General features: G+C 32.3%; 3 protein-coding genes across 3 annotated transcripts in view; 1 reads left to right on the top strand and 2 right to left on the bottom strand.

The window, feature by feature from the left end:
- LOC132757549 (uncharacterized) overlaps positions 1 to 511 on the bottom strand; it is a 1,450-nt gene extending 939 nt beyond the window's left edge. The window contains exons 1-2 of the mRNA XM_060748862.1: positions 493 to 511; positions 1 to 211 (exon numbers count right to left, since the gene is read on the bottom strand). The exon at positions 1 to 211 is cut by the window's left edge and continues 427 nt beyond it. Coding sequence (XP_060604845.1) covers positions 1 to 211; positions 493 to 511 — 230 coding nt within the window. The remainder of the gene's footprint in view (positions 212 to 492) is intronic.
- Positions 512 to 23,390: 22,879 nt separating this feature from the next.
- On the bottom strand, positions 23,391 to 46,783 carry LOC132757560 (uncharacterized). Its single transcript, XM_060748875.1, is given in 25 exon segments — positions 23,391 to 23,708; positions 24,248 to 25,189; positions 25,466 to 25,993; positions 26,053 to 26,167; positions 26,316 to 26,798; positions 26,801 to 27,092; positions 27,538 to 27,721; positions 29,962 to 30,118; positions 30,859 to 30,972; positions 31,213 to 31,434; positions 31,437 to 31,518; positions 31,652 to 31,769; positions 31,962 to 32,478; positions 32,914 to 33,102; positions 33,391 to 34,775; positions 35,614 to 36,594; positions 36,879 to 37,113; positions 37,398 to 38,544; positions 39,773 to 39,896; positions 39,994 to 40,260; positions 40,503 to 40,625; positions 40,790 to 40,912; positions 41,167 to 41,295; positions 45,256 to 45,474; positions 46,681 to 46,783. Coding segments are annotated over 24 exon segments (8,466 nt in total). The 5' UTR covers positions 46,730 to 46,783; the 3' UTR covers positions 23,391 to 23,708; positions 24,248 to 24,506.
- A 23,236-nt stretch (positions 46,784 to 70,019) lies between these two features.
- LOC132757559 (C-type lectin domain family 4 member M-like) lies at positions 70,020 to 71,864 on the top strand. Its single transcript, XM_060748874.1, has 3 exons — positions 70,020 to 70,300; positions 71,142 to 71,318; positions 71,596 to 71,864. Exons 1-3 carry the CDS (start codon positions 70,219 to 70,221, stop codon positions 71,820 to 71,822), a joined length of 486 nt encoding a protein of 161 aa, XP_060604857.1. The 5' UTR covers positions 70,020 to 70,218; the 3' UTR covers positions 71,823 to 71,864.
- Positions 71,865 to 72,089: the final 225 nt, after the last annotated feature.

The raw sequence follows: 72,089 nt of genomic DNA, 5'->3' as shown, positions 1-72,089 counted from the left end.
TCCTTTTCATTAATTACTTTATCATTGCGTAACTTTATTAACTTTTGTTTTGTTTCGTTTGATTTCAAAAAGTCAACAAGTGACATGTTGATTTCATCATGTTTCAGTAGGTACAAAAACAGCTCTAAAAGCACTTTTGTACCCAATCCAACGAACATATATACTATTTGTAGGTATAGTTTTGCTTCATAAGGGGTATCCGTATTTGTACCTGAAATGAAACAGAAATATATATAATTACTCAAGAGATTTTTCTATAATGAGTTTCAATTTATAATTTTATACGTTTATAAAATGTTTCATGTCCATTTATTTAAGGTTTTGACAATTTTACGGGAACAATGTTAAAGAAGTACTTTTGTTTTCCGTTCATAACGTTTTCACCTGATGTAAATTGTCATCACCCGACCGAAAGTGTGTTTAAGTATTGGTTCGTCAATGTTTGAATTAGATGAAATTCGGGGAAAACAAGTTCAGACTAATGATAGATACACTCGTTAAATGCAGCCATACTGATAACAATGGCGTTGTTTGGGTAGAACATTATATACGCAAAAAACTTTGCATGTTGTATGTTTTCGAAATAGATATATGTTGGTCATAATCATTTAAAATTCAAACCATTAATGTTAATCATTATCTGTACATTCCGTCGTTGCTTAAACATTATCAGGAACGTATACATTGTATATGCAGGGACATATTACACAGTCTATAGTAGTCGTAAATATTTTTTTTATTGGCCATAAATAAATTCAAGCTGGCCGGCAATTTACTATCAGTAAGAGTAGATATACACCTGTCTTATAATAAGAGACATAACCTAATGTTTCTTTTAAAAAGTAATAATTCACATGCACCCGGGTTATAAATGATGTGCGAAACAAATTAAGTTTCATTTCAGAATAAATCCAAATATGATGCATTAACTTACGAAATATTTCCCTGCCCCTGAGCTAGATAACAGTTATATTAACATATGGTAACAAAAACTTCAATAAGACTCTGTCGCACATTTCCTGATGTCAGGGCGGAGGTAGTGATTATTCAATAATTACATAACAAAGATACAATGATTTATATATTGTGTAATACCTAAACTATATGAAAAAAATAGTAAGCGGAAAAAGGAAATAAGCACTATTTGCTTATTAACAGTAGTAAAAAATACTTGAACAGTGGTACAGCAGTTAGTGCATTTTGAATTAGGCTTATTCTTAACTCTGCTTTTTATGATCAATTCAGAACAAGATGGCGTTGCTCTGAGGAATTTAAAATGTGTAGTAACGGGGTAGGCGGGAACTGTCAAAGTAATGCTGATTTATATACATTTATTCACAGACATTAGGTCATATGCGAAGAAATTAGAGACAGCTATTGAGTCTACTGTTTAGAACTCGTAAACAGCAGTCATAATTTGATCAACTACATGATTTTAAAAACAAATTCTGAAATGCGTAAAGAACTGACATATCTTCAATCTCAGAGCATCCGCGACCTGTTTATAGGGATTGAGGAATCTTAGAACGAATTGCCGCAGGATACTGAGGCTATAATTGTAACTTTGATGTTTCAGAAGCTGAAGTGGAACTGGACCCGGTGAATTCAATTGTAACAGAACATGCGCGTCGTATGGCGTACGGAGGGCACCCAACAGGCTTTGAAAAAAGGGACATTATATGTAAAAAAAATTGTTTCAAGGATCGGGAGGCCGTTTGTAAACTAGGCCGAGTACTTAAAAAGACTTTCGTACGTACTATTGAAACTCAATATCCGAGAGAAATAGCTTAGGAATGATCCAAAGTGGTTTGGTGCGGCTAGGGACGCAGGTAAGCGTGTGTAACTGTCCTATGACACCTTGTATATCAACGGGCTGGAGGATGTGCTAAATGAATTGTAACGGATTAATGGAAGAAAAAAACCACCAGCCAGCACATTTTAAACTAAGACTAATAGTGACTCTGACATAGATATTGATGGATATACTAGCTTTAATTATATAGAAAATTTCCTGACAAGAGATCAAAAAGAGATAGCGGTGGTATTATAATTTATATAAGCGGCGACTTGAGTAGAAAAGAGATAATTATTGTAAAATCAATAACTTTGACACTTGTTGTTAAAGTTGAATGATGTTTTTTTTTGGTTTGATACTGATGTTTATTTGTGTGCTTTACACTTATGGCCGAATGAGTCACTTTTTTCTCAAGTATATTAGGTCAAATTGTTTGATATTTTACTAAATGATGTTGCTTACCTCAAAGACTTTATATGGATATGTTACTAGGTGACTGATACAGTAGGGTACGATCACATATTTTTGTGTTTATAACGGTCCAAACTATGCTAATTAAACCCATGATGTTTCGTTTGAATGTTTTTTCTTTTTTCAAAGTATGTAATTTAGGTGGTATGCAAATGATTTTAGTTTTGTAAAGCAACTGCATTGCGGATTGCTTACGGTAGAATCGGTAACAATAATAATGTAGGCGAGTGACCTTACTATAATAGAAATCTTGCATTCCTATTTACACGGGATTTTTCAATGTTTTATTAAAGAGCACTTATAGATATGTTGTAACACTTGAAATTGCGTTACAACGTTTTGACTCTTTTTCGGTTAATTTCTAAGTTAATCAAGTCCTGTTGGGGATTGTTCCGAAAATATCCTCATGCAGTTAGTCATTTTCATATTCACAATCTTTTTTCAATATCACTGTTTACATGTATGCCTGTTGTTACAATCTTATCTAGATATTTTGATTTACAAGTCATTTACAAAGTCAATTACACAAAATAAAATGGTGGGGTGATTTTACATATGCCATGAACAGCTATTGTGTGAACTCTCCATTACCAAATTTCATTGTGTCAGTGTTTTACCAGTGAGCTAGTATTGCCCAGTTTGATACAAAGTACTAAAAAAGGCTCCAATCAATGTTCATTCCAATTATTCGCAAAACGATTTCGTCGCACATGTATTTAATTGCCGGAGGAACAATGTCATTAATTCAGCAAACTAGGGTAATTTGTGATCGTATGAGAACTGGTAGGCTTTGTGTAACTAATGTCATTTAGACAGACAGACAGACAGACAGACAGACATATACACACATTCTGTTATTTCCTTCATTTTTGGAGAGCAAAACGTATTTACAATAATATATATATTTAGCTATGTGCAACAACAAACATTTAACTTCTATATAAATTAAACAAATCTTTAAAGTGGGCATGTATGAATATCTTATAATGTGAGTCAATATTGACATTATTATGCTGGATTTTTCAATATATACAGTTGAGAGACATGATGTTATTCCATTTATGTAATTTCACAACAAACACTAATTTAACACGTATGCCCAATAAATGTGACTACGCGTAAAAAGTAAATGTCACAAAATCATTACATCTGCGGTGTCTTTTCGAAGTCAATGAATGCTTATGTGGACTTTGATAACAGCATGGCAGTTTGATTTATCGTTCAACATTAAAGTTTGGGGTAGATTTTAGTCTTAAGAAAGTTTGGTTCGATGTTTCTGTTGCACTCCACAGGGATAAGCAGAAAAATTGTTGACAATTAGATTGTGTTCATTAACGGTTATCTCAGTGTCTATCATACGATTTGTTTAATAAATGTCTAAAGAACAGTGTATGATTGCAGTTTCTACAGCGCGCCTTTTATGAATTAATCGCGTTTTTATGATGACGTCATTTTTCCGTTAGGAATGAAGTTGTATGTTCATCCGCTACTATAAGAAAAAAGTGCGTAATGAGAATATCAGTTTTCATTATTTCTGTTCCGAAAATAATTGGCATGTAATATGCAAGAAAAAGAATCAAACACCGGCTGTTGGTACAGACGGGAATATCTAGCTCTCGGGTAACTGTTTAGCGGAAACTCGGTAGAGCCTCGTTACCGCTGTAAACAGTTACCGTCGAGCTAGATATTCCGGTCTGTCCCGGCAGCCGGTGTAAGATTCTTATAATATCTATCATCTGTATTCGTTGGTAATAAAGTTGACACATGTATGAGACTAATAAGCATGCACACTTCTCAGATTTGTTTAGTGTGATACATAAACAACCATTATTGTAAAATGTTTGATTATTAAGCGTTAAGTAAGAATTTAAGCATGTAAATAAGTTAAACCAAATTGAGAGTAAGTAAAATAATGACCATTGGTACAGACTGCTCTCCATTGGAATGATCTTGTCGAAATTAAATTAAGATAAAGTATAGGATTCAATAGTCTGCAAATTAGCCTACATATAATTAATTTACTTTCCCCCTGTATCAGTAATCTTATATATAGCTAAGTATAGGATATCGACCGAGAATGAGGTCTTTCTGTTTAGGAAAGACATGGTCACGAATTCCATATGACACCGAGCTACGTGCACTCGGTGTCACAGAATTCAACTTACACATCGTCGCGAAATGGCTGATCCGAAGCAACAACGATTTTTTTGGCTTCGGTTTCAAATGCATAGCGCACGTGAAACGGACGTTATGTGAATCACAAATGCGTTTTAAACGGACATAATTTTGTTATTTTTTTTTCAATTTGTATTTTTGGTATAGTTTTATGTACTGTAAAGTTTCTAGGGCGTTTAAGAAGTGATGAATTTTGTGATTTAAAATAACGTAATGGGCATGATATTATAACTGATATAGTTTCATTGAAATGAACTTGAAGCGTCCACTTTTGTCATATTGTGAACTTAATTAATGCCAGAAGAACCGCTAAGATGATAATTACTTTGAAAAATGATAAAATGTGTCTAACTTTGATATGCTGTCCATTATTTTTTTTAAATTTGATATAGAGATGTTGAAATAATTGCAAAGTACATCCAATTAACATGATATTGTCCATAAACTTGTCTGACATGACTTATCTAAAAATCGTTTAAATTTCTTTTAATTTTTTATTTCTGTCAATATCCTCTTTGTCTCCTCATAAAAAGGCCTATTTTACGTGGTTAAATGACAGGGTCAATCTGATAAGATATACCTCATCACGAATTTTCTTTGTTTTAACAGGTCTTTTCAAAAGATATAGACCTGTTGCGAACAATAGACGATAGGCAAGGTGCGTTATGACAAATAAAGCATGATAAGAAACAATTAAGAAGGCTTTTGTTAAAATTACTTTCAACAATATATTTATTCAGGTCAATAATTCAATTCAATTCACTAAATTTCACGCTCCATAATGCATGTAAGTTTCTCTATTAAAGTTAAAACAACGCAAAGTCTATCTTCAGGAGTTTAGAATATTTAAAAGTTCAAAAGTTAAGCCATGTAAAGGTCTTAATTTAGTTTAAAGAGTAATCCTCAAAGTGACTCCGCTGAAATTGTTTGACATGTCAAGAAATCCATTGACGTCTAGACCAATAATTTATGTACAAAAATTCAGATCATACGCTCACCTCCTTTTTCCAAAATTTTTATTTTAATTGTAAAAAAATGACCCCAACTTTAAAAGCGTTGCAACGCTTGTCACTTAAATCGGTCTAGGAGATTGACAAAAATGATTTTCAATTCATTTCTGTGTATATGTTTTCATTACTTTTTGCATATCTTTCTGTTTGAAGTGCTGTGGATCCATGTAAGAAATTTAAATTTTATTCTACAGGTTTTTGGACCTCAGTGGAGTTCTAAATCTACACCCCATGCACTGTTTCTTTTGGGTTTGGGTTTATAAATCTATCTTTATGGTATTCATTTAACACTTCTAAATTGAAAATAATCCAGTGAGAAAAAAAACAAACAAAAACAATTACCATTTATGCATTTATCAGTTACAACACCGGAACGATTTGCGCAGGTTTGCTCCACATTCTTCTCATCACCTTGTCGTATTTTCTTTACCTCAACATCGACGTGGTCTGATCCTTTTTGTTCATAATGGCGTTTTGTTGAAGCCATGATGTGATAATATCTTTCTGTTTATCAACAAATCCAATCAGGTATATATATATAAAAAATAATTATGATTACCGTAATTGTTATACTCATTATTGTTCTCTAGACACACATGTATATGAATATGCTTTACATATGTTTAGCATTGACAACGAATTATAATTTGTATTTAGTTCCAGGTATCGTATAAGCGACGAATCTATCTAAATCAAAATATGTGCAAGTTGTGTATATCATTTTTTCTTGATTTTTTATGCAATAATAATACTGTTAATTGTCAAGTTAATGCGATTAAAGTTTGAATAAAATGCGAAAGATTCAAGCAATTGAGTTGATAATAGAATTTGATGATATTCTTATTCTAGTTAATGATATGTTACGTTTGAAATGCAATGATTAGCCTGGTTATTAATATTACATATCCATTACATGATGTGATTAATTAATATAATAATGATATGAGTATCTAAAAAAGGTGATGCTTCGGAAGCATTAAAATCAGTGAAATTACATTTTAATTGCAGACTCGGTTTGATTAAGTATGTACATAAAAATAATGAAAGAAATTATAGAGTTGTTGATACGATGTAATAAAGTTGGCAAAATATAGCCATAATCATAATATCAAGTCAGTGATACGATAAAGCAGAACAAATGCATTGATAAAATCATGATTACGGTAATAATATGATCAAAGCTATGCAATAAAAATGGTTCTTATACTGCTGCAGTTTAATTGTATGATATGATCAAGCTAAAACGATCTAAAGTATGATATAAACATATTGATGATCAGGATAAAAGCAGTGTAGACATAATCTAGATTATGATATCTTGAAAGTTAATGTTATGACCAAGTTGATACGATTTAAATTATGCAATGATACAGATGATAATGCCACATTGGCAAAAATTATATTATAAAATCAATTTTATGATCATGATAAGGTCAAAATTATGATCAAGTTGGTATTATCATGTTGTTGATACAACTACTTTCTTTAGTAAAGACTAATTCGGATCGATACAAATTAAAGAATCTAAAGTTTTCTTTTGTTTAAGATTTAATTAAATATATAGCAAAAATATCAAATCTAAAACACAAAGTCTTTAGGAAAATCTATATCAATTTTCATTTTGTCACTAGAATGAAAAATAAAGAAAATACGAAATTGGGTTCAATCTCACCAAAACGTGACAATATTCCGTTATGTTTGCCAAATTATTGACACGAACATTGCGTCTCTAAATTCAATTTTGGAGTAAGATAAATCATTGTGTACTGTTATATACAGCTAATGCTTTCGACAAAATAGTTAAAGCGGAACTGCAGAAAAAATAAGTATCAAAAAAGAAAAACGAAAAAAAATTCAATGGAAGCCCACTAATCAAGGCATGAGGCGTGTAAGCAATAACAATACTTGTTTTCCGCATTGTTATTGCGAAGTCGAATATTAAAAGTATGTTTGAAATGAATTGGATTTATTTTCAGTGAGTGTTTGAGGTTTTTGATTATTTGGTTGCGACATGATCTGTCGTTTTGTTAGAATCATTGAAATTTGTACTTCCTCTAAAATCTAAAATGAAGTAATGTTGTTTCATTTACTTTTATTTTTGCTGAAATGTGTGGCGAATGTGCAATCATCGACTCAAAACATTGTAATTGTTATGATATATTGCTATATCACCTAACATAAATAAAAAAGCTGACTTCTAACAATTTTCATTACATTTAACAAGAAATATTGTGATTAAAACAATTTAATTCCAAAGTTTAACCATATAATAAAAGATAGCACACAGTACTTCGGACCTCATAGCATTATAGGGACCTCCAGGTCAGTCAAACCATTGAAAGGACTTCAACCTTCGGCTTCGGTTCGGGGTGTCAGATTGGTCACTCTAAATTTTGAGGCCCTTGGTTCTGTGCACTTAACAATGAATGTTTAACCGTAAATATCATAACTGTCGGTTTGCAAATTCTCCTTTGTGATTAAGGAACCAGATTAAAGACATAAAATAATGTTATAAACCAAAATCGACTGCTGTAATTTTTAAGCAAAATATCATGACAGTTAACTAGTTTTTCAATCTTTTTCACGTGTTTTTTTTTTCGAATAAATTCGAAACTGCTGTACTCTTCTTAAAGTAATTTGATGTGTACAATTATTGCGTACGTGAGTATTTTTTTTAGCCCTGTTTATTTATTAACGATATTTCTGTTTTGAATAAATGATAAATGAAAAAGATAGATAAATTAGGAACACTACTCTAGGCAAAAAAATATATATTACGCACACTCACGACGGGGGTTTAGAGGGCCGCTATAGGTCGCCTTCCATGTATGTCCAGGGCAGATCCCTGGTAGGTGCCTAGAGGGCAAAGCCCTCGGAAGCTCCTCGATTTTCAACATTTAAGGTTAATTAAATTATGCTGTTCCATGTCTCTTTGAGGTCAATAAAATAAGAAGTTTATGTTAGTAGGATTAATATTGTTATAAATTAGTATGACATGCGATGTGGTTGACATCTTAAATATAATTGTTAGATTGTATAACAATTTTTCAAGCTCTTTGACCAACGTTATATAACTTAGGATATACTGTGCATAACAAGACGCAAACAAATGACGTTGTCAGCAAATGAAAGTTTCAAACGGCAATTTTTTCGTTGTACAAATGTATCTATAATGACGTCAGTCTGGACCTCAATGTCTCTGTGGATGTGAAGCAAATGCAGGCCCCTGTTTACATTTAGATAACGCTCTGTCGGTATATCCTGCAGCATAAATTGTATAGTGGACGAAGCCTGCAGCAGAAAGGTTTTGCATAGTGTCTTCCAGCGTCAACACTCGCGTATAAAAGTTTTTTTATCGTTAATTAATCCTCTTAATGTTTACAGTCGAAAGTTTCACGTGTTTCTGTTTCTCATGCTTCAATGAAAACAGTCGAACGTGGCTTCATTGACTTATAAGGCATTATAAAGAAAACTTATTTGTTTTGTGCGGATATGCATATATCACACTGAGAAGTGTGCTTCGAATTTGTTAAGATATTGCAATTTTCTTATTTCTCAGTGTGATATATAGCATATTCAATCACAAAGGCATGCATACATCATCTACACATTTTTGGTTCCACTGTGTATAAGCAGTAATTTTTTTTTAATTGATAAGAGAGATGCCTATACAAAAGGCCGATATTTCCGAAAATTATGGTTTTATCTCAGTTACTAGAGTATATACTCGTGAAGAAGCTCAAATAAGTTATCATATGAAATAAATTTTGCAAAAAGAGTTAAATATATATTATAAAGCGAACTTATTACGAGTTTAAGTTGTTTTAAGTAATGACAACAAATGTCAGTCTCTTTTTTTCACAAAACTAATCGCTTTCAAATTAGTGAGTAAAGTTCAATAAAGTTATATAGTGAGCACAGTATTATTTTATTTAACGAGTTCAATCAAATTTAATAATGATCCCACACGAATATATCTTATGTACTTTAATAACATTAAAAACTTTTTTTTCATTGACTTTAACATTTAGCGCATTTTTTCGCTTAATTTGAATAACGCATGCAACTTGGTTACGTAATGAAAATATGTTATGGTTATAATGTTACTGTACGTGGGGAAAAAGCGACGTCATGTGATTTAATCATAATATGTTATTTTGTATGTTTATAATGGCGTTGGCCATGTTTAAAATATATTTACTTCAGGTCTATAAAATGTGTTAAAACTTGAAGAGATATACAAATGCATATGCTTGAAAAACGAACACATAACAGTGGAACTCAATAAAATGTTTATCTGTAACTAAGGACAATAACCGTTGCTCCATGGTTGCCGCATCCATGGTTTCGTAAAGAATGGGGCGTCGTTGCATGCCTCAACAATTGTTTTGCTGATAATTTCGCAAATTATTTCGTTCTTGATCTCGGATGAAGTGTAATGTAATTCTTGCGGGGACTACCGTGGTCAAGGCTTAACATTGCGGCAAAGTTACTCCTGTCGTCTTGGCGACCCTTAACGCAAGAGTGTGCCTTCCGCACAATATCTGTTTACAATAGCCAACTTATATTTTTCGGTTTTTGCCAAGGGCCGATATGAAGGAATAGATTCTACTTTAAATTAAAAAAACACATTTAACACAATTTATGAAATAATCTAAAATACAATTATGTTAAGGGAACTATAGGCCTTGTGATATTTTTTGGAACTTACAAATCAATCAGTATAGATCTAAAACGAAGTACTTAAATGTAGATTTAGTACACATACAACTAGCTCTAATCCAATCTAATTAACGCTACATGCAAGAAATAATTAAGACGCGACATGCAAGAAACAATTAAGTAGATCTAAACATAAGTGCTCGTTTAATAATCACAAAAGGTTAAATAGAACCTCCTATCTTGCTCCAAAATGCCTAATGATGACAGAGTGCCACTTGGCGTTTAAAACTTGAGTGATTGCTTCATAAAACATCTCCGAAAGGAGGCTACAGCATTTATCGCTCGCCATTTTGAAAAAAAAAAAAACGCACTGTAGTTCCCATTAGTATAGAAAGTTATACCGCTATGCTCGGGTTCAAAACATTTATAGTATAAAATTATGAATATTATTCACTCTTTATAGTCATTATAGTTTTAAAGCTTTGAAACTTACTACACCTGTTAAATACTTCGAAGATCTATATTTATGAATATTAGAATCAATTATATAATTAGAGATAAATAAATTTTGGAATCATGGCTCTAAACCCTCAAACATTACCCTTGCCCATACCCTTTAGTTTTCTCACCGTTTTTAATATATTTGAATTTTCATTTTTCTTGATCAATATCACGCATGTGCGTAAGTGCGTAACGCTAGCTACGCCCCTGATATAGTGGTAATAAATGGTTGTATCATAGTTTGGGGACCTTTCTGTTGAAAAAGTGTCAGAGTTAAATCGTATACATATACATGCATACATGCACAGTGCGGTAACTGGAGTGCAGGTATCAGTTACCCGCACTCCAGACAATGCCCGTTGATTGGTTCATTTTTGCTGGGGTTTACTTATTGTGACGGCAGAGAAAGGGAAAGGGGCAGAAATATCATATTCAAATACTCGTTCATTGGTTCATTTTTTCTGGGGTTTCATATGATGACAACAGGGAAGGTGCTGTCATGTTTGACTATGATACAAAAGAGAAAGAACACCAAAACACTCGGCAATCTGATTTATACTCGGGGGCTACGCCCCCTCGTACAAATCAGATAGCCTCGTGTTTTGGTGCTCTTTCTATTACATATAACTTGATACGCTAAGGAAAAACTTCATTCGAGTTGCTAAAGTATGCAAACGGGCAATAAAAGCGGCGATTAAGTAAAAGTAAGTTAATACAATACCAATGCCTTAAAAGATAAACTAGTAGCATAACACGTAATACTATAGCGTCGTTGAAATTTGTTTAGCTATTAAATTTCAAAATTTGTTATTCTCTTGTCTGATCGATCAGGTGATTAAAATCGTGCGCATATCTTTATTGTCAATATTATTTGAAGGATGAAAAAGCAAAGTTTGATGATATGTTATACCTATATTATGTGACAATCCTACATGAATAGATATGCTTAAAATAGAACTCACCACTTTTAAGCAAATTACAATTTGACATTGTCTTTATAATTGAAATATAAATGTAACCTCGCGATTTCAAGGTATTTATGCAGTACTCTATTACTTTTGTAATTTTATCTAGTATGACGTGTTTTATATTGAGCCAAAACAATGGTTTTAAAGATTAAAATGATAGAAATTGAAATATTTCAAATAATCCAAACAATGGGTATTGTTATATTGAGCTGCCTGTCATAAGTATATTTTATATTGGGTTATCTGTCATAAGTATATTTTATAAGGTGATCTGTATGGTGGCATACTTCTGCCACCAGATAACCATATAACTAACTAGTTAATTAAGAGGTTAACTAGGTACGTAACTAGTTTACCTCTTAATTAACTAGTTAGGTCTGTGGTTACCTAGTTACATAACTAGTTAATTTTTTCAATAAATAAAAGATCATAACGGGAAATAAATGGATGTTAGTGCCTACAACTGCCATCCTTTATCATTTTACCAGCTTAATATTAAGAGGTTAACAAGTTACGTTAATACGTAACTTGTTATTCTCTTAACTAACTAGTTAATTAAGGGGTTAACTAGTTTTGTAACTAGTTAACCTCTTAATTAACTAGTTAATTAAGAGGTTAACTAGAAACATAACTGGTTAATCACTTTACTAACTAGATAAATAAGGGGTAACTAGTTACGTAAAATTCGTAACTAGTTAAACTCTCATGTAATTAGTTATTTAAGAGGTTAACTAGAAACGTAACTGGTTAATCACTTTACTTACTAGATAATTAGGGGTTACTAGTTTCGTAAAATACGTAACTAGTTAAACTCTTACCTGACTAGTTAATTAAGAGGTAAACTAGTAACGTAACTAGTTAATCACTTAACTAACTAGATAATTAAGAGGTTAACTAGTTACGTTACTAGTTAACCTCTTAATTAACTAGTTAGTTAAGAGGTTAACTAGTAACGTAATTAGTTAACCTCTTAATTAACTAGTTAGTTAAGCGGTTGACTAGTAACGTAAATACGTAACTGGTTAAACTCTTAATATTAAGCTGATAAAATAATAAAAGGATGGCAGTTGTATGCACTTACATGCATTTATTTCCCGTTATGATTTTTTATTTATTGAAAAAATAACTAGTTACGTAACTAGCTAACCACATAACTAACTAGTTAATTAAGAGGTTAACTGGTTACGTACCTAGTTAACCTCTTAATTAACTAGTTAGTTATATGCCGCCATAAATCTGTCATAAGTAAATTTCCTTTAAGGTTTTCTGTCATTTATATATTTTATATTGCAATGTCAGACATAAGTATGTTTTGTATTGGGTTTTATGACATAAGTATATTTTATACTAGGATCTCTGTCATAAGTATATTTTATACTAGGATCTCTGTCATAAGTATATTTCATATTGGGATGCCTTTCAGTGATATATATTTTATATTGGAATGTCTTTGATAAGTATATTTAATATTGGAATGACCATAAAGTATTTTTCATATTGGAATGTCCGTCATAAGTATATTTCATATTGAAATGTCCGTCATAAGTATATTTCATATGGAATGTCCGTCATAAGAATATTTCCTATAGGAATGTCCGTCATAAGTATTTTCCAAATAGGAATGTCCGTCATAAGTATATTTCATATTGAAATGTCTGTCATAAGTATATTTCATATTGCAATGTCCGTCATAAGTATATTTCATATAGGAATGTCTGTCATAAGTATATTTCATATTGCAATGTCCGTCATAAGTATATATCATATAGGAATGTCCGTCATAAGTATATTTCATATTGGAATGCCTGTCATAAGTATATTTCATATGGAATGTCCGTCATAAGTATATTTCATATAGGAATGTCTGTCATAAGTATATTTTATATTGCAATGTCCGTCATATGTATATATCATATTAGAATGTCCGTCATAAGTATATTTCATATTGGAATGTCCGTCATAAGTATATTTCATATTGAAATGTCCGTCATAAGTATATTTCATATTGCAATGTCCGTCATAAGTATATATCATATAGGAATGTCCGTCAAAAGTATATTTTATATTGAAATGTTTTCCATAAATTTATTTTATATTGAGATGTCTGTCATAAGTCTATCTTATATTAAGATGTCTGTCATAGTTATTTTTTACATTGAGTTTCTTGTATTCAATTCACTTCAGAGTATCTATATTACCCTTTGCATTTTTCATTTTTTTGCCCAAGCTGATCCATGTAAGAATTGCAATTTTGTTACTCAGTGGAGCTCCTGTTAGATAAATAAGAATTAGGAAATACATTATAACAGGCAATGCCAACTTAAGTAAGAAATAAATGAAATATGCTCTAAAAGAAAATCAATACCGAAATTCAGTTCTAATCACTTAATAATATGATATCTTGTACAGATATAATTATGACTTATTTTATTCCTTTCAATGGATTACTGATTTATCCTTGGAAATAATATTACATAATCACATAGTGAAAATTATCAAATTATTATTTTACACTTCTCTAGGAAGACACTACTTTTACAAATTTTCTACATGTGGTACCTCACTATCAGTTTAGCTTATAATAGCGACATTTTCAGGGCCGTTTAGGGCAAATGTAAATTACAAACGTATATATAATAAGATAGAAATTACTAAAACGATTGCAAAAATGTTGACTCTTAACTTTTGGTTACATTTACAACGATAATTACACTTCTTCAACATGCAAAACTGTTCTTGATGACAATTTGGGCATTTGTAAGTATCCTACGAGCAATATGATGCAATCTGTAGAAGCAATGTGACTTTCTAGCATTACTGGTGTAGAAAGACCTCAGGTTACTTTAAACACGAACGGGTATCTGCGTAGAACCACCGATGTTCCGTAAGCTAGCTAGATAACTTCCTCACATAAAAAGGTCCAAAGTCGTCCATAGCGGGAGGGTAGTTAAGGGCGAGGGGTTTGAAATCAAAGACCTAAACAACTGGACAATGTAAGCCTCTATAAAGGATACATTGTATTTAACATAACCTAAACGACTCACTTCAATTAGGAATTAGGCTGTTCAAATTATGCCCTGCTGCAATAATGAATAATACTTCTTAGAAAGAAATATGCATGTACGAGGGACGGTCAGAAAATATCCGGACTTTTCATGCTCCTCTCTTTCCACGTGCAGCTGTATACACACATTATATATTGGTGAAAACTACAGCCATTCGCCAATAACGTGGTCAGTTTATTTTCAATGATAGGTGTATATACACAGTATTTTGCCCTCTTATATATGATAGGTGTTTCGTCTATCATGGAATCTTTGTTAGAGGAACAACGCTCTGTAATAAATTTTCTGGTTGCAGAACGTGAAAAGCCCTGCCACATCTTTCAGAGGCTTAAAAAAAGATTTTCTGATAAATTTGTATCACGTTCAACCTTCTACAACTGGGTTTCTCAGTTTTATGAAGGCAGAACAAGTGTTTGTGACAGGACTAGGACTGGGCGGCCAGCTGAGGCGGTGACCCCAACAATAGTAGCAAATGTTAAAAATCGTCGAGTAATTTTGGAGGAGGTAGCCAACAAGTTTAGCATCGGTAAGGCATCGGCACACAAGATTTTACACAAACACCTAGGCATGAGCAAGGTAAATGCCAGGTGGGTGCCTAGACAGCTCTCCGCAGATCAAAAGGCAACCAGAGTAACCAATGCAAAAGAACATTTAAGTCGTTTTAATCGTGAAGGAGATAAGTTTTTGAACCAAATTATCACTGGAGAGGAGATTTGGGTTCATTATTCCGAACCTGAGACAAAAGCTCAGTCAAAGTAACGAGCTGGTTCCCTACCTCCTAAAACGTTTAAGCTGTCTCCTTCGGCCGGCAAAGTCATGCTTGTTGCCTTTTGGGATTCACGAGGAATGATACTTACTCATTTCATGCCAAAAAGTCAAACTGTCACCGCCAAGTACTATTCTGAAGTAATTCTGAAAAATCTCAGAGAAAAGCTAAAGCAAATGCGCCCCAGATTAGCACAGAAAAATTTCCTCCTTTTTCACGATAACGCCCCCTCCTATACCGTCGCAGCTACAGTGGAGGTTATCAACTCTTACAAATGGCAATTGTTGTCTCACCCTCCTTATAGTCCAGACCACGCCCCCTGTGACTTTTATTTGTTTCTAGAACTGAAAAAATGCTTGCTGGAAAGAAATATAAGACCAGGGCGGCTTTGATATCCGCTGTTACACAGTACCTAAAACATAGGTTTACGTCAGGGTTCACAGCGGGAATACAAAAGCTCCCACGAAGATGGCAAAAGTGCGTAGACGTTGGTGGAGAATAATTTGAAAAAGAGTAGATTTTTTTTTTAATGTTGAATGGTTTTCGAGAACGAGTCAAAAGTCCGGATATTTTCTGACTTTGCCTCGTATATAATTGAAGTTTGTGTCTGTCAAAGTACTTGTTTGCACAAGCTCCTGCATGCAAATTTTTAATAAGTGGTTAATGTGCCTGCATCTCAACCCAGGGGTCGTAAGTTTAAGCCCTGCTGGGGGCACGAACATATGCCATCATATGACACGAATAATTATGAGTAAAAGCCCTGCTGGGGTTACGACCATCTGCCGTCTTGTGAAACGAGCGTAATTGTGATGACATGAAATTTGATAAGACGAGCGTAATTGTGTTTATGAAATACGATGACTTCAAGATATTGCACTCAAATATTTAATGTTCTTGCCTTGTCATGTATATGATCTTAATTTGTTCATTTTAACTAACGTTCTTGGTTATGAAATTAGAACATGAACAATTCAATTATAACACGTTTTAAAAAAGGCAATTTGCACCTATCATTTACACATTTGCATTTGCACCAGCTCCTTCTTACTCACCTTTTTAATCGCTTGCTACTTGTACGTCTTTCACAACGTTAAAAAGACGGCTCAAGCATTATCAAATTTTTGATATTTCAATAAATAACCAAAAAGAACAAGATCTAAATGTTATAGAAAAATTGTTTATGACGATACACTATACATTTACATGTAGTGTTTTGAAAGATTACGCAATTTACAAAAGTCACACAGTGATTTCCAGAATTATTTCTAGTGACAACAGGGAAGCAAGGTGCCCGTTTTGAAAGTTTTAGCCCTATAACTTTATCGTAATTCTGGAAAAATTCACGGGCATACAACTCGTACATCTGACAAGCTTTTCTTAGTTTAACTAGTGTTAATGTCTTTCATTATATCCTTGATTACAATTTTAAATTACAAAGGATTCAATTTAACATATATATACGTAATCTTTTAACTAATTCAGTAATTAAGCTCGTTTTAATTTATTGAACACACATTAAAAATAGTGTATAATCAATATGGATATTCTAGTAAATTTCTCCAATTTGATAAATATGCCCATAGCTATATGGCATGATAGAAGCTAAGCACCTGGGTAGATGGTTACATTGCTTAAGGGAAAATCAACTTTAGTAAAGCATATAACGTAATTAAAGGTATCTAAGAATAATGTTGTCATAAAATATTTACACTATTTAAAACAAAAATGTCAAAACAGAACAATTATACCAAAAGGTCAAGGTATGTCATACATGAAATTAAAGATACAATTTGTTTTCAGATCGCTACCCCGCTCTGTAAATTCTACACAAACCAATTACTCGTATAGAAACACAAGAATAATAAAACTTCAATTATCATTAACTACATGAGATGAGAAGAAAATTATAACATATAGCAGTGAAGAAACGGTACAACGGAGGGAGAACTGAAATAAAGCATGCATATGCCTTTAAGTGGGGAAAATATCCTTATAAAAGCATCAATGCCGCAGTTCTCGTTTTCGAAGTTTAGTTATTCAAATTTATTGCAATTTTAGGTCCTTATATGTTTGATCACAATACTATTTTACAGAGCATTCTATTAAGGAAATTCATCATATACCCGTGCCGACCTTGCGACTCCGAAACAATTGTTTTTCACGGCCGAACATATATTTTGGTGTGACGTCATTTGCGTTGCACAAACGTGAAGACGCGCTAAATGTTAGCATTATACTATAGATGCGTCAATGCAAAATGGGGAATAAAATAGTATTATGTTCGCCAAAGCCTCACAGAAAATAATTTTATTGCACTTGTTCAATAAATTCAGTATTAAACTTAAACTCATTCAATATATTCTATGTGGTCCTTTTTTACGTTTAAAGATATAGTATACTTAACTATAGGTAAAATACTTTTATTTCAGAAATTTATTTTTAATCTAGAATATTCTTACTCGATATGTCTTATTTGGACAAGAACAATAGATAATTCCGCCGTTTAACAATGAAACTTGTATAGTTCAAGTTTTTCTTTTACATATATCGACAGCAAATATAATTGTTGTTAAAAGGTGATGCATACTGTCTATTACAATAGTATACAAATGACATAGCTTTGGTTTTAAAACTTTTATGGGGTAATTTTGTTCTATATAAGAAACAAATTAATTTTTTGTTTAGCAAATACTATCCAAATATTTGTCTTAGGGGCATAACTAGAGATTTGCTAGATAATCTTACTGTAAGTTTTATAGGATCCGAAAATCGGGTATTTTTTCTCAGTGGAATGTTTCGATATTACTTGTAGAACATTAAAACAATTCTTCATGTTAAAATTGATATTTTAGCTATAATTTCGGAAAATGAGTAATACTTTTTGATCTAGTATAAGTGATGACTTTTGTGTTTATTTTTATTTTTCAAGAAAGATTACTCTGTCGTCGTTTGATTTAAGTCCCAACATTAGTATATTTATGTCCCTTTAAACAATCAGCTTCAAAGTTAGGGTCATTCTTGGGTCATATCTTTGTGTATAAAGTAGATGTATTTCAACTAGCAAAGAATGATTGATGAATAAGTATTGGTATGTTTTATTCATTTGTTCTAAAAAGTAACAATTTCGACTAAATTAGGCCATAATTATTATAATAAAAAACATTTACGGATTATTTAAGGTTATTAAGTTAATTTTGTATCATTCTTGAGTGTTAGAAACAAGATTGCAGCATACTTTCTTATCCTACACGAATTCCTAGAAATCACTGTTTCTATTTGTTATGCAATGATCTTTTTATTTTACAGACAATTAACATCACAGAGTTACAGAAAATCAGTTCCACAATCGGTTTAATTGTTACATATGTTTATAAGTCATTGTTTTTAAATAGCCCAAGTTACACAGACGATCGGTCCCCAATCGGTCATTTAATTTTAAATTTACTTGCTGATCGGTTGTCATGCGTTATTTTATTTCTGGTTTTCTGTGTCAACGGCATCGGTGACAGAAAGCAAACTCATACGGGGTTGGATCGGTGATAAAAATGCTGAAATACTATCGGTTGTTATCGTTTGTAAATCGGAGCTAAATCGGGCGTAACGCTGATAAATCAGTGTTTGATAGCTAGTCATTAGTGGTTAAACACTTTCCGTCTGATATGGCCGGTGATTCATATTTGGTTATCTTTGTCCGATCGGCGATATCGGTGATTAAGAGCTTGCATATCTCGTGATATAGGTTGCTGTCGGTTATTTGTAAACTATTTTCACCGATCGAGAATTTTATACATGTTTAAAAATCCCAATCGGTAATTTTTCACCGATGAAACTTATCTTTCCCCAATAGCAGTTGATAGGTGGAAAACAGGTGACCAATAGGTGATATCGGTGTTAAATACGTTGTCATCGGTTCACTCCATAATTTGTCTAAAAAACTATCGATCAATCACCGATGGCTCTGTGTAACTGGGGTGTTATGTTTTGGAGCTACATTTTATTTAAAGTTAACCATTTACAATGTATTGTATATTGATTTAATAGTAAATACTTAAGTGGTATTTAGATGCAATTACAATATGTTTTTAATACATTTAAATATGTATTTCATTTGCATATAATTTGTTTAGGAAAGATATAGTTCATGGAATATTTCCATAGACATATCTATTGATAGATTGGATTAACGTTATTTTGGAGATTGTAATGTATGTACTACACCGTATATTCCAATTTATGAAATAGTATGAAATATGTAATAATTATACTGTTAGGGCTTGTTGTGTGTTACTGCTGTTTTGCAATGTAATGTATGGTTACATTGTGTTGGAATTGCATTACATAATATTGTTCTGATAAAAGAAAAAGCAATGTAAAACATATAGTCCAGATAACTTCAATATTTAATAATCCAATTAAATGATAATTTCCTCTTCCCTTTTGTTATCAAGAATTAGGGAAATTTTTGTAGCAATTTGAATGGAAATTTGATACCCGTATAATCCTGTATCTGCACAATACACTTCACATCAAAACTGTTCTGATAATGGATGGAAAAAACTCTTAATACACGTTTCTATCCTAAACGGACTTTGTAATACGGAATAAATTTGGGCTTTTTCTCAAACATAATTGTGCGAAAAAAATAAGTTAAAAAGGTAATTACGCTAAAACTGAAATACACCGTAAACTGGAATGAGAAACAGTTCATTTTCATAGAATGCAAAGTAGATTTTCAATTGCTATGGTATTATATAAATAACTGTCTCTTGCACAAAAAACGAGAATAAAGATCAACAAGCCAAAGGCAATGTTCACCGGACGCAGCCCCCGAATCACCTAAGCCACCACAGCAGGGCAACCAGAAAGCACAAAACCGTGAGTGGACACAAGAGCGAAAAAAACACAAAGTTTACCAATCGCCTGTTTTAGAGTTATTTATCAATTGTTTCTAGAACAGTTTATATAAAATAATATCATGTTTTAGATGTGACTTTATTCAAATGAATTAAAATGGACATGCATGAGTATCTTATTTAATAGTTTTTTTAAAGTGTGTTATTGTTACTGATACTGAGTTTCTGATACTGATACTGAGTTACAACTCTCTTATACCTTTTTGGCCGTATATGTACATACGATAAATGTCGTATAGCAATCAAACTATGTACAGGAATAAAATGAAAACAACATAATGGCCATAGAAACACACGCCTTCGTCTAAGACTTACACTTACAAATTCAGGGTCTCTTAAGTGTGACCGAGTGGGTAGAAACGGCTCAGAATAATGGAGGTAAAAAAAGTAAAAACGAAACTGTTTTAAATTGCTCTCTGATTATATTTACATTAATAATACAAATATACAAATTCCTTTTGCACATTATATATACTATGCATGTACACACAGCATTAAAACAGGTAGGCTCTAGCACTCCTTGACCATTTTAATACATAACTGGAAGGTATATATCACGAAACATCACGAATGTTAAAAAAAATGTCCTTTGAAATACCTATCAAAAGGCATATACATATACAGTAGATATTACAGTAAAACAAACTATTGTTGTAAGTGTTTTCGATATGTGACACACACGCAATAAAAATGAAAATATATATGTGGACGGATTGAATCGAACAGAACACCAATTGAGATAAGAATGAAAACAAAGAAGAAGAAAACAACTATTAAGAGTCAAATAATACAGTATCCGATTGATTGTCTACAATTATTATTGTAAGTGGCTTAAATAATCATAAAAGCAAACACTGGGAAATTAAGAAATTACTGTTATTGGACGGAAAAGAAAACTTTTATATAGATGAGCTATATGCAGATTGACATTCATGTAAGAAACACCACTCATCCTTTATGAGTCATTATCACTATTAAAATTACACGCCTCGGTCATGTTTAACGAACATTTTTTTTAAAGAAGACATACTTTAATAAAATGCAAACGCATTCAAATGTTCACGACACTATGTCTGAATATATTACAATATTTCTATTCGTTTTCAAAGAATACAAGAACTATGTTTGCATATTTTTTAAGTTTTTGATGACTGTTTTTTTCGGCATGAATTTCTTAAAAAAACTGTTTGAATTAAATTGTTTAAAATACTGTATAAATTGGATTTTTAGCGTCACAAAATTTTGCAAATTTTAAAAAAGGGGCTTTTTGCTGGGGAAAATTTGCGAAAATAGGGATTTCTTAAATTTTATTCAGTTTTTGAGTATCATTAATAAAGCAATACATGAAAAATATGCCGTTATCGTCTATTCACTTTTTTAAAATCCCTTTTTTATTTATTTTTTTGTTTAAATATACATTATTTTTTGATAAAGGACCTGTTAAATGTTTTCACCATTTCTTTGTCGATTTTGAATTTTTTTGTTTATGAATAACTTTTTGTATATTAAACACATATATTGTTTCTTTAAAAACATTTGGAATATAAATCCCAAAACTTAAGTTTTTTATTTACCATTAAAAATATTTCCAAAGTTATGTTGAAAAATTATAGCCCTTAAATGTGACATGAATTCTTACCCGAAGTAAGGTTTGTGAGAATGGAAAGGACAATTAAGAACTGTACAGTATCTTATAGACCATACATACATAAATTCAAACGTGTTCATAATGTAAACATTTGATTAAAATATTATTAATGCATGGATTGAACGGTCTTCGTTTCTAATCGTGTCCATATAACTTACAGTTTATAATTATATTGGTAAAAGGTAAATAACCCTGTCGAATATAAGCATCGGACGGAGATGAAAAGTTCCCGGATGTCAGGAGCAATAATTGTTGATTGCGGAACAATGGCTTTATATTTATTCAGTTTGGTACTCTTCAATTCAAGAATGTCTGAATAGCCAGATTTTGTTCCCACAGTGACATCGTATGTTACTGAGATTTCGTCAACTAATCTAAACACGTCATTCCAGTCGAAAAGAACAAATTGGTTTCTTCTGGTAACTGACAAAGGTTTACCTGGAAATAAACAGTTTGTGTATTTCAAATACGGATTTAGTTTTTAGCGTTTTAAGTTTTCGACTTTACAAGCGAGAAAATTAAAGTATACATGTTTGAACTATTGTAGTATATATTTTGTTATAATCACCAGTTCCGTATATGAGTTCTAGAACATACCTGTAAGCTTAGGTTCTTCGTTATGAACAACCACATGTGAGATGACAGGGTTACTTGCATGTAGGCCATAATTGATAGCCCTTACTTCGGCTGTGTACATCATTCCAGAATGTAAATCAACACCGTTTAATTCTGCAACTGTATGTTTCCCATTACGTTTCCAGTCAAGAATAGTATCATTCTGACATACAAGTCGATATTCATAATAATCGATGCCTGTCATGTCCTCAAATCCTATCCATTCGAATTTAAGACGGGAACGGTCAGTCTGTATGAATGGTATGTTGCCGGAAATAGCCGTCGTGTTGTTGTTTCTACGATATCCATCGTGAAAGCTTTTGTCCGCAGAAATAAAATTAACAGCAGCAAGACTGCTGTCAGGAGCATCAATTGACACCGGTATTGTTTTGGAAACCTTTTCAGTAGCCAGTTCAACGTTGTTAATACATTTTATATGCACAAAGATAAGGTCGCCATGTTGTAAGTTTAACCCATTGAATAGACAAGTTTCGCTTGTATCAGATAATCTGTATCCTTCAACATATTCCATGTCGAGGTGTTTCCCTGAATAAAAATTGATAAAATCTAAGTGACAGAAACAACTTTTATCAAAACCAATTTCAATAGATTCATTTCATCTAAGAATCCTTAATCTACAAATACATCATAGATACAAAATTAACTTGCCCATAAACAATTCATTATAGAATTTAAAATTAGGTCGAAGCGATGCATTTTAGTTCATTAAATCCTTTTTGAATCTATCTGCCACTGGTTAAATAAGCTGTTAACTAAAACATTACCTATACGACAAAGGCAGTATTTCACACCACTTTCTTTGTCTGTGACATCCCATTTTACTTGAAGTCGAAACGTTGTATTTGATTGACTGACTTTAAGAGAATTAGCTGTCAATTTATGTTGGATTTGTGATATCAAAGGCGGTGTTTTATCCATTGTTATCGGTGCTGACTTAAAAACTGATTTTAATCCAGCATGGTTTTCTGCCAGTACAGTACCATATATGTTAGCGCCATTTTGAACGTCCACGTCAATATATCTGCTTGAATCCACATGTACCACTGTTAATGGTTTTATCTGAAATCCACCTGGAGAGGTTCCGAGTCCTAACTGAACCTTAAAATAGTAGGTATGATTTTATAATAACAAACCGTACACCATAATAATATCTAAAATGCTGCAATCGCTATTATTAATATGATCGTAATATTTAGAAAATGAATGATAAATGCATACGGGGGGGGGGTTGTTATAGTCGTTGTATTGTAATCCCTAACCGCATTGGGTTCGAAACCTGCAAGCGACTGTGGATTCTTTTATTTGAAAAAAAAAATATCCTGTTACCTTAAAGAACGTTGGTGATTCTACCCAGATACGAGATCTTCCTCCACAAATAAATCTAGAAAGTTGTCATATGGCCATTATAGTATTGGTGAGACTTAAGAAAAGCTATATACTAGTAAATGAATTGAATCTTTTCTTTCCTTTTTTTTAGATCTATTATAATTCTTACAAAACTACAGTTTGCAATCCTCGCATGAATACAAACTAAAAATCTTACTCTTTTGTATATAAATGTCGCCTTATATGATAACCTTTTCATCAAAGAATCGACTTTTGTCATATTGTTGAATATTAAACATATTAACAGATACCTTGTAAAGTGAACTGTCTTCATCTACAATCTTTATGTCCACCAATAATTTTGATGAACCAATTTGCCTGACTGTTAAGCCTTTACCGTTCCCCCTTTTATCTAAGATACACTTGGACAATTTAATATCAATCGAGAAGTTGGTTTCCGATGACAAGGCTTCAAGTCCAGATATTTCAAATAGAACAATCCCAAAATAATTTGATATAAAGTCATGTTGGAATTCAACCGTGTTATTGTTATTTATAGTTACTGGCAACTTAATGAGAGTTTCTACCAAATGATAATATTGGTTTAATTGATCTTGAAGAACCTGTGAGAATTCCTTTCAAAATGTAATTTCTATTGCTGCTCATATTTCTGCTGAACGATATTGTACCGTTTGTAGATGGTATTTTCTCATGTAGTAAAATTCTTTGGTTTTGATATTGGTCACATTCGAATGATCTTGGCGCCGTTTCATCAATTAATTTTGGTTTTGAAGATACCGCATCTGTTGAATGTCCTGCCTTATCTACAGCCTTTACAAGGCCCTTATATAACTTTCCGTGTTGAAGATCAATATCGTGAAAGACATGCTTATTTTTCAGTTTAACATCTAAAAATGTTACATTTGTGTAATTAGTAACAGAATTGTCAACAACTGCAACAAAATAGGACTGAACGCCAGACTGACGATCAACAAAGCCGTGCCAAGATATACCAAATGATGTTTTTGATGATTGGAAAACAGAATCTAAATGATTGTCTGTGTTGAAGACTACACCTGTAACTGGTGTATCCATATCTATGAGGAATCCATCCGAACATAATGTTGTATGCAAACCAACGCTATTGTAAGCTGTGACGGTAAAGTAGTAATGGGTTCCATGAGAAAGCTTTAGATTCGATACTGTAATATTGGTTGCAAGTCCAACATTTTTCACTTCGTATATGTCGCTCCCTAAAACATTTCCAAAATATTTCAAAATTATAGTTAAAGTATGTACGCTGAATTAAACAATGGGAAATTACTTGAGACGCGTTATGTTGATAAACTTACCGAAGTGACATGGTTCGAACGTTCTCGTATATATTTTATTCATTACATTTTTTTTTAAAGATTACTGTATAACATTTGCTTAATGATGAAGTATTTGTCATCAAAAATATCACTTTTACTATAATGTTGGATAGCACATCAAAAATATTTAAACAAATAATTATTATTTATACAAACCGTTTATTGTGGTTCCCAATGAAACTGTATAATAGATTATTTTTCCCCCTGTGAATCGGCAAAAAACTTTATCCCAACAAGCAGTCATTGAATCCATCCAGTCAATTACATCAAAATCAAATAAACATGTTCCATCTGAATCTTTGATATTCTTCCCTTTTGCATGGTGGGGCGGTGTGTGGTCAATGCGGATCGGTGGAGAAACAAAAACCGCAAATGTATTCCAAGTATACCAAGCCCTGACATAAACTTGGTAGTCAATGTCATGCTGAAGACCCGAGCTTGTGGATACACAGTAAACTGTTTCTACCTGTTTTCCAACATCTTTCCACGGTGTCTCAGATTTTAAGTCTAATATTCCTACACCAACAGGTTCATTCATGATACCCATGCTCCACTCGTATCTTTGAATCATACTATCGTCACCCTGTGGTATCCAATGAGCAGACAGGCAAGCTGATGACTCCGTAATGTCCCGACGGTTACTGTTAAGTCCACCAAAGACATCTATCTCTGGATAATTAAAAACTTATCACGTCAGTTTTGTTCAGATTTGTACATTTTTTGATTAATTTGAACATCTACGCACGGGCTGCCAAGAACTGCGCATGTGCAATCTTTGTTACAGTAGTGTATGTCGCACGAATGTTTTTGAATTTCTAAACACACCGGACATGTTTTTAGAAATTCCTTTGTTTGACACTAGTACACTAACAGTAATTCTTTCAACAGAGAACTATTCAGACCAGCTTTATTCCTCGCCCATATAGTAATTATCAAGGACTCGTCTTCTCTAAGCGAATCGCTGAGAACGATTGTAGTATTCTTTTCATCTAAAGCATTTTTTTGCAAGTCTAGCTATAGTTCCACCGGAAAGCTCATCCCCACTATAACTTCGACTAACCGTTAAGAAATACGTATCTATAGCTGATTCTGCATCAACAAAGCCATACCATGTTATCATAATTTTAGATCTGGCATGACTTGATGCATCAATAAAATGACGCCATGTCATTGGTGGCTTGAAACCTCCTTGGTGAGGTGGAGAAGAATCTATAAGTAGATTTTCTGATTGGCTTGCCGTGCAAAGTTCAGCAGAGTTACAGCTTGTAATGAGAACGAAATACTTATCTCCGTTATGAAGCCAATTGGTCTCATTAAGACCTATTGTCAATGAATCAACATTACCTAAATGCATATGCTCTACAGGTGTATGTCCTTCGTGATGAGTTTTCAATGTGATTATGTGAAAGGCAATTTTACTTTCATCATCAATAAATTTCCAGGTAATTTTTAACACAGATCTATCCCATTGGGCCTCTAATCCTGCCATGCCATCGGTATTAAATGTCGGTTTTCTATTATCACAGGCGGTGTATTATCAATTGTAAAGGAATCTGAGACGGTTGTAACGCTCAATCCAACTCTGTTAAAAGCTTTCACAGATGCATAATATGAGTCGCCATGTGTTAGATTTAATCCAGTCTTAATAATGCTAGACTCGAGTAAGCAAGGTTGAAATGATAACGCATCGCATAATAAAGGCTTAGTTCCTAGGCAATACTCATAATGATCTATACCTGACTGTGGGTCTTCATAACCAACCCATCGGATATGCACGGATTCTCTGCAAAAGAGTTCTAAATAGATTTTAAAAAATTATGACAATTTACTAAAAGTATTATGTACCTTCTAAAACTTGTAATGCAGAGGTCTAAGCTTTTCTAAAAAAAAAAACAACCGATCGTCCAGATCGCCAAACAGGGAAGAATATTTATAATGTTTCATGTTTTATTTGTGTGAACCTGTACCAAGGAGACAGTGTTTTATGCATGCTCATATTTAGGCCCTTATGCATCCTTTAATCAGACTTCAACAGTAATGCATAGTAGCTACATGTAATCATAGTTTATTTGTTGTTAGACATTCCTAGAAAACTAGGATTTCATTTAAAATGTCATTCATATTCGTATAATACTTTAAAATCAGTATATGTTTTACAGAAACAATTAAAATTACGTAATTCATAAGAAGCGTTATTGTTTCATTTAAAATATTTTTAGGATCGTTACCCTGTCGGAACGTATTTTTGATGCTGTACCCCGGTGCCAACTTTGACAATACCATGTATAGGAGGTGAGTTATCCAGTAAAATACCATCTGACGAGACTGACAGACACAGTTTTGCACCATTGCATGCTTCTACCGTAAGAAAATACTTTTTCCCAACTTCGTATGTACCATTCCATATAATATCTAACAAATAAAATGCATTTTAACAATTTAAAAAAATCACCGAAAAAAATATTTGGAAGAAAAAATATTAATATTTCTTCATTATTATAGTTAAAAATATTCATGAAAACGTCAAACACGGAATTAAAAAATAGATGTAGGCTAGACTCGTTTGATCCCGGTCAATATTCTAAAGAAAAAGTGACACATTTTCTATTACATACACCCTCTGAAGAAAAAAAGAAAACCTGACCAAAACAGACTCTATCTAACCGATCTCAAAGTGATTAGTAACTTCTAGAAACTGGAAGCCGCTCTTGTCCTAAAATTAGTCGTGTATTTTCTTTTATTTTTTGTGGCAATGACCTTTCCATCGACCTGCGTCCTAGTCTTATAAGTATTTTTTTTCTTCAAAAATATATGCAAACTTAAACATCCACTGCTTCTCTAGAAATATTTTTATGGATTCAGATATAAGGCCCCTCTTCTCATGTGTATTATTAAACCCTTATTTTATAAATTTTATCATACAAAATATATGACCTGTTTTGTTGCACAGGTTGAATGAGAAGTTGTACAAATTAACGACAAGAAGTCAATTTGTTTTCCTTCTTTTCTAGTAATTTAAACAAACAACTTTTATAGAGGTCTACTAGAAAATGCTATATGCAGCCAAATAAAAGAGCATAGTATTTATCAATCAAAATATAGATGTGTTTTCCAATATCTTAGTCTACTTAAGGCAAGTGACATCCGACGCCGGACCAATTTTGACCTGAGGGTCATGATAAATACAACGTTTGTAAAAATTTACACATTTATGCTATATGCCAAATATCTAATTTCAGGGCTATGTAGATTCACACAATAAGACTTAAGTTGTTTTGCTATTTAAGTTTAAATAAACAAAGTTACCCTTGGCGGACCAATATTTAACCTTATTGGCATGATTAATATCAGTTTCTGCAGAATTTCACAAAATTTTTAAAACCCAAAAAAGTTATTCCTTTTGTATGGGCCCCCAAACACTACTTGGCAATGTTTTATGTCAATTATAAACCCCTTGGCATTCCCAATTTAACCAAAAAAAGACTTAAATGGTTTTTTCTATGCAAAAAAAATTTTAAACCAAAAAGTGATTTAAATTTTGCCCCCGGGGTTTTTATCATTTTGTGGTCCAAAATTTTATTTAAACTTTGCCAAATATCAAAGGGTTCAGGGTTCAAAATTTTTCCCCCATAATAATTTACCAGATATTTTTTTTTTTCAATAAAAATCTATATAAATTTAAATCATATAAATAAAATTTGACCCCTGCAAAAAAAACCCAAAGGGAACGCATGATTTTTTATTTTTTGAAAAGGGTAAAAAACAGAAATTTCCCTACATCCCAAAAATTAAGCTCTAGACATTGTTGTTTCCTATATGTAAATAAAAAACCAAATGTAAATGAAGTAGGAGGTCCAAACCTGTGTTTTGCAAATCGTCTCATTATTACTTATATATCTGCTTCAAAATTATTTCTTTTGGTTCTATTCCTACATAATGACTAAGTCTAACATTGACCTTGACATTATGAAGGTCATGCTTGCGCTTTTCACATCGTCACGATGAGATTAAACATGCAACATATGGACGGACGACCAGGTGCGTAACATTATACCGTTTAATATGTGCGTATAAAAATGTTTGTTCATTGATCGATCCACTTACAGCTGCTGCACGTTAAATACATTTAAAATGAATTCATAATTTTTCTCGTAAATGTGGAAAGATTTTACCTTTCTTTATGGAAATGATTACAAATGACAGAGGTTTGCCAGTTATGTGGACCGCAATACTTCGCGAGGGTCATTGTCTTCATGTGGGGAAGTCATAATACTTTGACCATGAGTGGAAGTTACAATCTTATCAACTGGAAGTCAATCATCTTCTTTCAAAGATATAGACCGGGGATCATAATTATTTGGGGGGTACTTTACTTTGTTACAAAGACTCTGACATAATCCAGGCATGAAAGCATTCAAAGTCTCAAATGGAGATTTAAAACCTCTGCGACGAGGGGCATGTGATTTGAAGTTAGCAATCTAAAATTGGTCACCGACGTCCATTTAAGTTCAACAAATGACTGTTACGTAAAACTAAATACCCTTCATAAGACGTCACCTGGAATAAACAGCTTACTCTAACATATACCACCCATGTTTTTGTTGCAAAGGTTTCTACAGTCAGGAACAGACTGAAACACAACTATTTCAAACCTGTGTGAAGACCGACGTCCATCATTCCTTCAACATCATCATGGTATCGTTTGGTACCAAGACCAACTCTATAAAAGTTAACACCACTATGTGGGTCGTTGAAACCTTTCCAGTGACCTTGAATATATCCTAGTTCCTTTTGAAAATCTTGGTCTTTCTAAAACATAATATTTCTACAGGCATAATAGCCAGCTTGTTCATCATAAAAGTTGTTTTATTACCAATAGTATGGTTCATTGTATTCGTGAAGTCAAACATTTTAAACAATATCTGAAAATTTCATATTTATTTTTTAAACGAGTTTGATTAACGTGATCATATATAAGGCTATACCGAGTACTTTATCATTTGATAAATTCAGAATAAAAAGTCACGACTGACTCATTAATCAAACAAACAAAAAAGCCTTGAAAATACGTGCACAATAATAATCTTAAAGGTCAGTGACGCTTAAGAAATGTAAAACGATTTACAAAATGTACATTTTATCTTTGTTTATACATGTTTTATATGTCTTCATTTTTTGAAAGAAGGTATGATGGTTTAAACTAGTTATTTGGAATTGATCGCATGCTCAGCGAAAAACTATTCCCTACTCGGGATTCAAGTAAATATTTAGCAAGATAATTAGTGTTTACTTGCTATCACAAGAAAGTACAATGGCCTCCAATTTTTTTCTAAATGTAAGGATAATACAATAAAAATGACATTTTTTACTGTAAACCGTTCATATTTTGGATATGTGGTAACTAGAATATTACATTCGTGTAGATTCAATATTATGATTTTATTCAGCTCGTTCAATAAATTCACTATTACATCTACACTCATTTAATATCCTTTATATTTCACAAATTAGAAAAAGTAAATAAAAAATTGAATAGAAGAAAGACTTACGTAGAACAGCCTGTCTCCGTCTCCGTCAATAACGATTCCCCCTGTAGGAGCGGATCGATCAGGAATTATCACCATTGACACGGATGTTGACGATAACCCTGCTCTATTCGTGGCCTGTATTATAAAATAAATGCATGCAATTACTATATATGAATTTTTATGTGAGTGCTATTTTGAAACATTCACAAAATCATATTGAAATATTGAAATAAGCCATTTTTTTTCTTCAAATAAATGTAAAAACAAATACTTTACAAAGATAATATAAGGGAAGTATTTGAAAGTTAAGCTATCATTTTACGTATGTAAAAATAATTATTTTCATTATTATTTTTGTATTCAAGTACAGATTACCTTTGCTGTAATGAAATACTTATGTCCGTCATGCATGTTTTCCGGTAAGTCTACTTCGATATTGTCTGATAAATACTTTGATCCCGTTTGAACATCTTCTAAGTATTCATCTGACCCAAATGCGACTTCAAAATATTCTATACCGCTTTGATCGTCAGAGAAACCAATGAGACTTATTTCAATCAATTTTGAACTGATGTACTCAGAGTCTGCATTTATACTGATTTTTGCCCGACACAGGTGGCGAACTGTCGACAGTCATCTCGTTTGAATATACGACACGTGAAAGTCCAGCATGGTCCGTTGCTATAAATTAACAAGTGTTTTGAGTTACTATTTTGTATATGGGAAAATATATGAAATTATTAAATTTAAGAAAATATAAAACACATTGCGGTAGTAGAATGTTGATATTATCATGACTGAGATATTAGATTACCTTTGACTGAAGCATATATAACATTTCCATCTACAACAGTAAAAATTTCTTATAACCGCATGTTGTGTGTTTCCAACATCGATGTACTGTACAATGTCTTCGCTACCGGGTCTTGTTCCTGTGAGATAATAACATTACCATACAATTATACAAAACTCAGTGCTATTTATTCGATTTTGCAAATTATCAAACTATTAGACTTGAATAAAGAAGTGATCAATTTATGAGATTTTTATGTGTAATTCCACTACAAATGTTGTTTTTTGTCAAAGCTTAAGAAAAGTAATGCAAAGTAAAATGAATATCCTACCGACTGCACAAGAATAGAATTTTATTCTATCCACATAACCAAGTTGGGCTGTATCTACGTTATCATCGAAACCACTCCAGTAGATGTTCAGTTCCCCGCGTCTGGTTATAAACCCGCCAGAGTGTAATACAGTTACATGTCCACCAAACGGTGGAGTGTCATCAATAATGAAGCCATTACTACAAACACGAATCTCGGAGAACATTTCTGTGAATAATTCACGCGAAACAGAGCTTGCATTTGAATACGCGCATGTGTAATAAAACGAATTTTTCTCAATTACTTTATTGTCAAACAAGACAAATCCGTTTTGTGTTTGTGTTGTAAAGACACAATCAGAATCCTTTTCGCACTGATTAAAATCCGGCACGTGTTTGTGTTTCATCAGAAACCAGTTTACTTTCCTTTCTGTTGCATACATAATTATCCCTACAACTGATGTATTCGTATTCCCAAAGTCCATTTCTGAATTGTGCAATACTGCATAATTGCTTCCTATGTTTGAACTATGTATCATCTAAGTGAAATAAAAATAAATTGCTTAAGCATTTTTATACAGATACTGCTTATCTTATAATTTGTAAATTTAAAGTCAATTTTTATTTGCGGGGGTGTAAGGTGGTGTCGGGAGAATATACCAAATTGCTTTATTTTTTTTATGTAAATGTGGTAAAAATATGATAGACAAGATTAACAAGGAAAGGCACCGTTTAACAAACATCTGATCAATCGCATGATAGGGGTAAATCTCAAAGAATTATATCTCGAAACACACGTGTATGAGATTAGAAAAATAATGAATAAATGATTGGAAAGTATCATGCAATCATCTTAAAAATATTAAAGAATGAATTGAGATGTATTGAAAAAAATATTGTAAGGACGATAATATTTTCAAAATGAACTCGATTATTCAAAACAGATAACTCTATTGTACAAATTAAAGAGTTACCTCTTTGATTATTTTCCATGACGGCAATGATGAATCTATGTCATATAAAGTATTTGTATCGAATTCAGCTTCCACAACAACTGAAGCTGTCTGACAGATTGTTTTGGTGTTCCCAGCTGTAGAAAATGCTCTTACACATAGGTATAATGTAGAATGCCTGAGAACGGGTACTTCTATACACATAGATACCTAAATATTAGGGGAAAAATCAATTATGCAGTTGAAATGTTTAACTTTCAAACTAAAATTGAAGACAGATAATTGTACAAAAATGAAAAGGAATAATATATGATTATATATATATATAGGTTTGTGAAAAATATTTACATCTACAAAATACCTTTCAAAAACACTGGATCCAAAGAAGGATACAAGAACGTGGAAAATTTTTTTTAAATATATATATCATTATTTAAGTCATGTATCAGAAATTATATAAACCAAATTAACCCAAGAGTTTCTGGTAACAATTCTTACCTTGTAAACCGAATCTTCGTTGTTAGATACAGTTCTCCATATCGCCAGAACATCATTTGCTTCTTTATCTTTGCTAATTGACCACTGATACACTGAAATATTACTCTTTGCTCGGAACATTTCCCACTCAAGATTAATACCAATACACGATTTTTTATTGCTCAGCTCCAGGTTAAATGACCTTATTCGTCCGGCTTCTATTGACTGTTCTATTTTAAATGTCTTGGAAACAATTTGGCCGATACATCTATTTGAGGTACATATCTTTATAAGTATGGCGTATTCACTACTCTGGGAAAGTGAATGAGTATGAATGACATGAGATGAGTTTCTATCTGCATTTGTCCAATCCGTAATAACTTTGTATGTTTGTGTGTTCTGCAAAGCGTCACTTAGTTTGCTTAAAGCTATTTTATATCTTAAATGGCGGAGAATAGAATTGTTTTCGTGGGAGTTCCATGAAACGGGAAATGTATTTGTTCCTTTAATAAACCTTTTCCAATCAGCGGAATTGTGATACGTTTCGACAGATATATTTCGAAACATCTCATTATAAATTGTTATGCATGGCTTCTCTTCGACTGATACAATAATAGTGTCCACTTTCATGCTGCTATTGAAATATTCAATGCCGTCTATATACAGATATTGATTCTCTTTTACGGAAGTATTTCTATTCACGCCATTTATAATAAGAGTGGATCTTTGGCCAAGCTCGAGATTTCTGGAAGCACAGAAGTTTACTTGCGATGAATTTTGTGGTAATTGTTTAATCCATTCCGTATTGAATGAATCTGCCCAAATGCAAATTTTAAAATTTTCCGTTAAATTTGTTTCATTTAAAATGGTGACTCCATTTGAGCTAGAAATAGTTTCTCCGCCAGAGCAAGTAGCTCTCAATAGAATAAAGTACTTTATATTGAAGACAATTGCCCTAGATTGAATGCATGCAACATTTGAACCATTTGTGGCCTGATATGGGATAACATTTGCAGTCACGTTATTTGTTCCTACACCGATTTCTATGGCAACATGTTCGTGGTGTGCAAAGCCACTCCATTCAGTACAAAGTTTATTTGCAGTAAAATGAACATCCACATCCATTATATGCGTTTTCGTATGACCAAAAGGGTCAACATCTTTAACTATCGCGTGGCCGGGTGGATATTGTGAAGGAATCTTAAATGGTTCTGTTATTTCTGTTGCAAAGTGCCCAGCGTCGTTATATGCAAAAACCTTAATTGAAAAATTTGATCCTTGGTCTGTGTCAATCTGTTGCAGCCTTTTTAATGGATAAGTGATACACCCTCCGGTAAAATTTGAACAGGAATTCTTCTCATCAAACCGCCATTCCATAATAGGAGATTCAACATAAGCGTCGTGAACTAAAGGTAAATTAATTTTGACAATTAGCCTACTTTGTCTGACAAAATAAATATCAACGAAAATATACTAGTACTTTCAGTGTAATGTAAATTCTTTTAATGCAAATTCTTTCTTCAAGTTGCATTGATTAGATCTTACAAAAGTGGAAACAACTCACACAAAAAGCACGCTACTTAGATATCAACACTAAATACATTACAATAATAACTTTGAATTGAATGTGTCACGGTTCTGAACTGTTCACACTATTTAGGGGAGAAGATGTGTAAGCGGCCGGATAGCTAAATCGTAAGAGCCGCGATACATATTCCAAGGGTTTCGGGTTCGAGTCCCGGTCAGGCTGCATATTTTCTCACCCTGTGAAATTTGGCGCCCAACGTGGGACCGTGACTGTATGTAGCTCAGAGTTTAATCTACATTGCTTTGTAACTCTGTGAAATTCGAGGACGAATTTTAATATAGCAGGGGAGTATGTGTTTCAGAATTATTCACTATTTAGGGGAGAAAATGTGCAAGCGGCCGGATAGCTCAGTCGGTAGAGCCGCGGTACGGTATTCCAAAGGTCCCGGGCTCGAGTTCCGGTCAGGCTGCACATTTTCTCACCCTGTGACAAATGAAACAAGATTCAGAAAATATATCAAAACAGTGATTAATTAAATGTTTAAAAGACATTTTATTTAACATTTATAAGTAAACGAAGTGCCGCCTTTGAAATTATTGAGCAAACTAACTTTACAATTTTATGATTTTCAAATATCAATTCTTATATTAAGTCTAGCCATATACTAAAACGTTGGATTAACAGGATTTTAAAAAATATATTCAAATAATAAATACCTATTTGAAAAAACATCTGATTGATTGGACTGCTTTGCTCAAGATCGTAAACAGTATTTCTGTCCCAACCAATCGTTACCGCATCAGTACCAATGCGAATGGTTGGCTTTTTACTAAAAATTGGAGGTGTTTCATCAATAAGTATAGGACCTATTTCTGTGATTTGTTCAATCTTTGCTTTGTTCACAGTTTTGATATATACGTAAAATAAAATACCAGTTCCGACACCGATGTGTCTCATTTTAAAATAACTCCTTCCGTTGGTGGATTTATAATCCATAATAGATGCTAAAGTTATGTTGCCGTTTGCAAGGCCAAAACCGACATAATAATCTTCAATTTGACTACCAGTCTCATTTACATCCCAAGAAATGTAAAGATGGTCATCAGGGAGAAAGATCACGTTGTTGGCATCGTACATTGGAAGCCTTTTGCACATAAATTCAGCGACACTCTTGTCATTGTTGTATGTTTCACTTATAGGAAGCGCATTGAATATATCTAACCCTATATGATCTTTCTTACATCGCAGGTTGCATAAAGTGGTATTTGGTAAACTCATTTTCGTCAGATCTGATTTAAAGAGCCAGGCATTGCCCATTGTACAAAATAAAGACTCTGACCATTTGCCATATTTAAGCCGTACATTTTGCAATTCTGGTGACGTGTTATCTCTTGTTATACCATCTGAACAAGCAACACCTGACGCTTCCATGGCGTTATTAATCGCAATGATATTTACATATTTCTTCCCAGTGAAATTGGCCTTTAATCTTATAGAAGCCTCAGTGAAAGGAATAATATTGTACTGTGTGATATTTGATCTCAAATCAAAATTTTCAAGTTCGTCCTTTTCTACGCATGCATCCGAAAGACCAACTCTGTATTCTTTGATGCCACTCTCATGATCAATAAAGCCGTGCCATCGCACAATAAAACTCGTATCACTTGTATAATCTATATCAGGATTGCCAGCTGCACCTGATTATAAACAAGCAATAAAAGTATGCTCGATAAATTCCATTCATTGTTTTAAAGATACAAATGACATAGATAAATACATTTACAAAAAAAGGGTAATTCCAAGCGCTAGTTATATTGCTTATAAGTTAGAGAGAAGACATCGGTCATGATAACTGTTTGTTTGTTTTGTTATGGGATTTAATATTTAAATGAACGCCAGAAACGGCTTAATGTAAAATATTTAAGGTTCGGTTTGATAGATGATAAATCATGTAAATTATTTCAATCTTTAAGTAACTCACCTTCATATATAACTCCTTTCTCGGGAGCAGAATCATCAACAAGTATATCTAAATGTTCTATGTTGGAAAGACCGGCGTTGTTTGTAACTTTCACGGTAAAAAAGTAGTTCCGGTTATGATTGCCAACGTTTGTGCTGCTGTTTATAAGCGTGTTCATGGAAAAGGTGTAATTGTACATCTCACATTCTCCAACATCCGGACAATAGCATTCTCGCAATCGCAACGGACAACCATCCTTTAATCATATCATTGCGTTATATTTGAAAGCTAGTTATGAGCATGTCACGACATGACATTCTCTTACTTAAATGTGTATTATCTCCTTTAACAGGTTATTAATAATCATTATCCTTTCTGTGAATTATCGTATCTTAGCACAACGATGTTTCTTTTTATAGTTTAAATAAATACATTTAGATGTTTTATGGATTATGAAATGTTAACCAATATTTGTTTTTCAGTTGAAATAAAATAGAAAATGACAGCTAATCTTATTCTCAATGAACATTTAATACATACCTTCTTGTTTGGTTTTAAGGTACCGTGACCTAAATGTGCGCCAAAATCAGACACGCCAAACCACCATTCAATGTTCAACAGTCCACTGTGAGGATCTAATGCTGCAAAGGCTAGTTTCATATATGACAAATCAGTTTGATCATGGACAAACAGGCGCAAATTTCCATTTTTCAGAAGACCAATATCATGAATATGGGGTGGTGTTCTGTCAATATGAACAATTCTGCTATCACTGAAGGTATTGTTAAGTATATCAACCGCTCTTATTCTCAGAGCGTATGTCTGTCCATCTTTCAAGTTAAAACTCTGACAAAATGTTTGATTAGTAAAGTTCGGTACCAAAATTTCTTCTGATTGCGTTCCGTTATCTAAATTCGATGAAAACCAGTATTTAACAATGCCAAATACATTTTGTGTTCCTGATATTGGCAACTGGCCAGTCGTTTGATCGTAATGATTTGAAATAAGGCTATCTCGTTTAATTGGTCCTAACACACTCTTATTGTATTCAGTATTAACAAAATACGAATTCCAGTTCAGACATATTTTTTCGTGGTTTGTTTGCCATGCACGTTTATTTTTCTCAATTGCTGAATTTACTTTGAAGGAACCAGTAACTGAATTCACAGATATAGTTGAATTATTATCATAAAGAACAAATCGCCTTGCTTGTTGAATATTTTCAGCTACATCTTTTACTTCTAATTTGATACAATAAAGCCTTGGAGAATTTGATGGCAGTGTAAGTAACGTTCCCGTTTGAGAAACATTCAACATCTTGCGCATTATATGAGAGCGATCGGGTAACCCGTCTACAACTTCATGAACCGTTATAAGATATGATTCAACTCCTGATGCATGATCGGGTTTCCCATGTAGAGGTATTGGATCTATCCATCCTAGGAAGTCAACAGTTATATTTCTAGACCGTGTAATGATGTTTGAAATTTCAAGTGGTTTAATGTGCATGGCAGAACAATTTCCTGTAAGTGAACAATGCCGAGGACTCGAATCATCATACCTATAACATACCGTTTGACTACTTTTTGTTTTTCTGTACGAATAAGGACCTTTTACTATGTGAACACTCCGGATGTCAACTGTTTTAAGGTATCCACCACCATTGGCCTCATACTTCGTACATAATCTAGTATTTATAGAAATGATAAAATGATATTATTATATAATTGTATGATCATTTCATTTGATTATTCAATTCTATAACAAGAATGGCTGAACAAAGCTTTGAGTTTTATTTCAAAACTACAAAAATAAACAAGAGCGATCAGTGATCACAAGTGCTGCCCAATTAAAGCCTTTTGTATGTTGAAGCTACTGGGTAGCAGGAGACATATAAATCATTAACATGACAAACCTTTTTTTCAGAGGCTATAACTCAGCCAAAAACTATTCAACCGGAGCACCGTTAATTTATATGCAAATACTTGAGGTACTTATCCATCCTTTAAAGTTTCATGTAAATAGCATTTGTTGTATAAGAGAAGTAAAAGACTTAGTACTGATCATTCCTGTACGGTTTTAATGGGATTGCACCAGTAGTGCCTGGCGAGTAGTCCATGTAATATTCAGTTTAGCTGGCAACACAAAAACACATTTTTATTCAAGGACCATAACTCAGCCAAAAATAATTCAAGCGCAAAACTAGTCTAGTGCAATATGCCCAAGTACTTGAGCTTTCAATCATTCCTGTAAAGTTTCATTGAAATTACATTCGTGGTATAAGAGGAGTAGTCCGTACAAACTTTAAAAATAAAAATCATTTAAGGGCTATTACTCACTAAATTATTGAAACTTAAAATACCGGCTAGGTACTGATCGTTCCTGTAAAGTTTGGATGAATTTGCACCGGTAGTTTCTAAGAAGTAGTCAGAACGAGTTTCTGTGTAGCATGCAACACACAAAAACACCGTTTTTATTCAAGCTCAAAACCAGTGCAATATGCGCAAGAACTTGAGCTATTGATTAATCCTGTTAAGTTTCATTGAAATTGCATAACTGGTTTAAGTGGAGTAGTCCGGAAAAAAAACTTCAGAAATAAAAATGATTTAAGGGACATAAATCATTGAACCGGAAAAAAACGATTAGCACAATTTGACTTGGTACTGATCATTCCTTAGATGAAAATGCACCAGTAGTTTCTGAGGAGTAGTCCGGACAAGTTTTGTGACGGATTGACAGACAGACGGACAGACGAAGAAGTGATCAATATATATTTCGCTGCTACTCTGTAGAGGCGACCCGAAAAACAGAAAATATTGAGAATTAATAAGCTAAACTTATTTAGATTATTGATTAAATTTAAACATACATTATAGAATTATTGTATCAATTTACATAGCAAACTAATAATTTACCTTTCGCCATCTTGTAATATAACGTTAAAACTCAATGTGTCATTCTGGAAGAACGTATCAATAGCGTCCATACCAAATGATTTGTCAGTCAAAATTTCCTTTCCGACCACTTTCTGTCTTGTACCTTAAAAAATGATAACATCATGTACATGTCAATAAAAGAAAAAGAAAGTATTGTAAAGTATCGGTTCACTGCAAACCAATAATAATACTATTCTTACCTGTGATTTGTTCTTTTAAAACTGATATTGTGACATCAGTGACGCCAAATTTAGTCTGCTTGATGAACGGTTTAGTTATAGTTGTTATATTTTTTAAGTCGATTCGAAAGTGTGCAGTCAAATCATAACGGAGTTGTTGTGGCTGAAAATTTCCATAAAAATCTTTGACATCTGCACATTTGGACTCATGCGTTTGTTTTCCTTTGCCACCAGTTTTAAATATAGTTGTGAAACACTTGGTTATTGAAGGCGTATTCGTCTCATCAACTACGGTAAGATAAAACAATACAAGTATTTAAGCTTATTGTTAAAGTAATAACGGTTATAAAATGTATCCCAAGTTTTGAAAATGGATCGTTTAAAAAATGCCTTAAATACATGTACATGATCTATCTTAATATCAATTACTAAATTTGTATAGAGACATGTATGTTCATATGTATTCATTGGGATTTTATAATGTAATTGAAAGTATATAAATGATAAGGAATACTTATAAGATCACGTACGCTGACATGATGTTTCTCCAGGGCCAGAATACTTATGAAAGCCCTGAGCACAGATGCAATTTCGAGTTAGTCCATCGCCACATTCACCGGGCCAGCAATTTTGCTTGTCCCATGCGCACACCCCTTCAAATAAGAAAGTTTAACAGAAAAATGTGTTTCTGCTTGAACCGAAATTAAATCAAATTTAATGTGCTTGCTTATCTTATCAAAATTTATTTTCTTCAACCAGGTTTTAAATAATCGGCAGGAACTTACTTATGATGTACAAATTACTTGAAACGACATACTTTCACATCCAGTCTTGTCAGGCGTAGGTTTGAAGAGAATACCGTTGTAAGTACACGATTCACACCGGGTATTATCTCTGTTTGTGCAATGCCGGTCTGTACACTGTGCTATTGTGGGACATACTTAAATGGAATGAAACGATAAGAGTTATCATATTAATGCTAAGGATTTTTTTACATTTACCTATCACTTATCTAAAGACAAAAAACCAAAATGAATTTTGCATAGATCACAACCATTATCGAACAATGAACATTTCATTAGTTATTAGTCTTTTTATTCGTATAATGAAAAGAAAAGAGTGGGCTAAGCAAATGAATTATTGTAAAAGGTTGCCAAAATGAACAAGTAATTGGAGTTTTATCGCATCTCATACCAAGGCAACCATTCCCCCATCCAGCAGCATAATAAGGTTTATCACACTCGCTGCACTTCACATTATCAGGGTATCCCCCACACTCCTGTCGTCCACTTTTGCAATGTGGTAAATCAATTTTCTTACAATCTGAAAAGATTACAGTAACATGTGATAAGACAGTAAGTATCATAAATTATACCACTTAAAATATTTCAAGGCCTTTGCGATACTTCCATTGATTATAATTTCAATATTTTGGTGAAAAAAACATTATATGATTCACTTAACAATTAATATTTTAAATTGCAACATACGCCATCACAACCTTTTTTGAAAAGACAAACGGTAATTAATGATGGCCACATCACGTTAAAGTACTAACAAAATATTTCTATAGTTTTTATATACAGTAAACTCCGCTTATAACGAACTCATTGGGACATTCAACATCTGTTCCTCATATCCGGAGTTCCTTATAAGCATAAAGCGAATTAGTTCCTTATATCAGGAGTTTTTATAGCGAACAGATTTACATATAACGAACTGTTTGATTAAGAAAAATTAGTCATTTATTCTTTTTAGACACAATACTCGAGAGCGTATACATTTTTGAATTTGAAAATCCTTTGCTATTTCAAATTTAGTTTTACTTTCTTTTTCAATACATCATAAAATATCATATTTTGTTTCTAAACTCAGTGCTTTTCGTTATCTTTCCATGATTAAGAATAAACAAGGTTTTCCTTTTTCCTTCCTTTTATATTGAATATCTTCTATTATATTTTAAGGGTGACTATTATTTATGAAAGATATAGATTTCTTTTTATTTCAATAAACCGTACTTTGAAGTTTAAAATGGATTAGCAAGAATGTGTAATTATGTTGAAAACCGATTACAAACCTAATAAAGAAAAGAAATAATACAATTAATGGAATAACCGTTTTATCTTGGTGACAAGAACTCATTCTTAAAATATCCTAATTAGAAAACTATTACCTACTGCTATACAAATTAATTTTTATAGCTGTATTCAAGTACAGACAACAATTAATGGTACATTTGGGCGAGTTTTAATTCGTGTCTATGAAAAATAAATTTGAAAATGCGGGATATATTTATGGATAGCCGATATTTTGAAGTTCGCTTTAAGAGTGTAATTTTCTGTACTTTTAACTGAATTGGGACTAAAAAATAAGGCGATAATTCCTTATAACCGCGTTCGCTATAACCGTATATTTTTATATTAAATAAAAAAGGGCAGAATTCGGGCCAAAATAAATTGTTACTTATAACCGGAAATTCGCTATAACCGTGTTCGCTATAAGTGAAGTTTACTGTAGTAAGAATGAATGACAGTAGTCTACAAGTAAAAATGTTGCTGCAATGCAGCAATTGAGAAGCTCCGCGCAAAAAAAATGTGCAAAAAAATGTGCTCATTACAGATACCTTACCAAATTATTCCTACGCACAGGTCATGTTATATTCAGATTAAGTACTATTGTAGATTTTTTCCGAATGTTTTGTAAACCATTTTTTGCAAAATTATACTTATCTTATGCACTGTCCATAACTGTCCATCGTTAAAAAGAGGGGAAAAGTATTTAATATAAAAATGCTTTCACTGATGCCTACCTGGTAAGGAAAGTAATTCCATTGAATACAAACAAGACTTACAAGACTTGTAAATGTTAGGTGACATGACTGTTCTGTGTTCTGTTTCAGTAACAGAAGATAGATGATAGAAATATCAAAGTCTGTTATAATTGTTACAAATATACAAATAGTAACAAACGGGACTAATATTATAATATAGTAATATTACATATATATTTTTCATGTCAAATTAAAAAAATGGTTTCTTTCAATACTGAAAGTAGAACACACTCTGGAATGAAAAAAATGGGATGAATTTCCGAAAGACAAAATTCAGGATTTTTTTTGTTTGTTATACACTCGTTACATGGTGATACAGTATTTATCAATATAATAGAAGACTGTTACCTGAATTTAAGGTAGGTATGAGGAAATTCACTTATATCATATTCATGCGAGACAAAGATATGAAAGCTATTTGACATTGGTAATATATATAAAAAAAACTATTGTTAATTAATTTTTAGGGAGATCAATATATATTTTATGTTGAATTGCTTTAAAACCATTCATAAAAAAACATTACACTTCATGTTCAAACTGCAGATCAATGTTTCTGTTGTTGTCATGATATCTATCTATAGCCTATGCTTAAGGTGATTCCGCTTTGTCAGTCATGTTTGTTTTAACTAAAGTCTGTCCAAAGTGAAAGTAGGCCAAAATTCATATAACAACAAAGCTCTTATTGTAAAATGATGAACCATTTGAAAATACACTTCCAGGTTTATATTTTAAGGACAATTATAAACAAAAATAAAAATGATAACAATAAGAACATTTACCTTGAATGTGCTACATTTCTGAAGACCAAAAACATTCTGTTGCAAAGTTTTATGCACATTTCATGAATTGCAAAATCCTTTTAAAAGTCTGTTTTAGTGCAAACAAAAGCTTTTTTGCAGCAAATACAAAAATCTTTCAAAACTTAACTCCAAATAAACCAGTATCTCATGTCCTTCTAAGCACATGGCCTCCATTATTTTTTTTGTAAAAAAGTAGTGCAAGAAAACAATCATCATTTATAGCCTTATGAACTACAATTAAAATGAAAACACAATCAAACTTTAAAATCTAACCTTTTTATGTGTAACAGTGAAGTGTGTCTGTTTGTCATGTACACAAGAAATAGGTAAATGATGTTTATTTTCATGGTATTCCTTTTTTACACATGTCATGGAAGCCATGTTTTTTCAAGGTCAGATAAACTACTTTCCTAAGATTAATGTTTTTAAAAGTTTTTGTTTGTATTTTCTGCAAAAAGTACCATTTGTTTGCACTAAAATAGACTTTAAACTGGATTTTGCCATTCATGAAATGTGCATAAAGATTTGCAACAGAATTTTTTTGGTCTTCAGAAATGTAGCCCATTCAAGGTAAATTTCTTATTGTTATCATTTTTATTTTTGTTTAAAATAGTCTTTAAAACATAGAATTGGAAGTGTACTTGCAAATGGCTAATCATATAACATTGTGAGCTTTGTTGATATATGAATTTTGGCCTACTCTCACTTTGCGTATACAAACTTGGCTGACAAAGCGGAATCATCTTAATGAGGGTCATCCGCCCGCAAGGCTGTAAAATCCAGCTTTCGCTGTCGAGTAAGGACCCCCGAACATGTCACCATTCATACCATTATTACAAAGTGGTATGCTGTACCAATGACGCTAATGAAATGTAACATAATATACTAAAGTTTAATTATTTCAAAACAACCAATATATCAACATGTTATTATTAAACATTTAATTTCATAAATATAAATTAAAAATAATTATCAAAAGCAAAATTGTTAAAATCTTTTGCCTGAAATCTTCTTTATATTGACAAATTCAATCACTAATAGTATACTTGATATGCTGTGTGTAAATGTATTTCAAAATGTAACAAATTATAATTGCATGTACTACTAAAAAAGGGAAATAACAAATGTATAACATTTATAGCTATTTATAGCTTTCGAATTTATGTAACAGCAGAACTGCTTTCCGGTTCTCATTCATTAATATGACATGCTGCGAATCATCGACGGGGAAACCAATATAGAAATCGAAAGGAGTTCTTGAATGCGGATTTACTTTTAGCTGTTAATCGAAAGGATTTATTGCTCAAATCCGGGCCCATGGACAAAAAAAATAGTAAACACAAATAGCTCCGCGCCTGTGGGCGCGGAGCAATAAGTAAAGATCTCTTAACAGCTTTTCGAAGCTTAAATGTTTTTAAATGTTCTTAAAGGTCTTACTGCATGAAAACAGTTGATTATTATGCAAGCTTGACTAAAAAATTTCCCCTAGTTTAAATGATCAACTTATTTACAGTTTACCGCTACTCACTTGATACTTTTGCTTACAGTTGATTGTCCCTTTATCCATATCTTCCTGTCAATATTTTACATTCTGACATAAAGCAACATTATGTAATTATCAAGCACTTAAATACCAAAGAATAACGTTACCTTGACAACAAGGTCCAGATCTCCAGTTGCTGCATTGACAGTAACCTAACCAAAGATTCTTGCCACCGTTGTAACAAAATTGATTGCATTTCTCATCCTGCCAATCTTCATCGCTTCTCACACATGAATATCTGACACGTTTACGTGTGCCACCGGCGCATGATCGGGTACAACTTGTCCATTCATGCCAGGAACCGTAGGTGAAAGGCATGCAGCAATCTATCATACAGTTATATGCAACATAATTGTGTTAGTTTGAGAATGAAAATATCCAATTATATTTTTTACTGGTGAATATGTTGTAATGTAGACTGAATATGTTGTAATGTAGACTGAAAAAATATTGACACAGGCTAAACATTTTTCAGTAAGTATCGCTTTATGTTCTCCAGCTAAACAATCTATATTTGGTTTATTCGTAAACAGCTTTTATATGAACCTATCTCCGAATTTCTTTCGCTTGTTTTTTGTCCAATTTCAAGGCCCTATTTTATAAAAAGAACACACGGGAACGCTCAATTTGCTTTTTCCTTAATAATCACAAAAATATACTTTGATTTTTATTTAAGCTTCAAGCGGACGTGACAACAAAACCACATTCCAAACACATATATTTCTACCCTAAAAAACAAAAACACTTAAAAGACTACTAAATAAAATAATCATACAATAACCGTTTCATTACATGACCAACTTATAATTCTTCGTTTGTTAAAAGTCCAGCATCACCAGACTAATTTCCCTTTCTGTTTCTATCAATCGGACCACTGGGAAATTGGTTATCATATATTCTATCATTGATTTTGACCTGTTATATTTTTTTTAAATGTGACGTTTTAATAGATAGAAGAAGAACATTCAATACTATGTTTAGATTTTGAAAACAATATAAAACAGATAACAGTATTATTTGATCAGTTTAAATCCTTAAATTCGAATGCATTTCCCTCAGTTCAGATTTGCTTGTGTAAAAAATATTCTTACAAATATCATATATCCGATATATAAGTGCTTCGTAATTCTAATGATGAATATAATAAACTAATTTATTAAGAGTAGAGTTGCTTAGAATTGAAAAGGCTGAACTAAGATTGTAGTAAGCTAGTAATAAAGGCATGTAAAAGTCAGTCTCTGTATGTCATCACCAATTTGATATAAATATACAAGGTCTTGCTTATAACGAAAAATATTACATTGTCAAATGAAAATGTACATGACAAGTGAGAACGTGTGAAATGTTAATCAAAGAATGTAAATTTATATCTGGAGATCCACATTGTTAGGTGGCGATCATGGTAATTAGTCGGTCGTTTAATGAACTCTTTTTAATGTATTTTTTTTAATAGCGTGATTCATTGAATGTAAATAATAGAACTATATACAAACCCTATTTTACTCGTCAATATAAACAGAATTTGTACATACCAATTGTTGTTACACAGCAAAACAATAGAATGATCGTGCCAACAATCATTTTACAAATCCATCTATTAGTATGCACAAACTGTATTCAACTGGTTAAATCTTCAACGTTTCCACAATTGTAGTTTAATTTGATATGGTGAAAAGGCACGTCATTGGTTGGTTGACTTTTATCGTAAACCGGTTTATTTTATAAAAATTCTTAATCTATGTTTGTAAATGGATTTAAGATTCTGCTTTCATGTTATGAAGTGCAGATAAATAATGATATTGTAATGTGATTTATAGCAACGTTTAGTTGTTATATCATGATAAGAATTCAATATACGACACATAAAACTGCAGGTATTAAATGCAATTCTGGATCAGCAAAGTACGAAAGCCTAATAGTGTCAAATAAAATAAAAAAATAAAAATGCAAAGGCGTTATAACGCGAATAAAGGCATTATAACGCGAATCAAAGGCGTAATAACGCGAATAAAGGCGTTATAACGCGAATCAAAAGGCGTAATAACGCGAATAAAGGTGTAGAAACGCGAATAAAGGCGTTATAACGCGAATCAAAAGGCGTAATAACGCGAATAAAGGCGTTATAACGCGAATCAAAAGGCGTAATAACGCAAATAAAGGCGTAATAACGCAAATTAAAACGCATTATAATGCCAATTTAATACCATATTTATACTAATCAAATTGCCTAGTAACGCGAGAAAGGAAGACCAATATTGATCTGATTTATTGCTCAAGATATAAACTCGTATAGAATAATACAATATACATTTACAATAACTATCATTCCATTTGCACAGTAATAATGCAAACTATTTGTCATATACTAATGAAGACTCTTTAATATTTGCCAATATAAGATGACTTGGTGACTTATAGGTCCATTGGACTGGACTTAAATAAAGTTACTCTGAATTCACATGTATCACATCATTGATTTTAAACACGTCACTATAGTAAATGAATTTCTTTTCTAATCTTTTCTTTTCTTATATCTTATCTTATCTTATATGTGCGTCATATGTTCAATTATCTACGGATATGTCCTGTATAATTACTTAATAACCTGTAGTACATCTTCTAATTATGTGAATGTCGTTCCCAATTACGCAATAGGTAATAGGCTATAGGTAACAAGATTTTGAAAAAAACGTAAGGTATAAGTAAATCACATTAGGGTGAAAGTATATCTTAATTATTGATAGGTATGCTTAGAAGGGTGATAGTGTTTCTGTTAAGTTACAATAATAGGAGACATTGTCTTCTTTTGTGTAGAAAAATATCTAAAGTTGGGTGATAGTAACCTCTAATCCGACGAAAGCATTTCCTAATATAAGATTGAAAAAAAATCAAACTGTGGTCTTAGGACGTATCCGTACAGAATTGAAAATAAAACATAAATCATTTAGATCAACATTGTTCATCCTTTCTTACATGACGAGGCCATTGTTTGGAATTTTTATGGTATAAAATTAGCGTTATAACGCCTTTTGTTTTGCGTTATTACGCCTTTTGGTTCGCGTTATTACGCCTTTTGTTTCGCGTTATAACGCGAATAAAGGCGTTAAAACGCGAATTGAAAGGCGTTATAACGCGAATTAAAAGGCGTAATAACGCGAATAAAGGCGTTATAACGCGAATCAAAAGGCGTAATAACGCGGATCAAAGGCGTTATAACGCGAATAAAGGCGTTATAACGCGAATTGAAAGGCGTAATAACGTGAATAAAGGTGTTATTACGCGAATCAAAAGGCGAAGTAACGCCTTTAATCGCGTTATAACGCGAATCAAAGGCATTATAACGCGAATAAAGGCGTTATAACGCGAATTGAAAGGCGTAATAACGCGAATAAAGGCGTTATAACGAGAATTGAAAGGCGTAATAACGCCTTTATTCGCGTAATAACGCGAAACAATAGGCGTAATTACGCGAATCAAAAGGCGTACTAACGCGAATAAAGGCGTTATAACGCGAATCAAAAGGCGTAATAACGCGAACCAAAAGGCGTAATAACGCAAAACAAAAGGCGTTATAACGCTAATTTAATACCATATACATTCCAAACAGTGGCCTAGTAATGTATGGAAGGAAGAACAATGTTGATTTAAATGAATTGAACTAGATGTACGTTTTATTTTCAATTCTGTACTGAAACCTCCTAAGGTCACAGTCTGATTTTTTAAATCTTTTATCATGAAATGATTTCGTCAGATTAGAGATTAACTATATATATTTTTCTAAAAGACAAAGAAGACAATGTCTCCTATTAGGCATACGTATCAATAATTAAGATATACTTTCACTCTAATGTGACTAACTTATACGTTTTTCCAAATCTTGTTACCTATAGCCTATTACCTATAGCGTAATTAGGAACGACATTCACATAATTCACAGGTTATTAGGTAATCATACAGGATATATCTGAAGATAATTGAACATATGACGCACATATAACATAAGATAAGATAAGATATAAGATAAGATAAGAGATAAGAAAACAAAAGAAAAGAAAAGAAATTTATTTACTGTAGTGACATGTGTAAAATCAATGATGTGATACATGTGAATTCAGAGTAACTGTATTTACGTCCAGTCCAATGGACATATAAGTCACCAAGTCACCTTATATTGGCAAATATTAAAGAGTCTTCATTAGTTTATGACAAATAGTTTGCATTATTACTCCGCAAGTGGAATGATAGTTATTGTAAATGTAAATTATATTATTCAATACGAGTTTATATCTTGAGCAATAAATTCAGATCAATATTGGTCTTCCTTTCGCGTGTTACTAGGCAATTTGATTAGTATAAATATGGTATTCAATTGGCAGTATAATGCGTTTTAATTTGCGTAATTACACCTTTTGGTTCGCGTTACTACGCCTTTATTCGCGTTACTACACCTTTTGATTTGCGTTATTACGCCTTTATTCGCGTTATTACGCCTTTTGAAAAGGCGTTATAACGCCTTTATTTGCGTTATTACGCCTTTTGATTCGCGTTATAACGCCTTTATTCGCGTTATTACGCCTTTTGATTCGCGTTATAACGCCTTAATTCGCGTTATTACGCCTTTTGATTCGCGTTATAACGCCTTTATTCGCGTTGCTACGCCTTTATTCGCGTTATTACGCCTTTTGATTTGCGTTGCTACGCCTTTATTCGCGTTATTACGCCTTTTGATTCGCGTTATCACGCCTTTATTCGCGTTATTACGCCTTTTGATTCGCGTAATAATGCCTTTATTCGCGTTATAACGCCTTTGCATTTTTATTTTTTTATTCTATTTGACACTATTAGGCTTTCGTAGCAAAGTGTAGTAAAAAGAATAAAAATTGATTGAACTGCTATAATGGAGAAAAACATGGAATCCCTAAAGAGCGCACAAACGGCACAATTGGAAATATTGTAGGCTCTGTTTGCTTGACAAAAACATATTGTATTTACATTTGTTTTTTAGGTTAGATAAGTCTTGGCTAATCCGGGGTTTTGACTGCCTAATAAGATATTTTTCGTGTTTTTTCTTCAGCTAGTCATCCTCCACAAGGAAGATAAAGCGAAATGATAAATAGTATGTAAATACCTCTTATACCTGGTTGCATTTAAGCTAGTGAACAATTTTAAGATTCTTTTACGTTTTAATATAATTGAAAATACCTTTCGTCGGCATGACATAAATGAGCTAAATCTTGTTTATTTTTTGCAAGCATGTTAGGACAGAAAACATTAAAACATAAATCAAAGATAGAATAACAGGTAACATTATCAATCATGCCTGTCCTTGAAAAAAATGATAAACAAAGCTTCATGTGAGTACTTTTTTGTCAGAAGATTAGTGGATTTAAAGTATTATGTATTTAAAAGTACTGCAAATAGATAAGCTTGCTGATATGGTGAAGAGGCTAGAAGAACTACTAATAACATATATGTCTTTTGTTGAGCTCTATCCTGCTTATTCAAGACAGAAAATGTCCTCATAGACTCTGTCGCTCTTTTTTCCTTATGCTTAAATGCATCTTTCTTTCATATATATGTTATTTTCATTATTTTTTACAAAGTCGTCCCATTTATCAATACCTAAAAATAAATAGTTTCTGACCGCCAATATTTTCAATGTCAGCGTTATTTTAGCTCGACAACCAGTTGCTGCAATGAGGGCGGAGACATCATTTATTCTTCATATAGCACATGCTCCTTGAAGCTGTCTTAACAGATGTAAAGTGTATATGCTGCATGCATTGGTTTGAACTTTTTTTTAAATAGTGGCTGATTTGGTACGCTTTTGTGCGTCGCGTTGGCACTAGCGAAAACATGACAATGCGCCAAACGGCGCGTTGTCGCGCTGTCGTCTTGTCTCTAGCGCGGAACGCCAAACGGCGCTTTGTCGTGCTGCGTATTGTCGCGATGTCACATTGTCGCTCGGTTCAAATCGAAAAATTGGCTTATAAGCCAAGCTACAGGGTGACATCGCGACGACGCGCCGCACGACAACGCGCCGTTTGGTGTGTCGCGCTAGAGACATGACGACATGACGACAGCATAACAACGCGCCATTTGGCGCTTTGTTGTGTTGTCGCTAGCGACAGGACAAGACAAAAGTCCGAAAACGCTCCGTTTGGCGCTTTGTCGTGTTTTCGCTAGCGCCAACTAGATATTTTAGAGTGTAGAGATGTATGTGTAAGTGCACTACTGTTTTCTACATGTTGACTGACGGTACTCAGTGAGTGGTCAACCAGATGCTGCTTTAGTTGAAATAATCATTTCATTTTGTTGTTTCATATCATTACATCGTAATCTATCTTAATTTCTCTTACTGTTCAAATAATTTTAGTTGAACGTTTTTTAAACAAGTTTGTCATGTTTAAGTATCAAATTGATAAGGGCATTTAACTCAGATTATATTTATTTATATTTATATCATTGTGTTTTTGAAACTGTTTGTTTAAGGATAGCGTCATATAAAAACGTGTGTATTGTTTAAATTGGCAATTAAAATCGGATACTAGTATATTGTGTCTTACGGTCTTTTTTCTGTCACTGATAATAAGAAATCATGTCGATAAGTAATCGGCCACTCGAGGTGTTATTGATAATTACTAGATAATTATCAAGGAAAACAGGTTATTGGCGTACAACCAGACAAATTTAAACAAACAAAAATATGTTTTGAACAAGCTCGCAAGTAGTCAACCAATAATCTGAACAAGATTATCCAAACTACAAGGGGTGTAAAAAGATAAGGCCGCACAAATATGTTTATATTATCAGTTTTGAATGCTTATATGCAGAAGTACTTTTTGTGATGATTGTGGTAAGTAATGAACAATACAATTTTTATTTTGTTATGTTAGCAATCTATAAAGTACTAAGTAAAAACGAAATCTTTTTAACATAAGATTGCATTGGAAAGAAACAACTTCAGAGGACACTTATGCTGTTAAGATTTGTACAGGATATCGTACTCCCTACAAATGGACAGATGGTAGTCATTATGGGCCAAATATTTTGCACAGATTATAATATATTATATATTTATATTTAAATTCTATGTACTCAAAGTTACAAATTACGGACTTACATATTTATTTAAATACTGCATAGATTTGAGTAGTGTCCTGATCCGTAAATGTAAAGCACTGCACGAGCAAGCATATATCTTACCAGTCAAGCAAGTTTCCTTTCATTTCAGACAGGATTTTCTTGCATATCAGACATGTGATTTCGTTAGTTTTACAAATGCCGGAAATGCGGGAGTGCCGGATGAGTCGCGTGCTATACGATGGTATGCTTAGGATTGTTAAAGAAAATATATATAGTGCGTTACAATAAAAAAAGCAGTGTTTACAGGTTATTCTCGTAAAAAAACTAAAATAAGACCTTGGTGGTCAAAATTAAAATATCTTTATAATATTATGTGAAGATATAAAGGTCCGTGGTTCGACTGTAGGAAAAAACTGATAAGCAACGTTTTAAAGCGTTGTTTATGTCTTGACCAAGAAATTCAACGTTGCAAACGAATTTCTTGGTATCCTTTGCTTTAAGAGTTACTTAATGACTGTGAAGTGGCTAATGATAAATTCCGGAAGTCCAAAAACAAAATCGTTTGATAGGTCTTTCTTAAACTAAACTAATACCAATGGAAATTCGTGTGGAATTGATGAAAACTGACTTAAGCTCACTTTTTAAAGAATATGGTACTCCTTCTGTTCTAGATTGTTTTACAAACAGCTGATGATTCTGATAATATATCTTTGAATGGACCTTTATCGATGATTGAGGTTTAAAAGCCACTTCCAGTGCTAAATAAGACAGGCATGTGGTGCAGATAATCTTTAAAAATGATACAGCAGTGTTTTGGTTATCGAATTTGCATTCAAAGTTATTTTGGACTTTGGAGTTGTTCCTTGTATCTGGCGGGGGAAATGTCTCATTAACCCAATTCCCAAGTCATCTTTTGAAGGTCTTAGGGACGGACCTCCTTAAACTAGAGGCATATCTTAAGCTGTAGCGGTATATAAATTGCATTGCCGAGTTCTTAAGATCGTCTCAATACCTAGGCTTAAGAAAATGAAACCTTCCTAGACCAGAAAAATGGGTTAAGGTAAAAATGTACAATTATTGATCATATTTCGTCATTGCGTAATTTGATTGATACTTGTTGCAAGAAATTCTTTAGCAATCAACATTTTGTGTATTTATAGGTTTTAGAAAAGTTCCTGACACTTAAAAAAGAAATAAGTTATGGTGTATAAAAGATAGTCGTTCGAACTTGTCGATTTACATATCGTATCTTAGGAAACATGGAAATAGAATCATACGGATTATGATATTGAGCCTTTCATTGAATTTAATTTTAATTGTTTGCAATATCAAAATCATATGCATATGTTTTCACAGACAAAGTAACAAAATGTGAAGTCTCAAGTTAATCCTTTAAAAATAAAGATACAAACAAAACATTTTTTTCCACTTAGTTTATTTTTACCTTTTACCTCTTCGCTATTTGCATTCGCATATAAGTAAACGTTAATATTTTCGAAATCCTTTAAAGCAGCGTAAAATAATGTGAAGCAGGATGCATCGCAATATAGAACTTATAGGCAAGGTTAAAGAGAACTTTATTGTCTGAACTTTAACTTAGTTTAAACAATATTTATTTCGAAATTTGCAAACATGAATATACATTACAACCAGAAGACATTGTCTAACAAAATATCATGTATGACTGAAGAAATAAAATAAAATAAGAAGAAAACAATGCTTTATGACTTAATAAAATTCGGAAGAGGATTTGAAAACAAGTTTAATACTTATATTAATTCATTTCCTCAGTGAGTTGGAAAGGATGACGGCTAACTCGTCAAAATAACGTGTAATGTTTCAAGATATAAATTTGTAAATACATGTAAAGTGATAACAGAGTCCCAGTGTGGAAGTGAGTTATTTGCTACTGATAAGGCATTTAACTTAGTATAACTTATTACTCATGCTTATAAAGCAGACATGGGGTCGATTACTTCTAAATCTAATCGAATAAATTACGACTACATCAAAAAAATTTAGATTACGATTACATTACTCTATTTTTTTTAACTGTAACCGATTAAACTCTATAAATGCAGTCGATTACAATTACTTTTACCTGCTGTTGTGAAGTATAAAAATCTAGAAAAAAAAGGGATCCCTCGGAAGCATTAAAAACAAAAAAAATACATGAACATTTCAGTAACGGTTTGATTGAGTCTGTACATGAGGAATAATGAAAGTGTGCAACATCCCTCACGTCCCCTATCACCTGCTTGAACGGTTTTCACAAACCTTAAAAGTGCTGAACTCAATAATCCCAAAGAACCAGAAAATAAAACAACACTGAAGTAAAGTACGGGGCAACATTTTACGGCTGCCACACAGGAATTTACACCTGCAATTGTGATGTATATTCTATAAATATTTGGTAAAGAAGTGATCCCTCACAAGCATTAAAAACAGCAAAATTACATGAAAATTGCAAACTCGGTTTGATTGAGTCTGTACATGAGGGATAGCGAAAGATATGTCTATATTTTGTCGGAAAGAATGAAGATGAAAGAAGTTCGTTAAAAGAATAGACAGTAGTTTAAAAAAAATAGAAAGTGGTGCAGAAAGACGGTTGGTAGTTTCCTTTAAAAGACTGGGACTTATAAAACCTGGTCCAGACGATTGCGACGGATTAACATTAGCAATTGAATCCTTAAAGTGATGATAATATAAGTAAAGGATGTTGTTGGATGAGCGTGTAATGTTAGAGGATCCACGTATTTATCATCGACATTAGATTGTTGAGAGAAATAGCCATTTAAAAGGTTTGCTTTATCGAAGTCGGTATTTGCATGTTGGTTGTAAGTGATTAATAGAGGTATGAAGTCATCTGCTTCTGTTCTGCTTTTACGGTTTATCAGTTGCAAATTATTTATTATTTAAGTGATTAGCCTGTCCGTGCTCCGCCTTGTGCCCTGTCCTGTTTTTGTTTGGGGTCCGCCTTGGCTCCTTGCCACTGGTTCTTGTTGCTTGGTCATGTTGGGGTTGCGCTCATTGAACGCCGCCTTTCCTTGTTGATCTTGTTTATCATATTGTAATTTTCTAAAGTATTGTAATGATAAGACAGTGATGTCTAACTTGGTTTGGAATAAACGGATCAGAAACAAAACTTGTTGATATCAAAATAGAGAAAAGCAGAATCCCTAAAGAAAGTCCAACACGGCAAAATTGAAAATGTTGCAGTCTCGGTTTGATTGAGCCTGTTTCAAGTTAAGATTTTTAACTATAAATACATGTATATTAATAAAACAAGTAAAGGATTCTGTAAAGTTTGTAGGCCCTGAGATTGTTAATTGTATATTATATGATGGCAATAGATTATTGAGTTTGTGTTCTACTTGGTTAATAATGTTTTACAAATTTGTATTATATGCCCTATCGAAACTTTCTTCGAGAAGAGTCCAGTAGTGATTATTTGCATTTGGGGGACGGTAGAACCCACGCAACTAGAACGATTTTGAAGTAATGTGTTATTTTAAGCCTGTTTAAATAGCCCCGAATTCAGGAAGTGAATGGTCATTTCTTATTTTATAGAACATTCCATTCCGTAAATGAATTGCTACACTTCCACCTGTTCTATTTGGGTGGTCGTAACTAAATTGACTTTCAAAGTTTGGAATTTTAATGTCTTCGTTTCTTATATCAGAAGAAAGACAGGTTTCGTTAAGTACTACAATTCCATATGGTAGTGCTCAAATTATAATTAGATCGATTTTTGGACCAAGACTTTGAATGTTGATATGCATTATGCTCAATCCAGTATCCAGTATATTGTAGGGAGGAGAATCTACATCGTTAGACTCAGAAAGAGTAGAGTTTTGTGAGCCTCGTTCCGGACCTTGATTAGGAAGTCGAACTGAACAAGGAAAAAGACGTAATAATTTAAAATATATTAGAAACAGATGAACAGTTTCTTTGTGGACGTCAATGAGCTTATGAAGAGACCTATTGTGCATAAGATGAATGGTAAAGTTTATGATAAATGTCGCCAATTGTCACACAGTAAGTATAATTTCATGTAAAAACGTCATGAGATATGGTATGGAGTTCTGTATCAGCGAGAAACAACATCTCACAGTGCAAGAACTTGGCGAAACGCTTCAGGCATTTAAGTGATCTGATAACTATTATGTGATCTTTTTAGTAGCAAACAAACTTAGTTTTAAAAAAGGAAAAAAAGAAAATAACACGATTAAGAGAAAACTGAAAAACTGAAAAAACAAGATCAAATCAAATAGACAAAAGATAATTAAAGACTTTTGATATTCCCGAATTTAATGGCGTACTAGTAACATGGAATATTGATACATTAAACGTTATTTGTAGGTACAGTCACTTATAAACTATATAAGTAATAAAGAAATACATACTACTTAATATACTGTTAGTACTTTTACGCTCAAGATTGATATCAACGGAATATTATGTTCATCTGGAAGCATAAAGCTTTAACAGAGATATACATTGATAATGGCAAAACAAAATATTTACATGAGTAATACATAACATAATATATTTCTAAGAGTAACAATATAAGTTTACATATCCTACGTAAAGTTTATGGTCACGCTAAACAAACTTATTTCAGAGAAATCATTAGACATTTTTCATATTTCTTTTGATTGAGCCTGAAATTAAGTTTAATTTATATATTCATTCACTGACAGCATTTAGTAAAACCCAATACTTATACTTGTGTAGATTCATAAAAGATTCAGCTTTTACTATAAAACTCAGGAATAAAGGGAGACAAGAAGTTTTCTCTGCAATGAAAAATGAAAGTAAATCAAGTTTCACTATTTCATTAATGCTTTAAACTTACGTCCCTTGATCTGCAGCTGCGTTATCTTATTGATGCATACATAATTTACAAATATGTATTAGCTTGTAACGGCTCTAGAAAAGTTTATATACGAACAGTAGTACAGTAACACTATTTACGTTATTAACAAAGCATTACATTATAAAGCCAACTTTATGTATATTATGTATAAGCCCACCGGCGGTACTTAGTTTGTCACACTTACATTTTATTTGGCTATGTACATTTGTGTGAAGATGGTGTAAATGTAGGCGCGCAATTTGACCTTTAAACTGATAATAATAACACACATTTTATAATGAGTAATAATTTCTAAAACGCATATTGCATAACCGATATTTGTCTGTATGGACCTCGTTAATCAAAACATCATATTGTCAATTTGGAGATAATTTTCATTTTTCAGCAACTGAAAATTTGTACACGTAATGACTGTCACATTTCTACTCCAAAATAGCCTAAATATGCAGGAAAAAGCAGGTTTACTTCGACTGAATATCATTTTAAAGATACTTCTTGTTTCACTTACCGTTACCATAAAATCTAAATAAAATTAATGCGTTCACTGAACGCCGCTCTTCCTTGTTGACCTGGTTTATCACATTTTTTATCATCTCGTTCCATTAAAATCTGTACCATGATAATTACCGGTCATATTTGATCGCTGTCAATATACCTATTATCGTATATAATGAATTTGATTTGATGTTCGGCTGTTAATATTACAATTAAAATTACGATTTTGCCCTTATCAATACCTATCTCAATGGTTTCTTCCTGCCTATCTAACACTTTGTATAAATATACACACTGCAAATGTAAATATCGTCTGCTAAATTAAAATTTGAATTAAGTAATTTTATCCATACAAAAGCACATGAAAGATTCTCTTATCACTAATCTTTAACATTGTTATAGTACACAGTATATCCGCCCCTATATCGTCCCATTTCTAACGTTATGTGACTTATTCACATATAAATGATAAAGTCAATTTCCATTCCATGTAAGTGATTTGAGTTGCTCTAATGATTCGGTGACGTTGCCGTTTAACCCACATCACGTGTCGTTTCCTTTATCTGTTCACGCTTTTCTGATGAAATATTTCTCCTTTTTGGCATCACGCACCTGCTTCGGTTCGTTCCAAGGCCTTTATTTCGAACTTGCTGTTGCTTTAAGTAATAATGGAATTTTCCTACTATTGGTCGGGATTTCCAAGCAAAAATTTTCTAGATTTAGTGAGTATGCTCGAATGTTATGTCTGGAGCTTCAATATTGAGATTTCCACGACATAACTATTTATGATCATAAAACGTACTGCTACTGTATTGTTGAATGACAATACAAGCACTTCCGGTGAAGGTCAACATCATTAAGATTATGTCCCGGTCTATTATTTGCGAATGATAACTGTGAGGAAAAAGTGCATTATTTTTGTGCAAACATATTGAAAAATCAAGAGTGCTGATCGATTGTGCGCATAGAATTGATAAACCAACGGCAAAAGTATGCCAATTGTCATCAAGTTCAAAGATACTGCATCAAAATAAGAGTAAAAACTATGAATCTTAAAGGTACAGAATTCAATGTAGGTGAGCAATACCTAGAAGAAATTCAACAAAGAAGGCGTGACTTAATTATAAGATAAATTGAAGCGAGAAATCAAGATAAAAAGGCAATTCTTGTTCATGATAAACTTTTTATTGACAGTACATTCTATATGTCACCGCCAAATGGGTCTCATGATATAGTCTCTCCTACCACCAAAAATGTTCATACATGTAGTTAGAGATATTTGAAAAGCATGAGCTTAGTTTTCTTTCCTGCAAAATTGAAGGTTTAATTTGTTTTGATGACGATGAATTTTTGAAGTTTATTAATGAATTTGACTTTATTTTCCTTTGTGAAATGTGGCAACATGTCGACGTAGCCAGCCGGCATATATTTCTAATGAGTTCATGTGACTCAATGTAGAAAGAACACTGAAATATATATATATATATCCAAGATATATTCATTACACAACTGAATACATCAATGGTCATGTGGCAACTGCATCGATGCATACATTTGTCACCTGACCATCGGCGATTCAGTTACGGGTGACAGGTTAGTATGATTGTATTGTTAGTAAATAGTTAACATGAAATGTAAGGTGGATAACGGGATTTGAGATCATGGAGTAAGATGGATTGTAATTAATGAAATGGACTGTATATAAAAACGACACTTCATATAATTTTAATTGTTTTATTGATAATGTTCAATAATTGTGACACAGGCTCCCGAAGATTAATAACAAATCACAAAGACACTTACTATATAATAATAACTCTATGACATAATCCCCCTGGTCAAGAAGAAAGGCTCCCGACTTTCTGGTATAATAGCCTGAACTGGAAGAACGCGTGCTAATAACAATGACTATTGAATAACAAATCACAGACACACACAAAAAATAAAATGAAACAGCGCTTCTTAAATGGCTACAACTACGCATCTACCAAAGGTATTGCCAATTTACTTTATCACTCTACATATCTAAGATAACAATCCCAGCTACTCTATCAGCAAATCTATACTTCGGTAAACTATATGGAATCGGTAAGTATCACGACAGCATATAGCATATTAGGACAACAATAAAGGTAAGTATAAGGTAAGTATAAGGTAAGTATTACCAATTGTATCTTATAATAAGTATAACTTCATACTTAACATAGACAAACAACCAACTCAGCAATCAAATACAGGTAAGTTACATAAGAAGATACAGCTTCTACTAGTATCCTCTCGTAGTACATGTATACTTTAAGGTAAATATGGTATAACCATGCATGGTAAGTTATACATAGTCAGGTAAGTTATACATTGTAAGGTAAGTTTATACATATGTAAGTGAAGGAGACAACGAAATTTCGATTAAACTACAAAGTCTCCAGAAGTCATCCAGTTGGGTTGCCTTCTGACTCTGGTGGTTCGTGTATGATCGTGTGGTGGTTCACTACTTCTGGGTGATGACAGTGGGGTAAGTACATGTATGTCTTCTTGACACAGCCTTTCGTCAGTGCTTGAGTAGGTGGATTCTGGTAAGTCTTCGTTGGCTTCACCATCATCGACAGCGTTTGTTTGGTCGTCTAACTGAGTGTCTTCAATTGAGGGTTTTGACCTTGAAGATTAGCAATCTATATTTGTTCCTAGGTCGGCCTCTTTGTATTGAAGAGGTGGAGTGTGCCTATATTTTGATATGGAGCTCAACTGATGGATATTGACAATAACAGTGTAATTAACAGTGTAATTTGGACTTTTTTTAATTTATGCTGACATTTATCTTTGTTTAATGTTCATTCCTTTAAGTAGATTTATTTTAATATGTATGCATCAGGGTTCATTTTGAGATGTTAGAAACGAATGTACGTACATTGTTAAATATGGGCCCGGTAGGAATTTGAACTCTAGAGGCGGACTAAAAGTGACATTTTTGAATACTTCAACATTCATTAACTTTACTTGAATACCGTTGATAATAATGTACCTAGCTTAGATTTGGACTTATTACTTATTATCAGTTCAAAAGACAGAACAATTGATACGTCGGGGATTTAGCTTTGATTTTATTGTGGTGCTTTGATCTTAAGAATAGTAACAGAATTAGTCAAGATTATGGAGTTGGTTATTTTTACTACAAGTCAAGTACCGGTAATAGTATCATTGATTACGAAATAATGTCGTATCGGTTATTTCCCGTTATTGGCAACATATTTTCATTCTCGGCACATGCTCTGTTCATTTTGATTTAAAACTGTTTTTGTTTCAAAAATGAAAATATTAATGAACTTGTCATTGTTAAGGAGATAAAATTGGAAAATAACCGAAACGACATATTTAGAGAATGTATTTATTAGAGTGCAAAATTACGTATATGACATAATGGCTCACTTACTGATTTTTTAATACTTACATGGGCTTGGAGCAGGTTGGGTCATTATCTTTCTTTTTGATCATTATGTTTATTAACGATATGCCAGATCACTTAGCTGAAGATAGTATAGATGTTTTTACCATTGTTGTTTGCAGATGATATTGCTTTATTTTTCATGAGCAAGGCTTTCAAATTCTACTTAATAAATTGTAAAACTATTTTTGGAAATAAGGTATTGAAGTTAATTCAGATCAAACAGTTTTAATGGTTTTAAGAAGGTAACAGACCTTCAAATGTAACAGTTAAGTATGACAATAACATTTTCAAACAAGTTAAAACATTTACTAATTTAGGAGTAAAGCTATCATCTAATGAAAGTTATTATCAAGCCTAAAAAGAACTATTGCCCAAGATTACAAGGCTATTTATTCTCTGAATTCCCTTTTTAAAAATATAAATTTAGATATCGAAGATAAATTGAAACTCTTTAAATCAATGCTATTACCTATCTTATATTACCGATTTGAAATATTGGGTTGCAATAACTCTCCGGGCATAGAACATATTAACTTAAAGTTTCTGGGTGTCAAACAACAAACATGCAGTACTGCAGTATATGGTGAATATGGTGTATTTCCTTTGTGTTTAGATCGTAGAATTATAACAAATACATTTTGGTATAAATTTATAAATTAAAAGCATGCCTTACTCAACTATGTGTAAATTAATTATGTTGGAGGGAAGAAATGATACAGTGTTAAATAGTTAGTCATGTAATATAAAAATGTTATTAGATGACCTTGGGTTTTTCCTATCCATGGCATTGTGATAGAATATCGATCCTTGTGCGTCTGTTTACATGCGGCGTTCGGCACACGTAACTGGTTTGACCATTTTGCCAGTTAACAATGGCGAACTGGCCCCAGGATTTGCAATTTTTCATTGCTTACCTTGTTTTTGTTCGTTGTTTCCCAATGTTTTTGTGGCATTGACACTGATTAAATAACAAATCCAAATTCACTTTAAAGAATTTTAGATATGCATCTATTTTATTTAAAAATACGTTTTTGTAATGATTTACTTTTGACACAAAGAAATCACGTCCGCCCCAATTTAAGTCACGTGATCATTATTATATTGACTTACTCATTGTTTTGCATTATTTCACAATGCACAATTGCAAACTTTTTGTTCTATAAAAATATTGAAATGTCTTACATTTTTAATCGCAAAATATGTGATGATCTTAAAAAACTTTCAAATCAAGTTAACACTTTAGAGTTAACCAACCTGGTAACGTTTCGTTTGATTGGCTGTTATTTATTTTTAATTATAATATGCCGTGTTCATTTTTCTACTTTTATTTTGTATTTTCCGAAGATGTTTCATACTTTTTCTCTTTAACGGCCACTATAGGAAATTATTAAATGAATGTATATGTGTTAAATGGAACAGAAATTCCTGCACCAAGTATCGAAAATATTGACACGGCCTCTTAAAAATGTATTACCTACAAAGATTGTCTTTATTAACGACAGGTCTAAATCTGATAAGCTTAAACCAAATATGATAGTGAACTTGATTAATGATCTTTTATCAGATAAATAAAATACATGTATAAATGTCAGATGAAAGTCTTGAGATTCAATCATTCAATCAAAAAGCGATTATAAAAACAACATAAAAGCGATCATAGACTTAAATGTGATAGATAAAATAGGCAATAATTGAGCTCAGAACACACAAACATTGTTTACAGACCATATATTTGTTATCGCGTTATTGATAGGTATTGATAGATCATAGGATATTCGTTTCGTAGAGTGAAATAAGACGCCAATTTTTAACGGGAACGAGGTTTCATTAAATCAAGAGTGAATGTTTGAATCCAATGTGGTATCAAATTATTGCGGCTCATGTGTTACAATGGATATGCTGTGTTATTCTTTGGCGCTCCTCATTTTTACATTACTTTATCCTGGAAGCATATGTAAAGGTTTATTCTACATATTTTTATTGTTGATATGTTATTATATGTATGTACCTTGTGATATGAGTTTTTGTGCGCTTTTGTTGGTTTGTTGACGTCTAATACGTGCATTGCACTGATTTATGTGTGATATAAGTAAACTATTTCATTAAGAAAATATTATAATGAACTTTAAACAGAAAAGGACATCACACTGCAGTACATGTATATTATTATATTTACTAAAAGATTTGATATTTGTCCTGGTTGGATACCAAATAGATTATTCAATATGATTCATCATGCGTGGTCATGATCATATAAAACAGAAACGCCGCTTCTTGTTATTGAAATAACAAAATGCCATTAGATGAGTTTTTATTAACTACAATGTGTATGCCAGTCCCATCAATAATGCGTGGCTCTTGAGTTAACTTGATATTTTAATTTTAGTTTCAGTCTGTATATGCATCAAACGATTTCAACAAATGTTCACAAATACATACTCTTGAAGCTAAAATATGTTTACCGTTTTTTTAACATAATTTTGTAAACGTTGTCACATGAATACTTTATCTTCTTTTTACGTATTTAAGGTAACATTTCAGCTCTAACATGCCAAAATGGATATCAAGATAAGTATGGGAAATGTATTAAATACAACACAAACTACAAGTCCTGGCCAGGGGCACGAGCTGTTTGTAGAAACGAGGGAGGTGATTTACTTACTATCACAACACAGAGGATGTACATGGAAGTCAAACAGTTTTGCGAAAGTAGTACGTACTGTACAAGTCTTTTTTATTCTACAATAGAATGTTTATAATTCATTTTAAACATAGTTTATTTCAAACAAGTTCACAGTACATATTCAAACAATACCAATAATTAATGTAAACAATAAAGATATGAATTGTTTGAAAGGAATTGGTCTGAAAGCTGACCGTATAAAAGCCTTCTCCTTACAGATTTACAATGCATAAAATACGGCATGATAGTATACGTGACTTGTTTGAAATATATCTGATTTTACATCCTGATTTTGTATCAATTAAAGTCAAGATTGTTTCTAATATTTAGTAATGACCTAGATCAAAATTAGACAAAGAAATGAAGAATTGATATGACAAGACCGCATCATTTTGTTTTAAAGAATCAAAGAGAAAAAAATAAGATAGAAAGAGTATAATAAGGAAGAATATTTCAGAAATATAGAAAAGAAGAAATAACAAAAGTGATGTATGCATTTGATATATCAATCACTATCGTTATTTCAAACTGAAATAATTTATTATTGTCATAATTTATGATAGTTTGTAGGATTCATGAATAATAGGTACATGTGCATATATTGTGCCCTCGCATACTTCATTTTAATACCAAGTGTTTTGTACAACTATTGATTCAATGATCGGTTATCAAACACCCTAAAGTCAAATAATGCACTATCAAATATAAACAATTTTAAATTTTAGATACATTTGCGACCTAGCATAATAAAGCCCGAGGAATAATCGAAACTAATTTGTTTATATTCAGTGATATAAACCATTCATTTATCATGCCATTAAACATATTTACAGTTTTCAATGTATATATCTAGGATAAGTACATTTTTAAAGTTTTATAAGTCTATAAAAAAGAGGATAAATTGTGTTAAACTGATCTTTGATCAACATGAAAGAAAATGATATAATATTTTGTCATGTTGGTTATAGCTGGTTCATAATGTTTGTTTATAGTAATGCCAAAAACAAATAATGCGAACTTGTATTTAGATAAATTGAAAGATCGTGTCGTATGGGTTGGAGCGACACAGCAAAGTGACGGCAGTTTCCGGTGGCTTAATAACGCCCAGTGCTGCGGACATTGGTGGGCCCCAGGGGAACCAAATGGTAAAGGAGCCGAAAGATGCATTCATTACGTAGATAGACAGAATGGAAATGGTGCTGCACTGAACGATGGAAAATGCGATGTTTTATGGGCATTTGTTTGCGAATCTCCAGGTAATATTAGTACTGAAATATAATTGTACTGTGTTATACCTTTATAATTTAATGTTTCTCAAAGCATTGTTGATGCATTTGCGTTGATAACAGTCATGATCAAACAGTGTTTATTAAAAAGGGAAAAAAAGATGAAACTAAAAGGTTTAAGAATTGGTTATAAGAGATATGTTCAAAGGAAAATGTTTAAGAATGGGCTATAAGAAGGCTGTACAAAGGAAAATTTAACGTTTCTCGAAATAGTATCATGTTACATAAAAACAAATTGATGTCGAACTTTAAAGATATTACATATTGCGTAAACGTTTTCAGAAAAGTTATTTAAGTTTTTAGTAGATTTAATTTACACCATGTACTCGTAGATAGATAATTATTTTGGAGATCAATATTAATTGTCTCTAGACTATTTCTTAATTGCAAGAATTATTGATGAAGCAATGATATTTCTCTATTTATATTACATTTCAAAATGAGATACATTTGCTGCTTATGAACAGGTGGTCGATATGGATGTATGAAATATAACTAATACAACGCTTATATTATTTTGTCAGTAAAATTTTATATAGTTGTTACTGAACAAAAAGAAGACGTTTTGTCTGGTATTATCAAATTGAATATATGATTATTCTTTAGCCGGAGGTATACATACATGTATACATTTTAAAAAATTTTAAACATTGCATTAGAAGAAATACTTCAAGACCTATATGTGAAACTGGTGGAGTTCAGCTTGATATTTGTAATATCTTTAACGCCATGTCATGATATTTGTTATAAATATTTAAACAATAGAAATAGCTTTCCTCTAAATATTTGTTCGGTTGACGAATAATCTGTAAATTTGTTTTTTATGTGATAACATTTGTGTTTACTGTTGATAATGTTAGAAATAACATTACAGGTAAGCTTTTAAGGCCTATATATATAACATAATGTATAAAATTATATTGCTGTCATAGGTGGTAGACATAAATTGTCAATGTTATTGCTTGAGTGTTATAACAGTAATAACAATCATATTCCTTGACATAACCAAGAACAAAATGCAGAAAGAACACCTGTGTTAGACCAATTAGAGCTGCATGAGCCATATTTGTAACATCAGTACCTCATCCCTACTAAAAGGTTTATAATGAGGAATGACTTACGTACTTGTAAACATATATAGCCACGCTGGTATGGTTATACGCACGTCCCTTTGTTTTATAACGATCTCTTGACGTACAGCCTGCAAATCTTCGGTGCTTTTTGGTATCGTTATCATAGATATGGCGCGTGATGTATGAAACACATCACTTTTTCTCAAGGCGACGCTAAAGTTTATCGATAGTGTGGTTTTTTTTATTGAAGAATGCTCTAGGATAGTGTAGTTTTTTATTGAAGAATGCTCTAGGTATGTTTACTGTTAACAATTTGTCCTTTTATATTACTTGAATATTAATTAAAATAGTTACAGTGTTTCTTCCATCTCTTAAGTCATCTGATATTTAAGAAGAATATTTTGATAGAGCTTAATATATTACTAAAATGTACCTAACAAACTGGAGAAGATTTTAACATGACAGTGCTCCTCACATTAATGCATTATCTAAATGAAGACTTTTAGTTTTATACTTTTTATATCTATGTACTTTATTACAAGCTTTTCTTTCACACAGAGACACCAGTTTTTACTGCAACAAGCACCACTCCAAACACAGACTGAAAGATTAGCTTAAAAGGGCACAGTGTTAGAGAACAGCAGACGTTCCGAGGTATTATGATTAAATGCTTAAACACCCCTGTAAGTCTAAACAGCTTCTGTAATTAGATTGATAGATTGCTATAAAGACAAAATCACACAATTTTACACAGAAGCGAAGAGTGTCAAGAATCACTATCTCAAAAAAAACCGTGATCAAATATTGTTATAGACAGTATGTATATTAGGGAGTGTTTGGCTGGCAAATCGATACTTCTGACTATTCTTTCCGTCTTTATCAGAAAAATGGCTCAGAGATATACACACATTTTAAATGCGTATTGAAACTCATCTGAATTTTTATCCTTATTTCCTTTATCTTGATTAACTTATCAACTATCATGTGCTTTTATAATATTTTATTGACATGACACATTCTAATTCTTTATATTTCAGCACGCCCCAAAGTAAATGCTCATATGACAGTACTTGTAACATCTTCAATTACAACAGATAAACTTTGGGTGATGCACATCCAGGTTGCAGGAAGATAAAGGGGAACGACTTGCAAGTGGTTCGTAACGATGATGTGTACAACAATATTCAATCTCTAGGTATGTTTTTACTTAAACCTTTATTTTTTTGTTATTATCTTAAATGAACGGATTTTAAAGCTACAAGTTTCAGTCTTTTGTACAAGGTTACATGTATGTATTTACTGATAACCTGCCTTGGGAATGTATAGTTCATGCACAATCAAATTATATTTTCTATTTGTTATTCCTGATTTTTATACAAATTATTTAACAAATCATATGATATGAAAAAGTAATTAATCTTGTGTTATGGAAATGAAATACTTACTTAGATTTTATTTCTTTATCTTTAAATGAATGTAACCCTTTATTATTTTTGGATGTAATAATGGGACACTTTCCACGATAGAAACATAGATTATCTTCAGGTTTTATTTAAAATACATGTGTATACTGTTTCAAAAAGCGCTATATTCTTTAAAGGAACTCCACTAAGGTTAAATGCATAAAACACAAACTTTAAATTTCATACATAGATTTTTTTACAAAAAGAATATTCTGGAAAAATGGAGTGAGCAAATGATCTGAAAATGTCCACTAAAGTTATTTACATAGATCTACATCAAATTGAAAGTTTATGTCTAACATTTATTCCCAGTCCTGTCATGTCACAAAAAACTCATTGGACTCCCTTTAACAATGAAATAGGTATGTGCCTTTAGAAGACCTGCAGTTACTGTCACTGAGTCGCTCATTTTGAGCTGTTAAACACGCTTTTTTCCTATTTGTATCTAGAGATTACATTATTATTACATAAGCATTGTTGTTGTAGATAGTGCTCTGCCACTTTGTCCTTTATGGTTTTAAAAAAACAAAGAGTGAGTGAGTGAGTGAGTGAGTTGGTGAGTGAGTGAGTGAGTGAGTGAGTGAGTGAGTGAGTGAGTGAGTGAGTGAGTGAGTGAGTGAGTGAGTGAGTGAGTGAGTGAGTGAGTGAGTGAGTGAGTGAGTGAGTGAGTGAGTGAGTGAGTGAGTGAGTGAGTGAGTGAGTGAGTGAGTGAGTGAGTGAGTGAGTGAGTGAGTGAGTGAGTGAGTGAGTGAGTGAGTGAGTGAGTGAGTGAGTGAGTGAGTGAGTGAGTGAGTGAGTGAGGCTAAGTAGACATGTAAAGTAAAGAGAAAGTATTAACTTAAGTAAAGTTTTTATTTAATTGATATGGTTCAAATATAAAAATACCCTAACAATGCATATAAAACATCCCATTCATTGGCCCAGAGTATGCAACATATTGATAATCTATGCATATATGATATCCAAACCGAACAACATATTGAATCAAATATAAATTTACGGTACATGATTTTATTATGACTTATACATGTCCTAATTATATTACGGTACTCTGTTTCCGCAGATAAACGATAACATATACACGATCATGGTGCGGCAAACATAAAATTAAAACGAAATGTCGAGGATGATAATCTTGTTTTATGCGATTTCTGAAGGACAAAAATGCAAAACAGATTTCGTTTTGTCGTATCTTAGCACACTTGAAAGCACGAAGTTATCAAAGGCGGGAACGTGAGAAAACATCATATCAATCGGCATGCATTAAAAAGACATTGTGAAATTTAAAGACAATATTAGTTATCAAACAGTTCCATGTCCTTATATTTTCACTTTTATTGCAACGAAATGTTCACAAATAGTATACTGTGTTTCCAAATGTTCGATAAATTTAATGACATTTGTACACAAAGTTATTGCATTTCAAAACGAATTTATGCAAAAAGGTAATAAAGCTTTTATCTTTGTAAAACGATATCTAATATTATTTTTTATTCGAGATATTTTTTGTTTATTTTGCTGTACTGTTTGACAAATTACCTCTTGCTTTCATCACATTCACCTTACTGTAGGTGTTTTTTGGTAAAACTTTATATTTTATAAATGTTCAGGGATTTCATGTTATTTTCTTAAAAGGGATATACTTTCATATTTACCATTTGAATTAACTAGAGTAGAACCTGACGGCAAAAGATGATAAATGTCAAAATTCAATAATAAATACAATTAAATTTCAATTTTCTTGCGAAAATTGTTCACCAAGGTAATTCTTATTTTATGCAACACGACATTAATAACATGCAAAAATGTAAGCGACTACGAAAGTTAAAGACCGTTTGTTATCATTTGTATCAAACGGTGAGACTATGTTCATATCTATTTGCATATAAATAATGCTAAAAGCACATTTAGCAATTATGAAAAGGCGCATATGAAATACACATATTTATTAATGAATGAGACCTGAATGTTGTTTGACATAATTATGGTCCTCTTCCTAATATTTTATTTAGTTTACGTTTTTATAAAGATAAGTTATAACTCGTTATCTTAAACCACACTATACTTATCTCATAAATCAAGTTAAGGTGACAGTTTGAATTACTACTCTTAAAATATTACAACGGACCGTTTGTATACACGGCACAATATATCACTATGTTACCAGCAGCACCACAATTAAAATATTATCATTGCCGACGTTATAGAATCTGTTCCGTTCCTGACCAGTCTACTACTAGATACCTTCCTGGTGATACTGTTTTGCGGCTCCGTCCCGTGTACTTTGATCTTTCGTTTTAATAAGTGTACAAATATTTGTAAAACAAATTATCTACTTATAATATATTACAACAACTAGATATCATAATTCACTACTTATACATCTACAATATATTACTTCATCGCCAGAAGTGCATTCTGAAGCATTCTGAAGTGTTTTACAATATTGTGATTGTTACTGACTGAGCGATTTACATTATTTTAAAATAACACATGAAATAGCTAACTCATTATTGATCGATATGCGTATTTGATAAGAAAATGTCCGTAATTCGAATGTTCGTTAAACATTGCTTAATCTATTAAATGATTTACGATTTGATAAGCATATTTACTTACATTAATTTTTTTATTTTGTAAAAAATTTAGTATTTGGTTGTGCAATGGATTTTAGAGGCAGCGCTTTCTGGCTGATAGTATATATTTTGTTTTTGTCGTTTTGTGACAAATCTTCCGAAACTTCAGGTAGATATATCATATTATAATATATATCATTTTGTTCTATTCTATTTAATGTAATCTAATTTCATATCATATTACATTTAATTATTAAACAAATCAAATTCTGTTTTCTGTTTAATGTTTATCTTAAAGGTACTATAATATAATATAATATGTATTTTTTATATTGCCCAGGTTTAATTCAAAATCTTTCAACATTTCTAAAAACCATATTTCATGAAACGTTATTTTTGTCTTTATCGGACGAAATCCGTCTGTTATCAGTTTGACTTCCTATAAAATCGGCAGGGAAGGACTGAATATAAGAAGAATTTTCATAGGTCATTTTTAAATTACAGACTGTAATCGGTGAATCTCATTGGTCATTATAAAATGAAATGTAAAAGATAGTTCTTACCATTTTAAAATAAAATTTTAAGGATAGCTCTAGAATAAAATGTAAGAGATAGTTTTTGGCACTATAGAATAAACTGTGAAGATAGTTCTAAAATCAATAAATAATAAGGAATCAGGATAGTTTTTTTATTTAAACTTTTAAGATAATTTGTAAATGATTACAGAATTTATAAAGTAAAACATCAAACAAGTGAAAGAGCATCTAAAATAGAAGGCGTCTTACTTTGAAAAATCACCAATATCAATATGTTATAATTTAATTTCAATGTTTACAAAATAGGTATTTTTTAGCTACAAGAAATAATTATTATGTCATTCTAATGCAAGCATTGCTAACATTTCTTTTTTGTACTGAAAACTTAGAAATAATATAATTTTGCATGTTAATCAGTTTTACTTCGGCCGAGTATCTTTTTTTAAAGATACTTCTTGTTTGTTGTATTTTCAGATGTTGTATGTCCACGCAACACCTATCTTGCTGATAAAACGTGTTATATGTACAATACAAACAATGATTTTAACTGGCAGCAAGCCGATGACATATGCTATGGACGCGGTATGAAGCTGATGAAGGTCCGAAGTTGGAATCAGTTCCTGATTTTCCAGACATGGACAGACAAAACAGGTCCTACATTATTATAGAACATATAAGTTGTACTGTTACGTTATATTGATTTCAGAACCATTGTATATTCTAACATAAGCTTTCTTATGATTACAAATATACTTATTTACTGAAATAAGGGAATTTTGTATTATGGTCAGTATTTTAACATTTAACTTCACTCATTTTTTCGTGATGTCAGTTCCATTAAACACATTTTGAATTCAATTTTAACATTTGATAAAATTAGGTTCGAGTTTTTTTTTCAATATTTTTCCAAGGTTAAATTTGATTAAAGGGTACAGATTTTGGATTGGCGCAAAGTTACATAGCGGGTCATTTCACTGGTTGGATGGTAGCAGTTATTTTCAACCGTATTGGGTACCAGGGGAGCCAAACAATTTAAGAAATGAACATTGTGTCATGTTCTGGAAAACCGATCATGGAACTGGTTTAAATAATGAAGATTGTGGTAGCAAATTAGGATTTATTTGTGAGGCAGAAGGTAAAGTTTCGTTTTCGTGACATACAAATTACGTACTTTATTAAAATATACTTTATTTTTATTAACGGCGGTACAATACTTTCAGTAGTGAGGGTTGTTAATAGATAATTTTCGTGCTGAGGATTAAGCTCAAACCGACTCTGAAATGGCTACATGGCGACTTGTCGAGAAAGACATCAGCTTTCCGTGCTTTTTTACGAATATCAGCTGGCACATGAGTAGAACAGTCGTACTTATGTTAAAAAGTTGATACAAGATACAATGTAAAAGTTTAAAGCCGTAGTGAG

Source organism: Ruditapes philippinarum, unplaced genomic scaffold (genome assembly GCF_026571515.1).
Source record: "Ruditapes philippinarum isolate M1 unplaced genomic scaffold, ASM2657151v2 ctg2575_1_1_1_1, whole genome shotgun sequence".
Classification (NCBI taxonomy): domain Eukaryota; kingdom Metazoa; phylum Mollusca; class Bivalvia; order Venerida; family Veneridae; genus Ruditapes; species Ruditapes philippinarum.
The sequence above is the reverse complement of the archived record's forward strand: the minus strand, read 5'-3'. Positions and strand labels throughout refer to the sequence as shown.

What these genes read in the sequence shown, in the direction of transcription:
- LOC132757559 (XM_060748874.1), top strand. Translation starts at nt 70,219, where the DNA reads ATGGATTTTAGAGGCAGCGCTTTCTGGCTGATAGTATATATTTTGTTT. An exon ending in CAAATCTTCCGAAACTTCAG is followed by an intron (nt 70,301 to 71,141) that starts GTAGATATATCA and finishes TTGTATTTTCAG; the next exon opens with ATGTTGTATGTCCACGCAAC. An exon ending in GACATGGACAGACAAAACAG is followed by an intron (nt 71,319 to 71,595) that starts GTCCTACATTAT and finishes ATTTGATTAAAG; the next exon opens with GGTACAGATTTTGGATTGGC.